The sequence below is a fragment of the Salminus brasiliensis genome, chromosome 16 (genome assembly GCF_030463535.1).
Source record: "Salminus brasiliensis chromosome 16, fSalBra1.hap2, whole genome shotgun sequence".
NCBI classification, from domain to species: domain Eukaryota; kingdom Metazoa; phylum Chordata; class Actinopteri; order Characiformes; family Bryconidae; genus Salminus; species Salminus brasiliensis.
Window position 1 is genome coordinate 35,152,482 of NC_132893.1, and position 68,252 is coordinate 35,220,733.

General features: G+C 42.5%; 5 protein-coding genes across 5 annotated transcripts in view; 2 read left to right on the forward strand and 3 right to left on the reverse strand.

Moving 5' to 3' along the window:
- pstpip2 (proline-serine-threonine phosphatase interacting protein 2) overlaps positions 1 to 15,841 on the reverse strand; it is a 23,539-nt gene extending 7,698 nt beyond the window's left edge. Inside the window, exons 1-9 of the mRNA XM_072659277.1 lie at positions 15,770 to 15,841; positions 13,887 to 13,987; positions 10,333 to 10,407; positions 6,817 to 6,851; positions 5,972 to 6,078; positions 5,284 to 5,346; positions 2,631 to 2,729; positions 1,365 to 1,410; positions 1,012 to 1,091 (exon numbers count right to left, since the gene is read on the reverse strand). Of these exons, the coding sequence (XP_072515378.1) occupies positions 1,012 to 1,091; positions 1,365 to 1,410; positions 2,631 to 2,729; positions 5,284 to 5,346; positions 5,972 to 6,078; positions 6,817 to 6,851; positions 10,333 to 10,407; positions 13,887 to 13,987; positions 15,770 to 15,802 (639 nt within the window). The 5' untranslated portion in view covers positions 15,803 to 15,841. The remainder of the gene's footprint in view (positions 1 to 1,011; positions 1,092 to 1,364; positions 1,411 to 2,630; positions 2,730 to 5,283; positions 5,347 to 5,971; positions 6,079 to 6,816; positions 6,852 to 10,332; positions 10,408 to 13,886; positions 13,988 to 15,769) is intronic.
- A 3,847-nt stretch (positions 15,842 to 19,688) lies between these two features.
- Positions 19,689 to 23,748, reverse strand: sub1a (SUB1 regulator of transcription a). Its single transcript, XM_072658451.1, has 5 exons — positions 23,595 to 23,748; positions 21,751 to 21,822; positions 21,543 to 21,662; positions 20,613 to 20,721; positions 19,689 to 20,075 (listed from the first exon to the last, which is right to left on the reverse strand). The coding sequence occupies exons 2-5, from the start codon at positions 21,817 to 21,819 to the stop codon at positions 19,996 to 19,998; spliced, it is 378 nt and encodes a 125-aa protein (XP_072514552.1). The 5' UTR covers positions 21,820 to 21,822; positions 23,595 to 23,748; the 3' UTR covers positions 19,689 to 19,995.
- Positions 23,749 to 34,133: 10,385 nt separating this feature from the next.
- pmaip1 (phorbol-12-myristate-13-acetate-induced protein 1) lies at positions 34,134 to 35,485 on the forward strand. Its single transcript, XM_072659127.1, has 2 exons — positions 34,134 to 34,198; positions 35,062 to 35,485. The coding sequence occupies exons 1-2, from the start codon at positions 34,186 to 34,188 to the stop codon at positions 35,181 to 35,183; spliced, it is 135 nt and encodes a 44-aa protein (XP_072515228.1). The 5' UTR covers positions 34,134 to 34,185; the 3' UTR covers positions 35,184 to 35,485.
- A 5,129-nt stretch (positions 35,486 to 40,614) lies between these two features.
- On the reverse strand, positions 40,615 to 53,293 carry golph3b (golgi phosphoprotein 3b). Its single transcript, XM_072658560.1, has 4 exons — positions 52,879 to 53,293; positions 48,817 to 48,948; positions 46,156 to 46,270; positions 40,615 to 44,688 (listed from the first exon to the last, which is right to left on the reverse strand). The coding sequence occupies exons 1-4, from the start codon at positions 53,083 to 53,085 to the stop codon at positions 44,264 to 44,266; spliced, it is 879 nt and encodes a 292-aa protein (XP_072514661.1). The 5' UTR covers positions 53,086 to 53,293; the 3' UTR covers positions 40,615 to 44,263.
- On the forward strand, positions 53,115 to 59,744 carry LOC140536419 (insulin gene enhancer protein ISL-1-like). Its single transcript, XM_072658206.1, has 6 exons — positions 53,115 to 53,322; positions 56,182 to 56,374; positions 57,081 to 57,289; positions 57,502 to 57,782; positions 58,907 to 59,059; positions 59,497 to 59,744. Exons 1-6 carry the CDS (start codon positions 53,115 to 53,117, stop codon positions 59,608 to 59,610), a joined length of 1,158 nt encoding a protein of 385 aa, XP_072514307.1. The 3' UTR covers positions 59,611 to 59,744.
- The last annotated feature ends 8,508 nt before the right edge of the window (positions 59,745 to 68,252 follow it).

Below are 68,252 nucleotides of genomic sequence, written 5' to 3' on the forward strand. Positions count from 1 at the left end.
TCGTATTACAGAGGGGGGCCAGTGCAGTGTTATAAACATATATATATATATACATATATATATATATATACATATATATATATATATATATATATATATATATATGTTTATATGTACAATATGAAGTATATACACACAGGTTTTACCCACAGAGAGATATACTGGTTATGGTTTGTATTCCGTGGCACCATTTCCACCTCATATAACCCTCATGTGACCCTGACTCACATGATGAGCAGTGCTTTCTGAGCTCTGTGACGTTTTCTCTGCTCTAACACTGAACCTGACTCACGTCAGCACCTCACTGTCCCGCCCTCAGAGAGGTGTGTTAGTGCTCTGGCCTTCCAGAACCGACATGCTTCAACAGGATCCAGCGTTAGTTACTAATCTAGTGGAAGGCATTCTGTCCTTCATGGCTGTATTAAAGGTATGAGCTGGTTCTGGAAGCAGCCATTTCATATATTAATAAGTAGGTTTTTCTCCGTCTGTCTGCCTGTATGTTTACCTGTCTGTCCGGCTATCCATCCATCCACCCAACCATCCATTTGAATCTAAATTTAATCTGACCAATAAACCAGTGGCACCATGCCTAATGCCAGGTGTGAGGGGTAGAGGGGTATAAAGAGGGATATTACAACCCCCCCCCCACCCCCCACCCCCCAGCATTGAGGAGCTGAGGAGCAGTGGAAGAGCTGTGTTCTCTGGAATGATGGTGGTGGTGGAGCTCCATCCAGTACTTTTGAATGGGATGAGTTGAGGAGTAGGGGAGCTGACCTCACTAATGCTCTTGTCGCTGAGTGCAATCAATCAAATCCTCACAGCATGCTCCTCCAAAATCTAGCAGAAAGCCTTCCTCCCTGGACAGTAGAGACAGTTACTCCCACAAAAGCAGGATCAGCTATTTTAATACACTTGATTTTGAGGAGGAGACAGTGAATGAGCAGGCGTCCCAATACTTTTGTCAGTATAGTGTATCTATCTATCTGTGTTTTAGGAGTGTGTGTTTCTCACCTCACAGGCTTTAACATGCTCGTTCAGCCACTCCTCTCGAGTCTTCCCCAGCACACACACGTTCTGGTTGTACAGCCGGTCTGTTGGCCCAGTAACATCACAGATCACCTTTTAGCTTAAATTACCAAGTATTTTACAGCCAATCAGATCCTGCTGCATGTACCACCATTACTGTTAATCATCAGTTGGATTATTGATTAAATATTGGTGTATTTTACTACATGGCGTTTGAGAAGCCGCTGAAGGTCGAGTGTATCAGTGATGTCTCCTCGCCGTGGGGAAATCAATGAGCCCACAGTCGGAGGGGAGGACCGACTGACTTCCCCTTGTGCTTTTGTGAAAGCCTTCCTCACCTGCTTCCTCCGCCGCCTGCTTCGCCTGCTGCGCCTTCCCAAAGAGCTGGAGGAGAGAGGCAGGAAAGTGTGCGGTGAGGTCAAGCCCAGAACACTGAGGAACATCCACCCAAATCCTAAAATTCCAACCAGCCTGGAAAACGAGTCATTTTGCTTGGCGACGGCAGAACAGCGTCTCTCACTGCCAACATGCCACCACCTGAGGAGCGGTGAGCAACACCTGCACTCCACCCACCCCATCATACCCCTCTTCTACCTCACCCACTCCTATAAAACTACACCCTTAACGCCCACCTGTCAAAGCTTTCTGGGTATGTAAGAAACTGTATATATGGCTGCTGTGAGGCGAAAACCTGGTATCTCCAATAGAAACGCTCCAAAATGATCAAATCTTTTTTTTTTTTGTAAAACAGCAACTATATATGATCTATTATTCATTATTTATGTATTTATTAATTATTAATTATTTATTAATTATTATTACTATTATTATTAATATGAATATTATCATATTTCATTTTTTATTTGATTATTAGTTAGTTCAGTACTACCTCACTATGACTGAGATTTTCCAGTAAAGCCACTAATTTGCATTTGAGAGAGAGAGAGAGGGAGAGAGAGAGAGAGAGAGAGAGAGAGAAAGAGAGAGAGAGCGAGAGAGACAGAGAGAGAGAGCGAGAGAGAGAGAGAGAGAGAGGCAACAAAGAGAGAGAGATAGAGAGAGAGAGAGAGAGAGAGAGAGAGAGAGAGAGAGCGAGGCAACAGAGTAAAGACAGAGAGAGCGAGAGAGAGAGGCAACAGAGCAAAAGAGAGAGAGAGAGAGAGAGAGAGAGCGAGCGAGGCAACAGAGCAAAAGACAGAGAGAGAGAGAGCGAGAGAGAGAGCGAGAGAGAGAGAGAGCGAGGCAACAGAGCAAAAGACAGAGAGAGAGAGAGAGAGCAAGAGAGAGAGAGTGAGAGAGAGAGAGAGCGAGAGAGAGAGAGAGAGAGAGCAAGAGAGAGAGAGCGAGAGAGAGAGCAAGAGAGAGAGAGAGAGAGAGAGAGAGAGAGAGAGAGAGGTCTGGGTGGTGTCACTGCATGTAAGTGTAGATGGAGTCTCCCCTGGTGTGAAGCTGTTAGTCTAAGATTGGGACGTTAGGTGTTTGTGTCATTTCCTGTGAGCTGGTAACGCTAAGGCCGAGGCTTCAGCAGAAAGTCCTTCACGCTCAGTTCAGATGGAGCTACAACCAGCTGTACCCAGTCCTCCTCCCACCCCCACCAGCCTCACCTTCTCCTGCTGTTTGGTGTTGCTGGTGGTGGCGCTCCTGTTCATGGCCTGCTCTGCTTCTTCTTTATCACGACACTTCTGCTCATACGTCTTCTTAGTCTGAGAACACAAAGGGAAGCAGTGCAGGTTAATCCAGTATGAATCTGCCCATAATAACTACAGAGTGATCCAGTATGAATCTGTACAGTAATGACTACAGAGTGATCCAGTATGAATCTGTACAATAATACAATAATAACTACAGAGTGATCCAGTATGAATCTGTACAATAATAACTACAGAGTGATCCAGTATGAATCTGTACAGTAATGACTACAGAGTGATCCAGTATGAATCTGCCCATAATAACTACAGAGTGATCCAGTATGAATCTGTACAATAATAACTACAGAGTGATCCAGTATGAATCTGTACAATAATAACTACAGAGTGATCCAGTATGAATCTGCCCATAATAACTACAGAGTGATCCAGTATGAATCTGTACAGTAATGACTACAGAGTGATCCAGTATGAATCTGTACAATAATACAATAATAACTACAGAGTGATCCAGTATGAATCTGTACAATAATAACTACAGAGTGATCCAGTATGAATCTGTACAGTAATGACTACAGAGTGATCCAGTATGAATCTGCCCATAATAACTACAGAGTGATCCAGTATGAATCTGTACAATAATACAATAATAACTACAGAGTGATCCAGTATGAATCTGTACAATAATAACTACAGAGTGATCCAGTATGAATCTGCCCATAATAACTACAGAGTGATCCAGTATGAATCTGTACAGTAATGACTACAGAGTGATCCAGTATGAATCTGTACAATAATACAATAATAACTACAGAGTGATCCAGTATGAATCTGTACAATAATAACTACAGAGTGATCCAGTATGAATCTGTACAATAATAACTACAGAGTGATCCAGTATGAATCTACACAGTAATGATGAACTGATTTTAATCCAGTATGAATCTACAGTTGTTTTGTGTTTTGTTGCCGTTTGTGTTTTGGGGATAAAATGCTAATAAGGCTAATCAGAACGTTTAGCTACTAGCTGCCTTAGCGTAGCTGATAGCTACGGGGAGCAGAGTCTCTCAGAGACACTCGGAGATAAGCAGAAGAGGAAATCTTTACATGCAAATATTAACTGATCAGCCGCAGACTCTCCAAACTACGCCCTGGGTAAAGTAGCACTGTGGCTTACACACCCCCACAAAACACACACCACTACACACTGCTGTAATAATGTGTGTACTGGGACAAAGACACTGAGCGCTGCCCCATAGTTTACTATTAAGGTGAATGGGTGTCCCTTAAAGCTCCTCCCACCTTCCCACCAGCTGTTTAGGAACACATACTGGACATGTGTGTGTGTGTGTGTGTGTGTGTGTGTGTGTGTGTGTGTGATCTGGAACTGTGTGTATCTTCTATCCATCTTGAACCCTTTGAAAATCACATTACAGCAGCTCTCTGTGCCAGCCCTGTCTGATCAGACGGTTTGTCCACTGTGAACGAGCAGATCGGACACTTCCCTTCTCGCTGCTGTGTAAATCAGTTACAGATAATCACTTCCTCTAACTGCTGTTCCACTGCGTTTACAGAGCAGAGGGTAGAGTAACCGTCACACACGGCTCAGCTTACAGTACTTACTGTGTATCTAACACCTTCCTTTAAATGCAACTATATATGAGCCTTTTTTATATACAGTCACCGCACCGTAAGTAAACGGACAGTTGGCTGTTCCGCTGTTTCTCTATACGAATACTTCACTTTCATGTCCTAAAAGTAAGTATCCATGTCAAGCAACAGGTCAGTGTCACCAGGGTGGCTGCTGATGTGTACTGGTGGTTTGGGCTGGTCAGAGTCTAGATATACAGCTAATAGAAAAACATTAGTCCCATAGTAAACACAAACTATCTTATGGCATTTTTAGGGCAATAATAACTGTGGACTGATTTTAATCCAGTATGAATCTACACAGCAATAATGAACTGACTTTACTCTAGATGGTTGCTATAGCGTTACTAAGTGGTTGGTGGGTGGATGCTGTACTGTTGCAAGGTGATTACTATGATGTTGCTGCATAGATAGACAGACAGACAGATAGTCAGATAGACAGATACTTAGATAGATAGACAGATAAGCAGACAGACAGATAGATAGATAGATAGATAGATAGACAGACAGACAGACAGACAGATATATATATATATATATATATATATATATATATATATATATATAGATAGATAGATAGATAGATAGATAAACAGACAGACAGACATATATATATAGACATAGAGATAGACAGACAGATAGATAGATAGATAGATAGACAGAAAAAAAAACAGACAGACAGACAGACAGACAGATAGATAGATAGATAGACAGACAGACAAGCTGTCTCACTGTCTAAATACTTACAGACTGGGTTGAATCTCTCTTATAGGAAATGATGTGTGGTGTGAAAAGCTGAAAGTGGAAGTGCTGAATATAGACTCTGACTGAGTGATGTCCCAACACTACAACCCAAAAATTCCTCCATTCTTCTTCTTTTCTGCCCTTATTGGACTCTCTTAATCTTTTATCTGCTGGTTCACAACGAACGACCGTTTAAAAGCTTTAAATGAATATTTACCTCCATGGTTTTCTTATACTGCGCTCCCTTCTGTTTGTGCAGTGCGTCCATCTGCTGCTCTACCTGCAAAACACACACCTGCATAAGATCCAAATAAGTACCTCTACTAGGTCCTCTAATGTGTTCAATCTCGTTGAACATTCTGTATAATTTCAAATGGCCAAAAGTATTTAGCCACCTCTCATCAGTTTTGAGTTCCGCAGACAAACACTTGCTCTTACACTTACAGACAAGACAAGTCGTATAAAAAGAAAAAAGCTCAGTAACTTTAAGAGATGCCACCATTGCAGTCAGTTAAAAGTCAAGTGAAAACTCTGTCCGGCTAGAGCTGCCCCAGACAACCACGCTGCCCCGCCTCCCCCATCAATGACTCCCCCTATTGCACAGAGCTGGACCACTCGCAGCTTAACGAGTCTCTAGCTACATCAAGAGTTCCAGATTGCCTTTGGAGCAACACCAGCACCCGAACTGAGCATCAGGAGCTTTGTGAAATGGGTTCACTGGGCAGGATGCCGAGTGTTGACCGGAGGGGTGTAAATGTATTCTCCATCTGGCAGTCTGATGGAGGAATCTGATGGGTTTGGTGGATGCCAGGAGAACCCTGCCTGTGAGCCCACAGTACAGTTTAGTGGAGGAGGAATGGGCTTAGACCCTGAAGGGTCTCTGGGCCTCTCTGGCAGTGCTTTACCCTCTTTCTGACTTCTTTCTGCTTCTCTCTGAACTCCTCCAACTTCTTTGCCTCGTCCCTCATGGTCTGGGCCAGGTGCAGGTGAGACAGACTCACCTGTTCAGTTTCTGTAAAACACACACACACACACACACACACACACACATACATTTGTTACTAAGCCACTACTACGGATTATACACACAAATGTTTGTGGTCACCCCTTCTAATGAATGCATTCAGCTACTTCAATAGAATAGGACTCTCTGGAGCAGATCAATAAACATGACCCTATTGGCACCATGCTGCCTAATGCCAGGCGTGGGCTAGAGGGGTATAAAGCCCCCCAGCATTGAGGAGCTGGGGAGCAGTAGAAGAACTGTGTTCTCTTGAATGATGGTGGAGGAGCTCCATCCAGTACTTTTGGATGTGATGAGTTGGTGGAGGGGGGGTTGGGGATGATGAGGTGGGATAGTGATCATCCTCCAACATCCTGACCTCACTAATGCTCTATTAGTAGAAAGCATTCTTCCTCCCTGGACAGTAGAGACAGTTACTCCAACAAAAGCAGGAGAAACTCCTTTTAATCCCCTTGATTTCCGACGAAACAGTGAATGAGCAGGTGTCCCAATACTTTTGTCCATATAGTGAATCTAATTAATGCTACTGTGAAATGGAGGGACTGTGTATTAAAGGAGGCTCTGGGAAATCTAAAATATCCAAACCAAAGCTGATATTCCACACTTTTGCCTCATACGCACACACACACACACACACACACACACACTCTTTCACCATAAGGGAAGGCGAGAAAACATCCTGGTACTTTATGGAGTTTCACAATTTCCACCACAGCTTCTACTTACGGAGTTTGAAAACATCCAGTGACCTCTTCAGCGTGCTGAAACACACAAACACACAAACACACATCAGCCGACAAGCAAGCCAAATCACATGATTTCTTCTGACCGGCCCAGAATCTCCCACACCCATTCATTCCTATGGGGGAAAAAATCTGCACAGAAAAAAACCTGTTGCTACGTGGAAACCATCCGTCAGATCAAAGAGCCGTACGACCTGCAGTGCTGATGTCTCGTGACCTGCAGGACGAGTTATGTTGGAACAATCCAGCAGAAAAATATGAATAAAGAGAAAAAGGAAGAGGAAGAGGACGAAACATGGAGGAGCACTCTACAGCAGCTAGTTTCGGCCAAGCTGATTGGTTGAGGAGCGTTCTGTCTGTGCTGTTACTTTGATGGCTGGAGAGTTTCTCTGAGGTCAAACTCGTTCACCTGACCTGGTTGCGCTCATGTGGTTTGAGTGGAAAGTAAAAAAAAACATAATTTTATGGATTTTTAAAATATATATATTTTTGATATATACTTTTTAAATGCAAATTAATGGATTGTAGATATTAAAATGATGTTGATATTAGAATTAATAAACAAATTGTACATATTATTTGATATTTTACTGCTGATGAACTGTTCGGCCATGTAGGAAACGTGGTGTTTACGTCACAGCTCGGTCGGTTCGTGCTGCACTGACCGACTTCAGCTGCCAACTTCTGAAGGGCGTCCTTGTGGTGCCTCTTTTATTTTTCCAATTAAACCAGCACCACTTCATTTCAGCAATATTTCACCATAACAGCATCATTTTTTTACAAACCCTGTATCACTGTATCACTCCGCTGATAATCAACCGTACTAACATTTATTCATATGCGGAAATCTGAAACCTGGGGCTGTCCGAGTGCAGGTGCTGTAGTTTTATCAGTTAAGTAGTTCACTATAGGAAGTAAGGCTCAATTTTCAATGACCAAAAACGTCGTTTTTCTCATGGACAGGAGGCCGAAACACAGACACGACCTCCATTTTTAACATATCCGAATGCGTGTGGGCGGGGCCTGGGTCTCGTCCTTTGCAAATGATGCATAAACAAGGGTCCAGTGGGTGGAGCTTGTTTCAACTCTGTCAGTCTGAACCCCTGACCCACCGCTGATTCACCAGGGTGTTTCAATACACTGCGAGCCTCAATCACAATGGGGACATCCAGCAGGGCATCCAGCAGGGCATCCTCAATACTACCATAGTGTCATAGTAGTCTCAGTGCTCTTCACCAGGCCGAGCTACAGCAGGATGAAACACACCTAACCGCAAAGTGATGTGGGACATGTGACCACACTGAAGGCCTGTCAATAACCAGCTCAAACACACACAGACCACATTAGTGCTTTCATAGCGCTTTCGCACACACCCCACCCACACACACACAGTGAACTGACTGATAATGACAGACACAATACACTGTTTAAAAGAAATACAACATATGCCATGACCCATAACTTAACATAACAATTCATATATATTAAAAATATTATAAATTCAAGCTGCTAATCTGCTCAGTAAAACCCCAATACCCCAGTTTGTTCAATACTACAAATGCATACAGGTTATATACACTAGTGTACACTGTAGGATACTATTACATACACACAGTAGTTTTATGAATGAGACTACATCAGCTATATAGAATACACTGTAGCTGATATAGAAATATTAGTAATAGCAATTCATGGTAATTTATATATATTATATTATTATATTATATATATATTCACTCTCCATAATGTGAATCTGTCATATATATATATATAGAGTATCAGAATTTCATAACGAATGGACCAAATTCAAATGAACACACACACACGTGAACTAGGGCCAGTGAGCCCTCCAGTGCCCGGGGGGGCAGAAAGGATAAAGGGCCTTGCTCAAGGGCCCAACAGAGGCAGCTGTTGTCATCAACAGCCCGGAGCTCAAACCGCTGAGCACCACTGCCCTGTTAGACATACACATATATACGAACATACACACTTCATAACTCCGACCTGCTTAATCTTCTCCAGTTAAAGACATAGAGGATGGTGTTGGAGATATGGCTCGGGGTGGTAAAGGATGGTGTTGGAGATACGGTTCAGGGTCTATCATCACACTACATCTTGTTAAAGATGTTTTTCAGAGGTGTGAAAGCCGCAGGAGTATTTTTGCACTCTCGCCGGAAACGCAGTGAATGGAGGAGTTGTACAACTGACAGGAGCAGCGTGGACCGGCTGGGGGCGTGATTATACCGTCTGCCCGAGACTTACATAACAGACAAACCCGTAATCCCAGACGACTGGGGATAAACGCACTGGACAAGGAGACACCAGCTCCTTGTGTTTTCCGTCAAAACAGAACAACTGAGCTGATCTGATCAGTATTATAGCTTCTCTAGCTGCTCTGAGGCCTCTGATGATAATTATATAATTGACGTATAGCACAATTTATGGACATGGCCTCGATCATTTATGCTGACCCTGATATCACCCATTGTGTTTATTCAGTAGGGAGGAGAGCCAGTGAACTGGTATGATGTCTATATTTAAAAACAGTGTTTTTTATTTATGTAATAATTTTTATATTCAGGTTTATTTAGGTTATTTATTTATTTCAGTGTCTGAATAGTATTATTAGTAGTATTTCTCAAACTTTTTAAAAGGGTGAAACTTTATTATGTTGCTATTTTATTATCATTATATCAGTGGCATACATTTTTTAAAATTACAATATTAATATATATTTTAATATAATATTATTATATTATATTTTATCACAATTATTATATATATATGATATATATATATATATATAATTATATTTCATGATGAATGGACCAATAGAAATGCTCCAAAATGACCCCATTATTAATAACTTTACAGCAAAATACATCCTCTGCATTTGAGGTAGTGAACACACACACACACACACTAGTGAACTAGGGGTAGTGAGCACACAACTCCAGCGCCCGGGGAGCAGAAAGGGTAAAGGGTCTTGCTCAAGGGCCCAACAGTGGCAGCTTGCCAAGCCCGGGTATCGAACCCACCCTGTCATCAACATTTTGTTATTAACATATTTTATTATCATTATATCAGTGGCATATTTATTTTTAAATTGCAATATTATTGTTTATCACAATTAATATCGCCCTGAGAAGTAGCTATCGTGACAGGCCTACCTACACTACTAATATAGCTTTGAACATTGTCCCTAAAAGTCCCTAAAAGTAATTACACTTCCAACTGTTCATCAAATTACACTCATAAAAAGATCCGACACTGATGTGGGACAGACTTTAGAGTTAGCCATCTCCACCAGTTTCTGTAAGAGCACGAGTCAGAGAGCATAAAAAGGGGCGAATCCAGGGTCAGCGCGGACTCAGGAGTGTTATCCCGATTACTGTATAACTAACGGGTCATAAACTGGCATTCCCACATGCAGAACTGCCGAGAACTGCCGAGGCAGCGGGAAAGCTCAGTGTTTATTAGGACGGAACCGTCGGCTTACTTCATCTCGTTGTGGCCGCACACTTTCTTGGAGAGCCCCAGCAGCTCCTTGGCGTACTTCTCCTCTATCACAGCTCTGAAAGACAAGAAAGCCGGAAGACGGTTAACAGAGAACCTGCACAGATTTCCCGTCCACACTGTGTTTACTTCCACACCTGAGACAGGTATGAGACAGGTAAACGAAGGAGTACCAAAGCCTGACTCAGGTGTGTGACGTGGAGCTGAGCGTATGGACTGTGTTTCATACTGGAGCTACGAGGCTAATGGAGCTAACAGAAACTAGCTACAATGCTACTGTAGCAATTAACACAATGACATAACTACATTTCATACTGGTGCTACAAAGCTAATGTAGCTAATAGAAACCCCAATGATTAGCATCATGTAATTACATAACATTTTTATACTAAAGCTACAAAGCTACGTAAGAGGCTAATGTAGGTGAGGAAGAATAGAGGGGTGAGGAAGGGTTGAGGATGAGGAAGGATAGGAGGGTGAGGAAGGATAGGGGTGAGGAAGGGTTGAGGATGAGGAAGGATAGGAGGGTGAGGAAGGATAGGGGTGAGGAAGGGTTGGGGTGAGGAAGGATGGGGGGATGAAGAATATGGAGGATAAGGACAGATAGGGGGGGATAGGGGGTGAGGAAAGATGGGGGGAGGAGGATAGGGGGTGAGGAAGGATGGGGAGGATAGGGGGTGAGGAAGGATAGGGGGGAGGATAGGGGGTGAGGAAGGATGGGGGAGGATAGGGGGTGAGGAAGGATGGGGGAGGATAGGGGGTGAGGAAGGATAGGGGGAGGATAGGGGGTGAGGAAGGACAGGATGAGGAGGATAGAGGGTGAGGAAGGATGGGGGAGGATAGGGGGTGAGGAAGGCCAGGAGGAGAAGGATAGGGGTGAGGAAGGATTGGGGAGGATAGGGGATGAGGAAGGATAGGGGGGTAGGGGGTGAGGAAGGCTGGGGGAGGATAGGGGGTGAGGAAGGATAGGGGGGGAGATAGGGGGTGAGGAAGGACAGGATGAGGAGGATAGGGGGTGAGGAAGGATGGGGGAGGATAGGGGGTGAGGAAGGCCAGGAGGAGAAGGATAGGGGTGAGGAAGGATTGGGGAGGATAAGGGATGAGGAAGGATAGGGGGGTAGGGGGTGAGGAAGGATGGGGGAGGATAGGGGGTGAGGAAGGATAGGGGGGAGGATAGGGGGTGAGGAAGGCCAAGAGGAGAAGGATAGGGGTGAGGAAGGATTGAAGAGGATAGGGGGTGAGGAATGACAGGGGGGGTAGGGGGTGAGGAATGACAGGGGGGGTAGGGGGTGAGGAAGGATAGGGGGGGAGGAAGGATATCCAATTATGTAAAGTTTCATGGCTAAGAAAGTGCAGAGCAGCTGTCGGGGTAAAGCAGTCTTCTGGGTGATCAGCCTGCCATTAGCGCTGAGTGTAAGGAGCTGAGTCATCTAAAAGACATGAAAGCAGCTTTACTGGAAAACTGAGATCCACTAGATAATAGATCTGCAGCAGAGAACCGCCGAGTCGTCCCACTGACTGCTGTGTTGCTTCATTCACGGACTTCCACTGGAGAAATCTCCCTGCTGACCCCGACCGCATAACACAGCCTAAAGCTACAGCTCAGCTGCTTTCACTTTCTCCACCGGCAGCAGCAGCTTTATTCTGCGGGATTATGCAAGTATTACAGCGGTAAAGAGGAGGGGCTGGGTTTCCTTCACTTTGAATTTTTAATAATAATAATAATAATAATAAGCAACACCGGGGAACTTTCTGAAAAACCACAGCAATCACATAGAAACAGCATAGCAACCACCTGGGATACCATAGCCACCACATAGCAATTTCATAGCATCATAGGAGCAACGCAAACTAGCAACACCATAGAAACCACCAAAGAAACCATCTAGAACATCCTAGCAACCACCTAGCGACATCCTTTCAGTCAGCTCGGACACCATTGCACCCACATAGCAACACCATAGCAACCACTACAGCAACCATCTAAAATGTCCTATAAACCACCTGATATTTAGCAATAACAACGCAACCGGCAAAACAACCACCAGGAACACCCTTACAACAACCTAGCTACCACCTAGCTACCACCTGGAATACTACAACACCACCTAGCAAAATCATAGTAACTACCGAAGCAACCATCTGGAACAGCCTAGCAACAGCAACATCATGGCAACCACCTAGTAACACTATAGCAACCGTCAAAGCACCCATCTAGAACATCGTAGCAACCACCCGAAATATCATAGCAAACATCTAGCAGCACTATAGTAACTGTCAAAGCAACCATCTAGAACATCGTTGTAATCACCCGAAATATCATAGCAACCACCTAGCAACATCACAACAGCCACCTAGTAACACTATAGCAACTGTCAAAGCAACCATCTAGAACATCGTAGCAACCCCCCGGAATATCATAGCAAACACCTAGCAACATCACGGCAGCTACCTAGCAACACTATAGCAACCGTCAAAGCAACCATCTAGAACATCGTAGCAACCCCCCGAAATATCATAGCAAACACCTAGCAACATCACGGCAGCTACCTAGCAACACTATAGCAACCGTCAAAGCAACCATCTAGAACATCATAGCAACCACCTGAAATATCATTGCATCCACTTCTAAAACAGCAGTTTTGCCCAATAGAAACAGCCTGACGGCTTCTCTGGAAGTGGGAAGCACTTGAGCTTTGCGGCCGCTCTGCGTTTCCTTCAGGAAGCGCTCTGATCGAGTTGTGCTGCTGTTTTTACACTGAGCTAAAGGACAGCTCGGGTTTGCTTTTGCTGTCTGTTGTAACACCAGAGGACGTCCACGTCAGCAGTGCTACTGAAATACGGAAACAATACCCAAAGAATCTAATTGGTGAGAAAGAGAACATCCTGTGTCAGCACTGGCCTTCTGAAATCGCTTTCTTCTGTTTAAAGACCAGCCAGAGATGACTATATTTCCCTAAAAGCCTTCCACTGTGACTGGTGAAGGAGCGTTTCCTGAAAGTGCTGAGGTGCACAAATGAGCAGAGGTCATGGCAGTCAGTACCGTTCAAACGAGCCATAAAGGCAAAGCCCATCATTTCAGCATGTTTCTCTGAGAAGAAGAGAAACCCCACGGACTCCAGACTCACTTAGAATGGAAGTCAATGGGTTTGAGTTCCTGAATAAACGTCTGAAACACATTATTCTTATATTATTATTATTATTATTCATTTTTCAAAACCTTTCCTTTCCTCTTCCCTTCTATTTCCATAACCGTGCCTTTATGACATACATATGCAAATGACCTCAGTTCTGATTGACTGCCCTGCACTGTGCCTTATTTAAAAGGGCCGAAACACGCCCCAAACTGCTGTACACTGAATAGGTGGAGACACTTTTAAAGGGTCCACACCCAGAATTTTACTAATATTTATTTTCCTAAATCTAAAAATGGTTGGTTTGACAGCTCAGCTTCCGAACACGGCCCTCAACCTTGTCTGACTGACCTTCAGTCCCACCCATTGATCAGACCTGACCTTTAATCGCCTTGGTGCTCACCTGGCTTTCATGAAGTCTTCGATCTCTTTGCACGTCCTTTTACCATCGTTCAGGTGCTGGATGATGGCTTCATACCCCGCTACACTGGTAATGTCACTGTTCTGTTATGCCAAATAAAGATGTTATTAGTGCACTTTGGACTCAAACTCCTTCTACAAACACAGCAGCTAATTACAAATCCACACATCAGCACAAACTGCCATGCTGACACATCATTAAAGGAGCAATACCCAACATTATCCTTGTATTTTATTTGTCAACCACTTGTAACACTTGTGTGGATTTGTGAACTAAAAACAGTCATCATTCATTTTTACATTATTTTTATTCGTCACTGTGACTTTGCAAAACATATATATGTAAATAAGCCCGGTTCTGATTGGCTGACCTGTACAGCACCTCATTCAAAAAGCAGTCCAGGTTTAAAGCCTAATTCAGTAACTTCAGTGTGTGCGGTTCGGGTTTGGGCTGGATATGTGTGAATGCATTGTTTTTTTTGTGACATCACATAAACAGCGAAATTCAGATCAGGATGTTTTGCAGCTCTGAGCTGAATGGATGCTTTTAAAGGGCCCATATGCAAGATTTCTCTCTAAATTATTTCAGATGTTTTTTCTTACGCATTTGTGCACCAAAAACAGTCTAACCTCTTTATATCCTTTAGAATCAAACTCCTGCCTTTACGACTTATATATATATATATATATATATATATATATATATATATATATATGTAAATGAGCTATGTTTTGATTGGCTGGCCTTGTTTAAAAACAATCCTCAATTGACGACGTTTACATAATACATCAAGCTCATTTAAATAAAATGAGGAATATTCAGTTTTGCATGGTAAAGGCCCTTTAAGTGGTAAGATTAGATAGATAGGTCGATTATTTGACATTATTGATCCCGATTGAGCAAATTTAGACAGTTTAAACAATACAGCACAGTAATGCAATACAACAATAAGGGCGGTACAGTATAAAAAACAAGCAGTCCAGGCACAGCAATAGAATATTAACTATAGATACATATATCACCCTTATTACAATGAAATTTTAAACTATAACTTATACAATATAAATGATCAAACATCCACTATAAATAAATAATACCATAACCTATAGATAATTATTCCACTTATTACAATAGGTGTTACATTACTACAGCAACACGGAAACAGCCCAGCTCTCTTACTCCAGCCTGTAGGTCTGACTATCATTATCCACAGGAGCATCTTCCAGTCCTGTAATTCATGCCTAAGAGCCAGACACATAATCACAGGCCTCCAGCCACAGGCAGCATTAGGCATGTGTCAAAATAAAAGTACAGACAGACTAATAGCACTTTCCAAGACATTAGAGAGCGAATGAAGCCTTCGCTGTCTAAGCCAGGCGTAATTCCTTCGCCTCGCACTTCAGATAAATGTCCATAATAACATTATCAGGGTTAATAATCCAGATCTGAGCCGAGAGGAGCTGAGTTAGAGAGTGTGGGCTGAGCACTTTCACCCAGCTTATGAGTAAGCACACTGAAAACACTGCAAACCCTTTATAGGGATTCTCAGTAAAACTCATAAAGCCATTAAAGGCTCTGTTCTAGAGCCCAGAGGACAGTTCCCTGTAGTTTCGAAATAACAGTTGACTTTGAAAGAGACCACAACATGGTTTTGGTGTGCAGTGAGGAAGTTCTCATGAGAAACAGCAGTATATTTCAGAAAAGCAGAAGAAAGTGAAGATAAACAGCTCAGAAAATGACAATAAGACTTTGATTGAATAAATAAAGGGTTCCTGAAGTTCCTCTAACTCGCAGCCAGAAGGATACCCCTACTCACTCCAGCATGTGCTGAGTCCAACAGAGCAACTGAATGGTCCAGTCCTTACCCAGAAGTTATCCTTGAAGTGAAGGTCCCTCATGGTGATGGACAGCGGGTCCGAGCTCTGTGTGAGGCTGGAACGACTGACTGACGGGCTGACAGTCGCTGGACACGTTATAAAGAAGGGCGTTTGACCAGAGGCGGCGCTCTAGCACACTGGGACAGGGCTGAACCTACAGCACATTTCCGCCACCTGCTGGCTAAAGCCTGATAACGCAGCGGTGCGCGTCAAAACGATGCCTAGTGCCCTTCAGCCTAGTGCCTTTTAGCCAAGTGCCCTTCAGCCTAGTGCCTAGTGTCTAGTGGACTTCATACTGCTACAACTGAAGAGATACGTTGTCTTAATGAGAACTGAGGCTTTTCAGTCATTACTTATTTAAACTGTCAATTATAATAGCATTAATATAAAGTTTGAAAATATATATTTTTATTTTTGAAAACACTCATTTAGAAATTATAGAAATATAACTTTAACAATAAAAAAAAAAATGGCCTGGCCAGTATGATTTAATCTGAGACCACAGTGTGACCAACCTGACCAAGCTAGCCAACCCATATGACCAGTTAAGCTGGTCATGCTGGTTGAGCAGCTAGTCCATTAAGCTCTGGTCGAGATCTAAGCTGGTTAACCCTCCAAACCAGCTCAGGCCATCTAACTAACTAGCAGCAAAAGTTGGCCTGGTGCTGAAGTTTAAAGCCGTGTAAAGCGTCTGTTTCTAGCTAATATTACTTAGAAATCATCGTTTTTGGTCCTGAACTTAATAATTACATGAACTAAAGTTTACTCAACATACATTTATAGACATCATTTGAAAGTAATTAAATTGTAAAGTTTTTTTTCCCTCATATGATGCGATTACAGGTTAAAAATGCTTTTACATCAAAACTTATTTGGTTTTATTGGTTTAATTTCTATAAAAGGTGTGTTTAGGCTGTGGTAATAAGGTTAATAGAAGTTAGCGAGCTCAGACGATCCCGTTTGTTTGTCACCAATCTCATCTCTATAACACCCAAACGCACTTGTCCCTCAAAACTCCTTCAGATTTTTAAATTATTTTAATAAATGGACGTGATTCAGAACATGGTGTGACTTGGCTAGGTAGCTAGCTAGCGGCCTTAGTCAACACACACAGAAATAGCGCTAGATAACTTTCTCCACAGAGCTGAAAGCTGGAGTTTCATCTAAAATGTTTAAATACTGCTTAATTAAATCTTAATAATAAAGGTTTTGAAGGATATAATTGGGTGTGTTCACAGAACACATTACAGAACATTTAGGGAGGCTGCGACAGAAGGCGACTCTGTTAACTTGGAGGAGTATACAGCATCAGTCACTGGCTACATCAGTAAGTGTATTGATGATGTCACTGTCTCCAAGACCATCACCACACGCCCAAATCAGAAGCCGTGGATGACTCCTGAGGTGCGTGCGCTACTGAGGACCCGCGACTCGGCCTTCAGAGTGGGTGACAAGGCGGCCCTGAGGAAAGCAAGAGCCAAATTGTCACGGGCCATCCGAGAGGCAAAGCGCGCACACGCCCAGAGAATCCACAACCACTTTAAGGACACCGGTGACACACGGCACATGTGGCAGGGCATCCAGGAAATCACAAACTACAGGACAATGCCACCGTCCTGTGACAGTGATGCCTTCCTCCCCGATGCCCTGAACGACTTTTATGCACGGTTTGAGGCACAGAACAACACGTTGGTGAGAAAGACCACACCCAAGCCGGACGAGCAGGTGTTGTGCCTGACTGCAGTGGACGTGAGGAAAACTCTGCGCAGAGTCAACCCACGGAAAGCTGCAGGACCAGACAACATCCCCGGCAGAGTGCTCAGAGAGTGTGCAGACCAGTTGACAGATGTTCTCATGGACATCTTCAACGTCTCCCTGCGCAGCTCCACTGTCCCAACGTGCCTCAAGACCACCACCATCGTCCCCGTGCCGAAGAAGTCCACGGTGTCCTGCCTCAATGACTACCGTCCCGTAGCTCTCACGCCCATCATCATGAAGTGCTTCGAGAGGTTAGTCATGAGGAACATCAAGAACCAACTGCCCTCTTCACTGGACCCCCTGCAATTTGCATATCGTCCCAACCGCTCCACGGACGATGCCATCACCACCACCCTTCATCTCTCCCTTACCCACCTGGAGAAGAAGGACACCTACGTCAGAATGCTGTTCATAGACTTCAGTTCAGCATTCAACACCATCATCCCACAGAACCTCACGAGGAAGTTAAGCCTGCTGGGCCTCAACACCCCCCTCTGCAACTGGATTCTGGACTTCCTGACAGGAAGGCCCCAGTTAGTCCGGTTCGGGGACAGCAGCTCCAGCACCATCACCATGAACACTGGGGCACCTCAGGGCAGTGTACTGAGTCCTCTGCTGTTCACCCTGCTGACTCATGACTGTGTTGCGAAACACAGTTCATACAGCATCATAAAGTTCGCCGATGATACAACTGTGCTGGGTCTCATCAGCAAAGGCGACGAGTCAGCATACAGAGAGGAGGTGCAGCAGCTGACAGACTGGTGTACAGTCAACAACCTTCACTGGAATGTAGAGAAGACCAAGGAAATGGTTGTTGACTTCAGGAAATCAAGACCGGACCACTCTCCGCTCAACATCAACGGCTCCTCTGTGGAGATCGTTAAGAGCACCAAGTTCCTTGGTGTCCACCTAGCGGAGAACCTCACCTGGTCCCTGAACACCAGCTCTACAGCCAAGAAGGCCCAACAGCGTCTCTACTTCCTCCGGAAGCTGAGAAAGGCCCGTCTCCCTCCACTCATCCTCACCCTCTTCTATAGGGGAACCATAGAGAGCATCCTAAGCAGCTGCATCACTGCCTGGTTTGGGACCTGCACAGCCTCTGACCGCAAGTCCCTCCAACGCATTGTGAGGACAGCTGAGAAGATCATCGGAGCCTCTCTCCCCTCCGTCATGGACATTTACACCACCTGCTGCATCCGCAAAGCAACCAGCATTGTGGATGACTCCACCCACCCTTCACACAGACTATTCTCCCTCCTGCCATCAGGAAGAAGGTACCGCAGCATCCGGTCCAACACGACCAGACTCTGCAATAGCTTCTTCCCCCAAGCCATCAGACTCCTCAACACAACTCAACTTCTGACCTGATATCTTTCTGGTACATGTTCACTCTCCCTCTCTCTCTCTTTCCAACCATTTACCCCAGATAACATGGGAAGCATTTTTTGCACAAGCATTTGCACTAATAACTTTACTACCTCACTGTACTCTATTTATCGCACATTGCACAACTTGCACACTACCGTCATTATTTATTATCCTCTGTCTGTACTGTGTTGTCTGTCCGCACTTGTTTGTTTGTGTTGCACTTGTGTTTTGTATGCACTGTCTATGTTGCACCATGGTCCTGGAGGAACGTTGTTTCGTTTCACTGTGTACTCTGTATGTAGTTGAAATGACAATAAACCCACTTGACTTGACTTGACTTGAAATGACATTAGTTAGCTAGCAATGTTAGCCTAGCACCTCCTGTTGTACTAAAGGCCACATCAGATACCAAACATGTCTTGGCTGATCGCCTGAATCTGGGGCCAGAAATCAATGATGTTCCTCTGCTTTTCACTGAACTGTTCCTTTACGTGAAGCTTCTGTTAAAAACAGCAGATTTTCAGTCGTTTTTAGGAAATATCAGGAAATATCAGATCTCAGGTGTAGCACTGTGCCGTCTCTGTAAATGTAAATATCTTAAGCTTCATATCTGTAGCTGGGTGAATGTCTAAAATGACCAATAAATAAGTAAATAAATGAATAGCATTGTAGTTTGTTTGGTTATCATAGCTCATCGTGCCCTATCTGTGTGTACAGGCGGCAAAGGTCGGTACGAGGCACACCCAGAGTCCACTGGACATAAACACTGAGTCACAGGTGATTACTTCCATCTTCCATCTTCTTTATTGTAAAAAGTGAACACAAGCTAAACCCCCAGCTCCCCACTCATCCACGCGTCCACAGAAGCGATACGGACGCTCTTGACCGCGGTCAGTAGAAAAAAAAGAAGGGAAAAGTAAAATAAAACACAGCGACTGACCTAATCTAAAACACACACACACACACAGATCTGTCCTGAACATTTCCACGGATTATTAATCTGCCTTTTAAAAAATGTAAGGAAAATGTGGAATGAGGATTAAAAACTGAAAAAGAAATGAAGACAGGGCTGCAGCTCCTCAGACTGCTTATGTTCTCCGCACGGCTTCATCGATGTCATCAATCTGCTCCTTCAGCTGGTTCCACTGTTCTGGATTCAGTGAAATACCTGAAAACAGACAGACAGATAGATCCATAATGTTAAATGGAATCTCCCACAATCCACTCTCGTTACAATATACAGACAAAAGTATTGGGACAATCAAGGGTATTAAAATAAGCTTGTTGGAGAAACTGTCTCAACTTTCCAGGGAAGAAGACACCACCCCACCTCATCCTCAACTCATCCCATCTAAAGTACTGGATGGAGCTCCTCCACCATCATTCCAGAGAACACAGCTCTTCCACTGCTCCACAGCTCCTCAATGCTGGGGGGCTTTATACCCCTCTAGCCCACGCCTGGCATTATTAGGCAGCATGGAGTCAATACCTTAATGTTTATTGATCTGCTCCAGAGAGTCCTATTCTATAGGCAGTACTTCTTTATCTACAGGGACTAGACAAGTTGTCTGTGTGCATTTGCACATCTATGTCAGCAATGAGTGCAACTTTAAATAGCTGAATGCCTACAAACGTACTGTATTATTGGACATACTGTATATAGTGTACGGATGTGTGTGGATGAGGAGAGTGACAGGTCTCGTACCTTTCCTTCCCGGCTTCATTTCGCCCTCCTGGTCCATCCAGTACTCACGGATATCAATCAGGACCTTCCCTTTGAAGTCTCGCACGCTCACATACCTCATCTTCCCTATCTTGGAGATAACAGCACACAAAACAACAGTGAGCACCAGTTTTTAACCCCTGAAAACATCAACACTGTTGATGCTGGTGATAAGCATCAACATAAGCATGCTAATTATTCTTGACTTGCAGTTCACTGAAATAATCAAATAATCAGAGTTCACTGAAATAATCAAATAATCAGAGTTCACTGAAATAATCAAATAGTCAGAGTTCACTGAAATAATCAGAGAAACTGTGGAAATGCAGAATGTGCACTTTTAACCCACACCAGATCCATGTTTCTAAGTATGAACAGAAATATTTTTGCCATGTTTTATGCCATTATCTCATCAAAATAAGCATAAAATATAGGCTCAAATCCATCTACACAGGAAGTAATTGCATAAATACATTACTTAACTATGTAATTAAATATGGAATTACTAGAGCAGTCAATTTTAATGTTGTCAAATATATGAAATTATCACTTATAATTTTTAGATCATCACTGCATGCAAAAACTTGAATCTTTAAAACCGTAAAAACAGCAACTTTATAGAAACGTGCAAAAGTTTTTCTATTTTTATTAGTTTATAAGTTTGTCTGTTTGTATGAGCTCCCTCGTCTCGGTTCTGAAGAAAGCAGCACGGTTCTCCTGCAGCATTACCGCAACAGGTTACGCTCTCAACCAGCCAGAGAGGGCGCCAGAGAGCGCTCTGCTAGAACACAGCAGTAAAAACAAAGGATCGGATCTGGATCGGCCTTAAAACAGCTGATCCCCAATCCATTTAAATACAGCTCTGCTAATTACGATCACAACAGCTACGCAACGTCGATAACGACTCCTGACCTGGAACATGTTGTCATTTTTACTGCTGCCGCTGCTGCTTTTGGAGGAGGCTTTGGAGGACTCTCCACTCTTCTGTTTCTTGGTGGGTTTTTCCGGAGTCGCCTGCCTCTTCCTCTTGGCCTGGAAAACGACAAACAATTGATTCCGAAACGTCGGGTGGTCTGCAGAACACCACCAAACCTCTGCTTATTGATCAGACGTGACGTACCTTTGTATCGGCTTCACTGTCAGAGTCACTGTTGGAGGTAGAGGACAGCACTTCCTTGGATTTCGGCATTTTCTGGAAAGACAGCACACACAGGATTAAAGATATGGTCATTCTGCTAAAAACCTTCTGGACGTTTGATCTTCATGTAACCGATACTGAGCAGAGGCCGAGACGGCATCCGTTCATAGCTGTAGACCTGGTCACTTGCAGAGTGCACATTATAGCTGGGTCGGATCGAGGTCCGATCACGTTCTCATCATAAACGTGGGACCAGAGTTTGTTTGGGACCAGACCGGGACCTTAGCGGGGTTGTTGTGGTTTATACCTGAGTGTGATTACTGTGTTCACACCTGCCCAAATGAATCACACCAAGATGATGCTCCACTGACTGGAACAGGGAGAACGGCGTCTCCGTCATTCCCACTCCGGGCCGGAACGCTGCTGCTGCTACTGCACTATGGAGCTTGGGTGGTGGAGCTGCAGGATGAGAACCTCTCTCCAGAACTGCTGCTGTGTCATATTAGTGTAAAATCCTGTAGTGTTACTCTACCGCCTCAGCCCACATGCTGCTCCACCTTCAGATCAAGCTGCATCTGGAGCTCTCAGCTTGTCCAGAAAAATTGTTTTCCTTAACATTAACACAGACACAGGCGTACTGGTCAGCGCTCCGTCCGTATTCAGCTCTGATTTTGTCCGTATTTGTGCACATTCTGTTAAAGCTTACAGACATGGCCGGAGCAGTGCAGTACCACTGGAAATCGTGGGGGGGCAGTGTAGTCTCTTTATTGACACGCCACTTTTACACCAACATTTACTCCGCCACCATTTTTGTCTTTCTAGTAAAGGGTACGTCCTCACGACCTCCTCCACCGTCACCATGTTTGTTGTTGTTGTTGGAAACGTTCGACTCTGATCTGCCCTCTAGTGGAGGATGTACTGCTTAACATCCATGATAACATAAAGGACGCATGGACGTATGTGAGCAGAGACGGTTACATTTGACACGGACGTGTTTATTTCGAAATGAGTGATTAGTGGTGGCTCAAAGTGTGAATTACACTTCCTGACTGTAGGGGGAGCCAAAGAGCAAGAAATGGCAATTTTCCATAGTGATGCTTTAATCGGATTAAAACGCTCAGGTGCTAATACTGCCTTACCGAACTCTGTAGTACCTTTAAGGTGTTTTCATTATACATGACTGTAATAATAGGGTACTAATATGGTAATAATATGGTAATAATATGGTAATTATGCCAGCCTCAGGATGAACGTCACTAACATATAGATAAACATCATAAATTTATACATTTAGATGAAAAAAATATTTATTTGAATTTATTTGGAAAACAATCCTACTCTTCTTTAGAGAACGCAATGGTTCCATATAGAACCGGAACAACCCAAAGAACCTTATCCATGCTTAACTGGTTCCTTATAAATAAATAAATAAATAAGCATCCTGTTATTGAATCCCCATAGCAACAAAAAGGGTTCCACGGTTGATGCTCAAGTCCAAGGAACCCCTTTTTCAGTACTATCTAGAACCCATTTTACATTGCAAAACGGTGACCCAGTTTTAAGGTGGGTAGAGTGTGGGCGTGTCAACTGTGAAATCTGAGCCTCAATTTTAATAAATCTTGTTAATCTAGGCGGCTCAGCAGCGCGCGCGCGACTGTGGCGGGCGCTGTGGGTCAGCAGGTGAATAATAAAGGCCCTCTGTTTCTCAGGTGAGATGAAGAAGAGGTCAGATGCAGCAGCAGCGCAATCATGGGCCTTAAACCGCGCGCGCCTGCAGCGGACACCTGACCGCACCGCGAGCGGACAAATCGCTATGCGTCACTCACCTGCGCGGGGGAGGTAAAGCGGCTCGGTTCGGTTCGGTGGGTCAGCTGGTCAGTGTGTGTGTGTGAGGATGTGGGTCAGTGTGTGATCCCTCCGAGCTCCTACTGCGCGCCAGAAAACAACCACTGCGAGGAAATCGGCGCCGCAAAGGCTTATGGGGCGCCGCCTTCCTCCCGCACTGAACTGTGGGAAATGTAGTCCTAACGTGAAGCTGTTTGTCTGGCAGTAGTTTTTTTTTATTACGTAGCTCTAATATTACAATACATAATACACACAAACGGGCACTACATTCCACCACTGACCTTATGTTTATTTGGGTTTATTCTAATGTTATATAGAGTTAATTACAGGTGGACGCTCTCACTGACCACTGACTTTATGTTTATTTGGGTTTATTCTAATGTTATATAGAGTTAATTACAGGTGGACACTCTCACTGACCATTGACTTTATGTTTATTTGGGTTTATTCTAATGTTATATAGAGTTAATTACAGGTAGACGCTCTCACTGACCACTGCCTTTATGTTTATTTGGGTTTATTCTAATGTTATATAGAGTTAATTACAGGTGGACACTCTCACTGACCACTGACTTTATGTTTATTTGGGTTTATTCTAATGTTATATAGAGTTAATTACAGGTAGACACTCTCACTGACCACTGACTTTATGTTTATTTGGGTTTATTCTAATGTTATATAGAGTTAATTACAGGTAGACGCTCTCACTGACCACTGCCTTTATGTTTATTTGGGTTTATTCTAATGTTATATAGAGTTAATTACAGGTGGACACTCTCACTGACCACTGCCTTTATGTTTATTTGGGTTTATTCTAATGTTATATAGAGTTAATTACAGGTAGACGCTCTCACTGACCACTGCCTTTATGTTTATTTGGGTTTATTCTAATGTTATATAGAGTTAATTACAGGTAGACGCTCTCACTGACCACTGCCTTTATGTTTATTTGGGTTTATTCTAATGTTATATAGAGTTAATTACAGGTAGACGCTCTCACTGACCACTGCCTTTATGTTTATTTGGGTTTATTCTAATGTTATATAGAGTTAATTACAGGTGGACACTCTCACTGACCATTGACTTTATGTTTATTTGGGTTTATTCTAATGTTATATAGAGTTAATTACAGGTGGACACTCTCACTGACCACTGACTTTATGTTTATTTGGGTTTATTCTAATGTTATATAGAGTTAATTACAGGTAGACACTCTCACTGACCACTGACTTTATGTTTATTTGGGTTTATTCTAATGTTATATAGAGTTAATTACAGGTAGACGCTCTCACTGACCGCTGACTTTATGTTTATTTGGGTTTATTCTAATGTTATATAGAGTTAATTACAGGTAGACGCTCTCACTGACCGCTGACTTTATGTTTATTTGGGTTTATTCTAATGTTATATAGAGTTAATTACAGGTAGACACTCTCACTGACCACTGACTTCATGATTATTTGGGTTTATTCTAATGTTATATAGAGTTAATTACAGGTAGACACTCTCACTGACCACTGACTTTATGTTTATTTGGGTTTATTCTAATGTTATATAGAGTTAATTACAGGTAGACACTCTCACTGACCACTGACTTTATGATTATTTGGGTTTATTCTAATGTTATATAGAGTTAATTACAGGTAGACACTCTCACTGACCACTGACTTTATGTTTATTTGGGTTTATTCTAATGTTATACAGAGGTAATTACAGGTAGACACTCTCACTGACCACTGACTTTGTTTATTTGGGTTTATTCTAATGTTATATAGAGTTAATTACAGGTAGACACTCTCACTGACCACTGACTTTATGTTTATTTGGGTTTATTCTAATGTTATATAGAGTTAATTACAGGTAGACACTCTCACTGACCACTGACTTTATGGATTTATTCTAATGTTATATAGAGTTAATTACAGGTAGACACTCTCACTGACCACTGACTTTATGTTTATTTGGGTTTATTCTAATGTTATATAGAGTTAATTACAGGTGGACGCTCTCACTGACCACTGACTTTATGTTTATTTGGGTTTATTCTAATGTTATATAGAGTTAATTACAGGTAGACGCTCTCACTGTCCATTGACTTTATGTTTATTTGGGTTTATTCTAATGTTATATAGAGTTAATTACAGGTGGACACTCTCACTGACCACTGACTTTATGTTTATTTGGGTTTATTCTAATGTTATATAGAGTTAATTACAGGTAGACACTCTCACTGACCACTGACTTTATGTTTATTTGGGTTTATTCTAATGTTATATAGAGTTAATTACAGGTGGACGCTCTCACTGACCACTGACTTTATGTTTATTTGGGTTTATTCTAATGTTATATAGAGTTAATTACAGGTGGACGCTCTCACTGACCGCTGACTTTATGTTTATTTGGGTTTATTCTAATGTTATATAGAGTTAATTACAGGTGGACGCTCTCACTGACCGCTGACTTTATGTTTATTTGGGTTTATTCTAATGTTATATAGAGTTAATTACAGGTAGACGCTCTCACTGACCGCTGACTTTATGTTTATTTGGGTTTATTCTAATGTTATATAGAGTTAATTACAGGTGGACGCTCTCACTGACCGCTGACTTTATGTTTATTTGGGTTTATTCTAATGTTATATAGAGTTAATTACAGGTAGACGCTCTCACTGACCGCTGACTTTATGTTTATTTGGGTTTATTCTAATGTTATATAGAGTTAATTACAGGTAGACACTCTCACTGACCACTGACTTCATGATTATTTGGGTTTATTCTAATGTTATATAGAGTTAATTACAGGTAGACACTCTCACTGACCACTGACTTTATGTTTATTTGGGTTTATTCTAATGTTATATAGAGTTAATTACAGGTAGACACTCTCACTGACCACTGACTTTATGTTTATTTGGGTTTATTCTAATGTTATACAGAGGTAATTACAGGTAGACACTCTCACTGACCACTGACTTTGTTTATTTGGGTTTATTCTAATGTTATATAGAGTTAATTACAGGTAGACACTCTCACTGACCACTGACTTTATGTTTATTTGGGTTTATTCTAATGTTATATAGAGTTAATTACAGGTAGACACTCTCACTGACCACTGACTTTATGGATTTATTCTAATGTTATATAGAGTTAATTACAGGTAGACACTCTCACTGACCACTGACTTTATGTTTATTTGGGTTTATTCTAATGTTATATAGAGTTAATTACAGGTGGACGCTCTCACTGACCACTGACTTTATGTTTATTTGGGTTTATTCTAATGTTATATAGAGTTAATTACAGGTAGACGCTCTCACTGTCCATTGACTTTATGTTTATTTGGGTTTATTCTAATGTTATATAGAGTTAATTACAGGTGGACACTCTCACTGACCACTGACTTTATGTTTATTTGGGTTTATTCTAATGTTATATAGAGTTAATTACAGGTAGACACTCTCACTGACCACTGACTTTATGTTTATTTGGGTTTATTCTAATGTTATATAGAGTTAATTACAGGTGGACGCTCTCACTGACCACTGACTTTATGTTTATTTGGGTTTATTCTAATGTTATATAGAGTTAATTACAGGTGGACGCTCTCACTGACCGCTGACTTTATGTTTATTTGGGTTTATTCTAATGTTATATAGAGTTAATTACAGGTGGACGCTCTCACTGACCGCTGACTTTATGTTTATTTGGGTTTATTCTAATGTTATATAGAGTTAATTACAGGTAGACGCTCTCACTGACCGCTGACTTTATGTTTATTTGGGTTTATTCTAATGTTATATAGAGTTAATTACAGGTAGACACTCTCACTGACCACTGACTTCATGATTATTTGGGTTTATTCTAATGTTATATAGAGTTAATTACAGGTAGACACTCTCACTGACCACTGACTTTATGTTTATTTGGGTTTATTCTAATGTTATATAGAGTTAATTACAGGTAGACACTCTCACTGACCACTGACTTTATGATTATTTGGGTTTATTCTAATGTTATATAGAGTTAATTACAGGTAGACACTCTCACTGACCACTGACTTTATGTTTATTTGGGTTTATTCTAATGTTATACAGAGGTAATTACAGGTAGACACTCTCACTGACCACTGACTTTGTTTATTTGGGTTTATTCTAATGTTATATAGAGTTAATTACAGGTAGACACTCTCACTGACCACTGACTTTATGTTTATTTGGGTTTATTCTAATGTTATATAGAGTTAATTACAGGTAGACACTCTCACTGACCACTGACTTTATGGATTTATTCTAATGTTATATAGAGTTAATTACAGGTAGACACTCTCACTGACCACTGACTTTATGTTTATTTGGGTTTATTCTAATGTTATATAGAGTTAATTACAGGTAGACACTCTCACTGACCACTGACTTTATGTTTATTTGGGTTTATTCTAATGTTATATAGAGTTAATTACAGGTAGACTCTTACTGACCACTGACTTTATGTTCATTTGGGTTTATTCTAATGTTATATAGAGTTAATTACAGGTAGACACTCTCACTGACCACTGACTTTAGGTTTATTCTAATGTTATATAGAGTTAATTACAGGTAGATTGGTATAGGTATGATTGTTATCTACAGGTGTGTGTAAACAGACCTGGGTTGTTTTGACTTTGTACACACACCTATGATAACATGCCTACAATCATGAGGGAATTATCTCGTTGAGGACAGACTGTGTGAGTTGTTACAGCAGGCATAACTGCAAATAGCACCCATACCGAGCACTGTCCACCAGGGGGCGCAGCATGAGGAACTGGTTGGACAGGCCTTAACATGCCTTTTAATAACAGGTATTGCTTGTTTACCTTTATGTGCCACATGTGCTGCCATTGGTTTTCCACACCATTTGGCTCCAATAGTATCTGGACACCCCTTCTGATTAGCGTGTTTAGCTACTTTAAGCTGTAAATAAACCCACTGCACGACCCTAAGGTCACGGTGCCCAAGACCAAGCGTGGGCTAGAGGGGTCTAAAGCCCCCCCAGCATTGGGCTGCCTGGGTTCTCTGAAGCTCCATCCAGTACTTTTGGGATGAGTTGGAGTGGCAGGACCTGACCTCACTGATGCTTTCATGAGGGGCTGAATGCAATCAAATCCTCTTCACAGAAATGTTCTGAGATCTAACATCAAAGCCTTCCCAGAAGAGCAGAGTCTGCTGATTCCAGGAGAAAGGCTGGAGGACCAGGTGAAGCACAGGCTGACCTCTGCACTGTTTGTCCAGGTCTGTGACAGCGGCGTTCTCATCACATGATGTTCTCCAGTCTTCATCTTCGTCCTGCTCTTATCTTTCTCAGAATGTACGACGAGCAAACCGGTCGATTGTTTTTACAGCTGGTTTATATATGTCAAAGATAAAGGCAGTGAGAGACCTGTCTAATAATAACGCTCTCACATGTCAACAAATCTGCTTCTGAAGAGGTCTCTCCTCCTGCCAGACTGACTTTATTTACAAATACCATTTAAATAAAGATAGCTAATTATTATATATATTATTATTTTTTTTTTACATTTTTATTAAAAATATGTTAAATATAATTATTATCAATACATTATTATTTTATTATTATTATTAAAGAATAATAAAAAATAGTGTATTATTATTCCATTCAAATGTATTTCTAAAGCACTTTTTTACAATAAATGTTGTCACAGAGCAGTTATTTTAACATTATATAGAGTTAACTACAGGTAGACACTCTCACTGACCACTGACTTTATGTTTATTTGGGTTTATTCTAATGTTATATAGAGTTAATTACAGGTAGACGCTCTCACTGACCACTGACTTTATGTTTATTTGGGTTTATTCTAATGTTATATAGAGTTAATTACAGGTAGACACTCTCACTGACCACTGACTTTATGTTTATTTGGGTTTATTCTAATGTTATATAGAGTTAATTACAGGTAGACGCTCTCACTGACCACTGACTATGTTTATTTGGGTTTATTCTAATGTTATATAGAGTTAATTACAGGTAGACGCTCTCACTGACCACTGACTATGTTTATTTGGGTTTATTCTAATGTTATATAGAGTTAATTACAGGTAGACACTCTCACTGACCACTGACTATGTTTATTTGGGTTTATTCTAATGTTATATAGAGTTAATTACAGGTAGACGCTCTCACTGACCACTGACTTTATGTTTATTTGGGTTTATTCTAATGTTATATAGAGTTAATTACAGGTAGACGCTCTCACTGACCACTGACTTTATGTTTATTTGGGTTTATTCTAATGTTATATAGAGTTAATTACAGGTAGACGCTCTCACTGACCACTGACTTTATGTTTATTTGGGTTTATTCTAATGTTATATAGAGTTAATTACAGGTAGACGCTCTCACTGACCACTGACTTTATGTTTATTTGGGTTTATTCTAATGTTATATAGAGTTAATTACAGGTAGACGCTCTCACTGACCATTGACTTTATGTTTATTTGGGTTTATTCTAATGTTATATAGAGTTAATTACAGGTAGACACTCTCACTGACCACTGACTTTATGTTTATTTGGGTTTATTCTAATGTTATATAGAGTTAATTACAGGTAGACACTCTCACTGACCACTGACTTTATGTTTATTTGGGTTTATTCTAATGTTATATAGAGTTAATTACAGGTAGACACTCTCACTGACCACTGACTTTATGTTTATTTGGGTTTATTCTAATGTTATATAGAGTTAATTACAGGTAGACACTCTCACTGACCACTGACTTTATGTTTATTTGGGTTTATTCTAATGTTATATAGAGTTAATTACAGGTAGACACTCTCACTGACCACTGACTTTATGTTTATTTGGGTTTATTCTAATGTTATATAGAGTTAATTACAGGTAGATTGGTATAGGTATGATTGTTATTTACAGGTGTGTGTAAATGAATGTTGTCACAGAGCAGCTGTACAGAGATCCGGGTCTGAGCCTCTACTGAGCAGCTAGTTGACGTTAACAACAACCGGATCATAACAATAATAAACAAACAGGAATCAAACAACAAAAAAACTAAACTGAATTAAGAAAAATATGATAAATTTGGCATCAAGCCAAACAAGCCGAAACTTGGGTGAGTCCTGCAGTGAGGTGAGGTGAGGATGAGTCAATGCCCTGAGGCCCCAGAGCAGGACAGCGGGCTGGAGGGTAGTGGAGAGCCGGGTCAGGTGGGACCAGGATGGAACAGTTTGAACTGGGCCTCTCAGAACATGAGAAAGAGACAGAGAGAGAGAGAGAAACAGAAAGGAGGGAAAAACACCAGGGGCCGGAGCGCAGCAATATTTGGCGTATGGCGGGGTGGTGATGCACTGGGACAGGTTCCAATGGGTAGGCAAGAGCAGTCGTCCACAAATGGACTCGCATCAGCAGCACGCAGACAGCGGGGGGCAGCTGAGCACCTGGGGCAGAGAAGAGGAAGGAGGAGGAGGAGGAAGTGTTACGTGTTATTTTATGTGTTTTGGTCATTTTTAATACAAAACACATTAATTCTATTATTATTATTTAGGAATCTGTAAGAGGACGAGAGATCAACAACATCAAGACCTAAGACCCCCAGTGAGCAAACCAAAGACCACAGTGCAGGAAGAAACCCTGAGAGGGACCCATTCTCCTCTGATCAGAACTATTTATAGATTTATAGATCATAAGACTAATATAATCTCAGCAGAAATGGTAAGAATAATGAGGGTAATTACTGGTGCAGCGGATTCATTTTATACATGTTAATTGTGTGAATATTTTTATTAGGTGTATAATGTGTACTTAAACGTAAATAATATTAAATTATTAGTAAATCATTTTTATAATTTAATATTAGTAAATTATTAACATATATTATCAAACAATTACACTGTATCACACATTACAGTGTATACATTGATATACGATTATCACACACACACACACACACACACATTACACTCCTAATACAGAGCCTTATTAGCACATTATACTAGCTAACATTGTGTGTTAGGTTTAATAGGGCAGTGGTGGCTCAACGGTTAGAGCGCCGGGCTATTGATAACGGTTCGATACCCGGGCTCGGCAAGCTGCCACTGTTGGGTCCTTGAGCAAGGCCCTTTACCCTTTCTGCTCCCCGGGCGCTGGAGTTGGCTGCCCACCGCTCTGGGTGTGTGTGTGTGTGTACTCACTGCCCCTAACACGTGTGTGTGTGAGTGTGTGTTCACTACCAGATGGGTTAAATGCGGAGGACACATTTCGCTGTACCTTTACCTTAATAACAAGTATATTATACACATATTACACAGCTAATACACAGTATGACCAAAGGTTATTACACACACTGAATACAGAGCTTTAGCTTGTTCTACAGATAATACTGTGTGCTAAAAAGGTGTGCAGAGAGAGGGTGAAGGGCCTTGTTCAAAGGCCCAACAGTGGCAGCTTGCTGAACCCGGGTATCGAACCCACAACCCACTGTCATCAACAGCCTGGAGCTCTAACCGATGAGCACCACTGCTAGATGAGTATTGTGCTAATATTATATGTGCTGTACTCACATATTATACACATAATTCTGCAATTATCTACACACACATTTTGCACCCAACATATATATTAATATAATACTGCTCTGTAGACATTGTGTAAAATGTGTGTGTGGACGCATTATTGTGTAGATAGATAGATGGATAGATGTTCAGTATTGTGCAGAAGTCTCAGGCTATCATGGAATTGTTTAAACCTAAAACTAACCACATAAACACAAGGTCAGTGGTCAGTGAGAGTGTCTACCTGTAATTAACTCTATATAACATTAGAATAAACCCAAATAAACATAGTCAGTGGTCAGTAAGAGTGTCTACCTGTAATTAACTCTATATGACATTAGAATAAACCCAAATAAACATAAAGTCAGTGGTCAGCGAGCGTGTCTACCTGTAATTAACTCTATATAACATATAATAATCACCACAGCTTATTACACCCCCCTGAATACAGATTATTATCTTGTTGGATGGATAATGCTGTTCTGTGCTGGATTAATCATGTATATTAGGGTATATGAGGGTATATGAGGTATATGAGGGTATATGAGGTATATGAGGGTATATGAGGTATATGAGGTATATTAGGGTATATGAGGTATATGAGGGTATATGAGGGTATATGAGGTATATGAGGTATATGAGGGTATATGAGGTATATGAGGTATATGAGGGTATATGAGGTTATATGAGGTATATGAGGGTATATGAGGTATATGAGGGTATATGAGGGTATATGAGGGTATATGAGGTATATTAGGGTATATGAGGGTATATGAGGTATATGAGGGTATATGAGGTTATATGAGGTATATGAGGGTATATGAGGTATATGAGGGTATATGAGGTATATTAGGGTATATGAGGTATATGAGGTATATGAGGCATATGAGGTATATGAGGGTATATGAGGTTATATGAGGGTATATGAGGGTATATGAGGGTATATGAGGTATATTAGGGTATATGAGGTATATGAGAGTATATGAGGTATATGAGGTATATGAGGCATATGAGGTATATGAGGGTATATGAGGGTATATGAGGTATATGAGGTTATATGAGGTATATGAGGGTATATGAGGTATATTAGGGTATATGAGGTATATGAGAGTATATGAGGTATATGAGGTATATGAGGGTATATGAGGTTATATGAGGGTATATGAGGTATATGAGGGTATATTAGGGTATATGAGGTTATATGAGGTATATGAGGTTATATGAGGTGTATGAGGTTATATGAGGGTATATGAGGTTATATGAGGGTATATGAGGGTATATTAGGGTATATGAGGTTATATGAGGGTATATGAGGGTATATGAGGTATATTAGGGTATATGAGGGTATATGAGGTATATTAGGGTATATGAGGGTATATGAGGTATATGAGGGTATATGAGGGTATATGAGGTATATGAGGGTATATGAGGTATATGAGGTTATATGAGGGTATATGAGGTATATGAGGTGTGGGATCTGTGTGTATAGAGCTGAACTTGCAAATGATACAAATAATTAGTGCTGCGTAATTATTTACGCACAAAAGTTGCACCTAATGTACAATATTAACAAATCAATATCCTGCAATATGTTATATTGATCATTCTGCTCTATATTCGCTACACAAAGTGTTAAAAACTTACATAATCTACAAAATAATCGTCGAGTTTCGGTAACTGGTTCACGATTTCCTGTAAACGACGTGTGCTTCCCCGCTGGCTACCTGTTGGGGAACTCACTAGCGTAGCGCATCATGGGATTTGTAGTTCTCTGTGTCGAATCCTCACGATTGGCAGCCTTGAAATATGTGAGTTTAAAAACTACAAATAAATAAACAGCGTTCACCAGTAACATTACAGGGGGGGCGGAGTTGACGGAGAGGTGCTGCTGTAAAGGGCTACTTAAGCAGCTCGTGCTGCTCCTCTCTCCTGCACTTCCTCTCCGAGTCTGAACGAAGGACGGCTTTACCTGAGCACCGGCTTTACCTGAGCACTGGGCGAGGGAAGATGGCCAGTGAAGGTGAGTAACTCTCTGCATTTTAAAGCCATACGTGTTTATTACACGCTCGAATGGTTACCGGGTTTTATCGAGTGATAGTTCAGACAAGAACCTCCAATGACTTCATCAAAACGGCGATCACCGGGGTCCAAGCACGGAGCGCAAAATAACTTATGAGGGGGAAATTATTATTATTATTATTATTAGTAGTAGTAGTAGTATTATTACATACAGATTATTGTTAGTATTGTTGCTGTTGTTAGTATTATTGTTACTATTATTATATACAGATTATTATTATTATTAATAATAATATATATTTTGTGTAAACGTGTTCTTACTGTTTCTGTTCTCTTACTATAAAAATATATACACTTTATATTAAATATTTAATTTTATATGTGTTCAGACGCACAAGTTAAGACTAGGTTAATGCACAAGTATTGGTGTAGCATCTGACGCTTGACCGGCCAGGGCCCACATCTGCCTCAAGGAAGGTGGTGTTTTTACCCTTTACTAGCTCTTAAGTCCTCCTGCCTGACCGATTCGACTTTTGCAATACTACTAAATACATATAGTGAATATTAAATGCGTGTGTGTGTATGAAAATATGTATATATCTTCTTCACCACATTAACTTAATGAATATCATATTTGTCAGCTCATATATTAAATAAAAGTGTGAAATTTATAATTAATAAAATGTATTATAAAATGTATAATAATTTTAGAATTACGTGACCCTGAAAAGACATAGAAGGCGGAAGCTACTGTTGAAACAATCTAAATAATAATAATAATAATATTATTATTATTATTATTATTATTATTATTATTGTACGAACCCAAATGAACCACAACATCATCTCTGTTTTCCCTTCCAGAGAAGACCATCATCACAGAGTGTGCGCAGCAGCTGCGTGCTATGGGGGATCTGATCCACTGGAAATACTTGCTGCTGAACCTGCTGGCGAGAAACTACAAACAAATGCAGAAGATTAAATGACGAGGAGAGAGGTGGCTGCGATGTGAGTCTACTGAGAACATGGCGTGACCCCATTTACGGGTGCCGGAGACCTGAACTTCGGCTTTGGCTTTATTTGATGGCTATGCCTCGATGTCCAGCGATGCAATATTGTCTGGACGTGAGGGTCCGCCGTTGTGGAATCAGCCTTGCTTCCGGAGGCGTGATGGGCATTTCTTTCCAAGCAAATCAGCAGAAAAAAAGCCAAGGTTGTTACACAGCAAGAGCCACCAGCTGACTCTACTGGCTCTGTGCAGGCCTGAACAGAGGGTCCATGGACTGAATCTGACCATCCCATAAAGGTTAAGGATCACCATTGTAATTTCAGCCTCGCTGTTAGAGTTCATTGGACAGCTAACACCACTTTCTTAATTAAAATGACATGTTTGAGCTGGACCTTCCAATGACGGACAAGCGGCTGGACACGTCATTCAGTTCCAGTTCCCTTTCCCTTCATCCAGAGGTTAAAGGATCCATGTGTTTTTTTTCTTTCTTGATTTGACTGTTCACTCGTGATCTGGGTGTGGTTTTATGTACCAGTCATAATCCATTTAACATGTAACTGAGCTGCGTACTGATTGGCCTGTAATGTGAAACACTCCTTATCATAACTTCAGAGTGAGTGGGCGGGGCTAAACCGCTAGGCTAGGTGGACATGCTGTTTAATGTGTTGGTTTTAGTGACGTCGCAAAAACAGTGAACTCCCAACAGGCTAGTTTCTAAACACAGACGGTGTAGACGGGGAAGTGAGCGCTACGGGATCAGGGGTTCAGTACTACAGCACACTGGACAGGGAGGACAGGGAGGACAGTGCGTTTTCTTCAGTGGTATGAACCCTTTTAGAAGCGGACCCCCGTCGCAGGGAGGCTTTGGGGGGCGTGGGTGAAAGTAAGGAGAGGGATTTGAGGCTTTTGTGGACACAAACTTTTCATTCATTTACACCACAGGACTCAAACAGTACGAGCTGCTCAGGTGGATCAGATTTGAGGGTCTTTCTTTTATTTAAGTTTTAAGATCTGTGTTTTCAAACTTTTTCAAATTGTACCTTTTTCTTTGATTTCAGGGACCTCTTTTATTAATCACAAATATTATATGTATTATGTATGTAATGGGTTTAAATGTGGCACTGTTTACTTGGTATTGTAATAAACTTGACTTGATCTTTGACTGTTTAAAACCATTGAAAGCCAAGTGGAGCACATACATACAAACATATATTCTCACGTTAAATAATTAGTCATCTAAAATAGGGGCCAGTAATAAGTTAAAAAAGTGTGTGTATATATATAAGATAAGATAGTCCTTCATTAGTCCCGCAGTGGGGAAATTCTCAGTGTCACAGCAGAAAGGGATATATATATATATATATATATATATATATATATATATATATATATATATATATATATATATATATATATATATACACTAAATTATTTATTTTTATTTGTATATTTATTTTGTACACACACACATTTTTTATATATATATATATATATATATATATATATATATATAAAATAACTTTTACATAAATAGGAAAATAAATTCAGCACATGTCCCTGGTGGATTATCCCTGCACTGCATGCACCAGAAAAATAAGCATAGAACAAATGAATCTATATATAATATATATTATATAATATAGCAATAAATTCTCAATATATCAAACATGACACATAATAAAAGTCCTAAATGCTAAATGTTTATTTCTTTTTTTAAGGATTGGTCAGAAGGTGAAATAAACACTGCAGTTTTACATAATTAGAATTTTCTGTCAATTGTTTGATGTTTCAGGCTTTAAAGGGTTTTACTCATTTACACATCCTGACTGTCGACAGCTGCTCGTCTGAATATGTTTGGCTGGTGGACGCACTCTAAACCTAGGACCCTCAGCAACACTGTGCAACAGACAGGCAACAATGAATCTGTACGGTAGGTGTTTCTGATAAAGTGGCCAGAGAGTGTAGTAAGTGCAAAGTAGGGTTTTAGAACTCTGGAAACCCTGTATGAAAAGCCCAGGACTGGAGGTTTGGGAAATTCCATTCCCATTAATAAGAGCGAGTGAGTATCTCTACCACGAGTGCACAGGTCTCTACTTGTTAAAGAAGCAGAGCTGCACTGCTGCTTCCTGCCCGGGTGATCGGGTTCACTGGAAATCAGGGCAGAGAGAGGTGACTCTACTCAGAGCCGCAGTTCTACAGTGGAGATTCTAGATAACCCCCCCAGTCAGAGCCGCAGTTCTACAGTGGAGATTCTAGATAACCCCCCCAGTCAGAGCCGCAGTTCTACAGTGGAGATTCTAGATAACCCCCCCAGTCAGAGCCGCAGTTCTACAGTGGAGATTCTAGATAACCCCCCCAGTCAGAGCTGGAGTTCTACAGTGGAGGTTCTAGATAACCCCCCCAGTCAGAGCTGTGGTTCTACAGTGGAGATTCTAGATAAGCTCCCCCAGTCAGAGCCGCAGTTCTACAGTGGAGATTCTAGATAAGCTCCCCCAGTCAGAGCTGGAGTTCTACAGTGGAGGTTCTAGATAACCTCCCCCAGTCAGAGCTGTGGTTCTACAGTGGAGATTCTAGATAACCTCCCCCAGTCAGAGCTGTGGTTCTACAGTGGAGATTCTAGATAAGCTCCCCCAGTCAGAGCTGTGGTTCTACAGTGGAGGTGAAGGGAAGCAGACGTCTGAAGCTCTAATAAAAGCTCCTCACAGAAAGTTCTTCACCTAATGGTGATGAAGACGCTGCCTGATGCCTGAGACACGGTTCTACCAGAGTTCTGAGAAGAGCTCGGCTCTAGAACCTGCTTTTAGAACCAGATCATTAAAATGGTGGAGGGATACATGCTGCAGGGTGTAGTGCAGCTACAGAAAGTAGTCCCTAAAGAGAACTGCATTAGTTCAGATTCTCTATTCACTGTTTTACCTTCATCATCATCATCATTCCATATAAAACTCAGGAGACTCGTGTAGCTGCACTGGAGGGTTTGGATAGGAGATAAATTATGGGCTGTATCTGTTGTCATGGCGACCGACGCCCGCGTCTTGTTTCTGTTTCCCTCGCTCAGTCCTGTGGGTAAGTTATCTGTATCTGTCATCAGTGAGAACACCCCAGCGCTAAAGTGACTCATAGGTGTACTTCCCCATCAGAGTGTCCTGAACATTAAATGCCAGCTGCATCGCATGAGTCACCAAACTCATATGCAACATACACTACATGTCCAAATGTTTGTGGACACCCCGTCTAACAGATGCATTCAGCTACTCTAAGTTGCAGAAGAAGAAAGAAGTACAATAGAAGCCAATAGAATAGGACTCCCTGTCTAATGCCAGGCGTGGGCTAATAGAGGGGGTTATAAAGCCCCCCAGCATTGAGGAGCTGTGGAGCAGTGCGAGAACTGTGTTCCCTGGAACTTCTCTCAGTACTTTTGAATGGGATGAGTTGGGGATGAAGTAATCAAATCCTCACAGCAATGTTGTCCTTCTTCCCTGGGCAGTAATATCAACAGCAGGATCAGCTCATTTTAAAAGCCTTGATTTCAAAACAAACAGTGAATGAGCAGGCGTCCCAATACTTTTGTCAATGCAGTGCAGACTTGCGCATTCATGTGGTTTCTAGGAGCTAAATGGGAGTAAATGTCATTTTCTTCCGCTGTCACAATCAATCACCCCCCCCACAGCGCCCCCTACAGGCCGACAATAGGAGAACGACGACAGAGACACTTTCAGCTTCTACAGAAGGGCCTCAGGCACAAGGAGCCTTCAGTGATGTACGCTGAGGTACTCTGGAGGGGGGGGGGTTGCTTGTGAGACCACTGGCCTTCAGATCCTAAAGGAGGACATCAGTCATCTGTATCTGCTGAGGTGCAAAATGGTACCCTATATGGACAAAAGTATTGGGACACCTACATGTCCATTAATATGCATTATTAATATGGAGCCGATGCCCCTTTGCTCTAAGCTCTACCAGCAGCAGCAGGTCTGGAGCTCTGCTGCAGTTACTGAGTCAGTTGGAGGCTTTTCTGCACTCTGCTCTGAGCTCAGCACTCGGCCCTGACCCCGCTCTGTACCTTTACGTGGTCTGACAGACACTCAGTGGCTGAGCTGCTCTCTGTGAGCTGTTCCTCCTAAACTCTTCCACTGTTCAATAATAACACCACTCACAGCTGATGGAGGAAGATCTAGGAGGGAGGAGATTTCACCAGCTGACTTGTTGTTGGTGCAGCGGTGTCTCCTATTACATACAGAACCACGCTGGAGTTCAGTGAGCTCTTCAGAACCTCCCGTTCTTTCACTGATGTGTGGAGGAAAGACAGACTGCAGGACTAGAGGCTGGAGTTTATACATCTGTGGCTGAATGGGACTGAATCACACACCTGTTTTCAGTGATTAAGAGGGGTGTCCCAATACTTTTGTCCATATAGTTCATGTATGTGGTTCTTGGATCCTGTGGATCCTGGTGTGTTTTAAAGAGCAGAATTGTTCACAGCTCTGCTCTGATAATGATGGACCACATTTAGGAAACACTGGGGAACGTCAGAACCCTTGTAAAAACGGTACAAGTGGGTTTAAGAACATTTCTTTACTTTATGGAACCAAAAGTGGTTCTTCTGTAGCATCACTTACAGAACCACTGGAAGCACCATTACTCTAAATGTCCAATAGGAGCCAGTGGGCAGATGCTTTAGTTTCGGGGGTCTGGGTGACCACTGTCCGTAGTGATCCATCAACCTGTAGATGGCAGATACAGAATTAGAGATTAAAAAAAGAAAAAGAAAAGAAAAGTGTGGAGCGGTCTAACAGACTTTGTCCACTAGGGGGAGACACAGTGCTGCTGTGAGAGTAAGTGATTCGTATAGGTCCACAGTAAGAACACCACAGCTTCAAAGTGACTCAGAGGTGTACTTCCCCTTCAGAGTGTCCTGAACATGCACCTCAATCTGCATCGCATGAGTCACCAAACTGAATTCTCCAACCAAGTAGTGCAACATACACTACATGTCCAAATGTTTGTGGACACCCCGTCTATCAGATGCATTCAGCTACTCTAAGTTGCAGAAGAAGAAAGAAGTACAATAGAAGCCAATAGAATAGGACTCCCTGTCTAATGCCAGGCGTGGGCTAATAGAGGGGGTTATAAAGCCCCCCAGCATTGAGGAGCTGTGGAGCAGTGCGAGAACTGTGTTCCCTGGAACTTCTCTCAGTACTTTTGAATGGGATGAGCTGAGGATGAAGTAATCAAATCCTCACAGCAATGTTGTCCTTCTTCCCTTTTCAAAAGCCTTGATTTCAATACAAACAGTATTTTTTTTTTCCGCTGTCACAATCAATCACACCCCCCCACAGCGTCCCCTACAGGCCGTGAGATTCAGCACACCCACATCATGAAGAAGAAAGCAGGAGCGGAGCGTGATGGCATCCAGTTCAGGCACTTAAAGGACCGTCCTTTATTACGTGGTAAAAAGCATGTGTACAAATCTGGGCTCTCCTCTCACACAGTCACAGTCTCTGCATTTACACATCGTTAAACAGGTGTGGTTAACCAGGAGTACATCAGCACAGTCCGGCCCGGGGAGGAAACCCTCCGTCCGCAGCCACCCTCGTTCATAATGGAGCCAACGATGAGGGGGCCGCATATGGAACAACAAAATAAGGGCAAAAGCCAGACGGACGCACTGAAATAAAACCAGCTCTGAAACAGGAGGAGATTCTAAAAACTGAAATGACAAATCGGGTGGAGGCGTGAAAGCGACCACAGACAAGCAGAGAACGACGACAGAGACACTTTCAGCTTCTACAGAAGGGCCTCAGGAAGAAGGAGCCTTCAGTGATGGACACTGAGGTACTCTGGAGGGGGGCATCAGTCATCTGTATCTGCTGAGGTGCAAAATGGTTCCTTGAGTGATGCCATTTTCGGTACCCTATATGGACAAAAGTATTTGGACACCTACACATCCCATTCTAAACCCATAGGCTGTATTAATAAGGAGCTGGTCCTCCTTTGCTCTAAGCTCTACCAGCAGCAGCAGGTCTGGAGCTCTGCTGCAGTTACTGAGTCAGTTGGAGGCTTTTCTGCACTCTGCTCTGAGCTCAGCACTCGGCCCTGACCCCGCTCTGTAACTTTACGTGGTCTGACAGACACTCGGTGGCTGAGCTGCTCTCTGTGAGCTGTTCCTCCTAAACTCTTCCACTGTTCAATAATAACACCACTCACAGCTGATGGAGGAAGATCTAGAAGGGAGGAAATTTCACCAGCTGACTTGTTGTAGTTGGTGCAGCGGCGTCTCCTATTACATACAGAACCACGCTGGAGCTCAGTGAGCTCTTCAGAACCTCCCGTTCTTTCACTGATGTGTGGAGGAAAGACAGACTGCAGGACTAGAGGCTGGATTTTATACATCTGTGGCTGAATGAGACTGAATCAGACACCTGTTTTCAGTGATTAAGAGGAGTGTCCCAATACTTTTGTCCATATAGTTCATGTATGTGGTTCTTGGATCCTGTGGATCCTGGTGTGTTTTAAAGAGCAGAATTGTTCACAGCTCTGCTCTGATAATGATGGACCACATTTAGGAAACACTGGGGAACGTCAGAACCCTTGTAAAAACGGTACAAGTGGGTTTAAGAACATTTCTTTACTTTATGGAACCAAAAGTGGTTCTTCTGTAGCATCACTTACAGAACCACTGGAAGCACCATTACTCTAAATGTCCAAAAGGAGCCAGTGGGCAGATGCTTTAGTTTGGGGGGGGGGTCTGGGTGACCACTGTCCGTAGTGATCCATCAACCTGTAGATGGCAGATACAGAATTAGAGATTAAAAAAAGAAAAAGAAAAAAAAGTGTGGAGCGGTCTAACAGACTTTGTCCACTAGGGGGAGACACAGTGCTGCTGTGAGAGAGGGAAGGGAAGGGGGGAGGGAAAACAAAAAAAAGTGCAGGAAGTGTGTTTAGATCATCGCTGATGCACAAAAACCTCTTATCTCCAAGACAGCAGCTTTACCGGAGGGTGTAACTTTTAATAGAAGTCAATATACAAAGAGTCCAGGTCATTTTGGAGCATTTCTATTGGTCCGTTCGTCATCAAATTCTGATACAATGTAAAGAACAACTGCCAGATTCACATTATGGAGATACAAGGCTTTTGTGTGCCAGTGCTGATATATAAAACACTAGTTCGACTACTGGCCAGTGAAAGACCACACACACAGACCTTCAGCAGAACTTGTGTTTTGTGCAGAAAGTCCAACAGCTGTACAGTATGAGGTGCTGATTAGACTCGGTCCGTATCCATCACAGAAGGGCTTCAGACGGCATTTTACTGCATTCTTGAGGGAACGTCCCAATCCTCCGACCCTGAACCAGATACTAGGCAACTAGGTAAGTTCAGGTGGGCAAAAATGCTGATCAGTCTTGAAGGGGGCCAGGCAAGAAGTGATCCAACGGACTGGTGGATGAGAAATGAGAGACCTGGAGGATTTGTTTCACTTTGATTTAGAATAAAAATATACATATATTATTTATTTTTATATTTCCACTAAATGTGGGACTTTGGGAACTCCCTGACCATCTCAAATCAACACCACCATCATTACCACCACCACCCTGCTGTACGTTTCTTGATGAAAAGGCCAAAGACTCATCAATTTCCACCTCCTATGAGGAGGAGGCATGACGACGACTGCCAGGGTGCTTTTGGAAACTCTAGGAAAACTCTAGGAAAAAAGGACCCACATCAAAGAAAAACCTAAAAAACCTTAAAAAAAAAAAGAAGAAAAAAAAAGTAATGTAAACACTGTCCCAGTTAATACAGTTAATCCAGTCCATGCCTTTAAACTAATCTGCAAAATCTGCCTTGATTTTATTAATTAATATTTTTTTTTTTTTAATTCCACCTTTGTGACGTCACAAAAACAAATCATTTGCATATGCCTGCCTATTCAGCCTACAGCACGTCCGACCGCCCATTTACGTTGGTTCTGAGAAAGGTTGAATGCTGTGATTTTTTAAAAAGAGGCCCAAAGTACGGCAGCCAATCACAACACAGCTTATTTAAAAGGCACAGCCTGATTGGAGAACTGAACCCTGGCTCTTTTTGGTGAATAAACCCCAAGAGTTATAGGTGGAGCTCTGAGAACAAAATAAAATGCTTGAGAAATAAGTAAAAGATATGGGCCCAATAATTATAGCCGGTATATGTAATATTTCTCAGATGAGACCGTTTTAAGAAGGATCCTATTTTTAGACATTTCTACTTGGTTTTAGTGCTTTTTTTTTTTTCTTCTAGCGAAATGATTATATCCCACTGGCCGATACTAGAAAGAGTCATTCAAAGCAAGTAAAATATCCACAAATAATCTCAGAATATTCTTACAACAATCTCACGACGAGAAATATGGATATATAGACCTGAACATCTAGGATAAGTTCACTTTTCGCAGTGTAAAAAGTAGAAAACGAGCTCCTCATATAAACACACACGACTGCATGAGTAAGACTGAGATTAATGTAGGATTATACCAGGTTCTAGATGAGATTAGAGTCATGGTCGAGCATTAAAACAACAAAAAACGAACTAAACAAAAAAGAAAAAAAGAAAAAAGCAAGAAGGGACCATATGAACCTCTCCTGGGGTTACATTTCCACCTTCTCCTGAACCCTGTTAGTCGTGCAAGTGCATCAATTCTACACAAATCCTCAGAGCGGACTCTAATCACGTGTCCACTACCAGCCAGGAGGTGAAGACGAGACGAGAACGACGACGACAAAGACCACGCGTCTGTGGAAGTTAGAGGCAGATTGTTCCTTCAAGATCAAAGTCATCATCATCAAGAGAATCAACATTGTAATCATCATCATTATCATCATCGCCGCCATAATCTCCTTCATTATTGGTATTTCCACCTTTAGCAATCAGCATAACTACCACCACCACCACCGTTAGGTCCAATAAGCCAATAAGCTCCAAGGCCATTGTTCTGGGTCTGGCTCAACGAGTGCGCACAAAGTCCACTCTTCCTCCAGGTCTCTCGCCCTCATTCGCTCTCTCTCCTCCTTTCTCCGCCAGGTTCATTTGGTGAATGTGGCCACCACGGCCCACAGCAGCTCGTTGGCGCCCGATCTGGACGCCTCGACCTCCGGGTCCAGGTCCAGCAGCAGGCGGACCCGCTTCATGGCCAGGTCGTACTGGTCGTCCAGGAGGGGGGCGAAAGCGTTCTCCAGGACGTCGGAGGAATGGGCCAGGAACAGCAGAGCCAGCAGCCGCTTGTCCATCCGCTGTGGCTCGTTCACCCACCTCTCCAGCACGCCCTCCTGGACCTTCTTGACCAGCCGCTGCTTGACGGTGCTGTTGGTGAGCGGGTGCGTGGTCATGTCAAAGAGCAGGAAGTTCTGCTTCTCCGTGGTCAGGACGCCCTTCTCCACCAGGTTCTTGGCCAAGCGCTCGCGGACGTTCCTCAGCTGGTAGTGCAGCTTCAGAGGGTTCCACGTCTCACCTGACAGAGAAGAAGAAGATGTAAAGTTGTGGACAGTTGTGTTTAGTGGTCAGAAGTCAGAATGGTCAGCTTTAGAAACCAGTCCAGTGGTTTTCGAGCTGTGGTTGAGGGGAAGCTGCATCAGAGCATCTAGTCATTGTTTCCTGGTGAGGACGGAGCTAAATGAAGTGGAGCTGCAGCCGTGACCTCACAGTTCTGCCCCACAGACAGGAGGCAAGTGTCCACTGCACACCAGTTAGTCATCTGAAATTGGGATTGTGGGACAGCGGACAACGCAGAAAATGACTGCGTATGTAGTATAGCTAGCTAGACAGACCGACAGCTAGCTAGCTAGACAGCTAAACCCACAGCTAGCTAGACAGATAGCTAGTTAGACAGACAGACCGACAGACAGCGAGCTAGACAGACAGACAGCTACCTATACAGCTAGATCAACAGATAGCTAGCTAGACCGACAGACAGATAGCTAGACAGACCGACAGATAGTTAGACAGACAGACAGACAGCTACCTATACAGCTAGATGAACAAATAGCTAGCCAGACCGACAGACAGCTAGACAGACAGCTAGACAGACCGACAGACAGCTAGACAGACCGACAGACAGCTAGACAGACCGACAGATAGCTAGACAGACCGACAGACAGCTAGACAGACCGACAGACAGCTAGACAGACCGACAGATTGCTAGACAGACCGACAGACAGCTACCTATACAGCTAGATCAACAGATATCTAGCTAGACCGACAGATAGCTAGACAGACCGACATACAGCTACCTATACAGCTAGATCAACAGATAGCTAGCTAGACAGCTAGACAGACCGACAGACAGCTACCTATACAGCTAGATCAACAGATAGCTAGCTAGACAGCTAGACAGACCGACAGATAGCTAGCTAGACCGACCAATAGCTAGGTCTAGCTAGCTAGCTAGACAGCCAGATAGCTAGCTAGACAGCCAGACAGCCAGATAGCTAGCTAGACAGCCAGATCGACAGATAGCTAGCTAGACAGGCAGCTAGACAGGCAGCTAGCTAGACAGGCAGCTAGACAGGCAGCTAGACAGGCAGCTAGACAGGCAGATGTGGTCTTGTTAAATTCAATAACTAACCAGTACTGATGATTTAGAAAGTGTTGGAATGTGCAGAGGCTTTTCTCTGTAGAAGACGGGATCTTATTCTGGACATTTTAGACACAGTGTCCATTTATTTACTGAATTCAACATTTCGGACAGAATCAGAACACACTGTGTTTAATGTGCAGAGCGTTTTTGCTCTTTTGCAAGATGATATTCAAGTAAATAAACCGCAGAGTGCTTCAGAACGTGCAGCTGCGTCTCTGTAGAGGATGAAGTCATTTTTCCAGAGGTGAACCACATTTCACACTTCAGGACCTGAACACCCCCCCGGTTCAACACGCTGGACACGGGACCAGAGAGACAACAGCGATATACACGTCTGCTCACCGCTCAGCAGCTCGATCCAGCTCTGCACCGTCTCCGGAGGCTGAGTCTCTTTAACATGTTTCAAAGCCTCGTCTAGCAACATGTCTCCCGTGGGAGCGTCCGATTTACACACCACCTGGAGACACACAGAACAGCAAGTATAGAGGCATGAATTACTGCATGGGACCGGCCAATTCACACAGGATCAAAGGTGCCCAGCAGGGCTGCAACTAACGATTATTTGCTCCGTTATTCAATGTTCTATTTTTAAGACAATTATTTAATTTTTTTTTTTTTTTTTTTTTTTTACAAAATTAACATTTATTTTTAATCCGATTCATCGATTAATCATAAGAATAATCGACAGATTAATCGATTAAAAATAAATTATAATTTTTATTTAAAAATAGAACATTGAATAACAGAGCAAATAAGTACATGCAATAATTAAATCATAATAGATTCAATTATTAAATGTAATTAAATCACATTTATTCATAAATTAAAAATAAAATATTTATCAATGCATTATTTAAAAAATAAAAGAAAAAGAAAATTGTTAAATTAAAGAAAAATAAGCACTCCTACTTAAAACTTGAAGTTTAATCATTAATTACCATCATTGTTTACATGTTACATGTTTTTTAAAGCGAATTAAATTGATAAAAGTAACACACACACAATTGATTTTTTTTTTATGAATTCAAAATAATTTAATTAAAATCACATTTCCCCCTAAATATTTCACAGAATTCTATTAATTCCTCAAAACTAGAAGAGCCAGGCAGGCCTGGTTTTGCTGAACCGCCATTGGCTGCACAGAACGGTCGATGGCATTTCAACAGTGGGGGGAAAAGGCTGTAAAAAGGTTCTGTGGTATAAAATGACCTCTATTCTGTTTCCTGTATCATTTCCTGTGGTCCTGCCTGGTATAGGACTCAAGCCCCGCCCTCCGGGCTGTAAGATGTAGACGTAGTGTTGGTGTCCCAGGACCTCATCAACAGCGGTAGTGATGCTGGGCTTGGCCAGAGGCTGGCGTGCTGCTAACGGCAGGTGCGTTTGATACGGACTTCGACACACATTAACGCCACAGTGCGTCCTCACACCACTTCCCTTTACTACTGTACTTCACACTAGGAGATCCAACCTCAGCTCACAGGAGCACGTCTCCTCTCAGCAGCACAGAGACTGGAGCAGAATGGAGTCCTCAGACCGTCAGAACCAGAGAATGCAAACAAGAGGCAGATCCTGCACAAGTGCTTTTCAACCAGGTCCATCAGTCAGACAGCCAGCCAGCCACTCAGACAGACAGACAGACAGCCACTCAGACAGACAGCCAGCCACTCAGCCAGCCAGCCACTCAGACAGACAGCCAGCCACTCAGACAGACAGCCAGCCAGCCACTCAGACAGACAGCAGGCCAGCCACTCAGACAGACAGCAGGCCAGCCACTCAGACAGCCAGACAGCCACTCAGACAGACAGCCAGACAGCCACTCAGACAGACAGCCAGCCAGCCACTCAGACAGACAGCCAGCCAGCCACTCAGACAGCCAGCCAGCCACTCAGACAGCCAGCCAGCCACTCAGACAGACAGCCAGCCACTCAGCCACTCAGACAGACAGACAGCCACTCAGACAGACAGACAGCCACTCAGACAGACAGACAGCCACTCAGACAGACAGACAGCCACTCAGACAGACAGACAGACAGACAGCCACTCAGCCACTCAGACAGACAGACAGCCACTCAGACAGACAGACAGCCACTCAGACAGACAGCCAGCCACTCAGCCACTCAGCCACTCAGCCACTCAGCCACTCAGCCACTCAGCCACTCAGCCAAACAGCCAGCCAGCCACTCAGCCAAACAGCCAGCCAGCCACTCAGACAGACAGACAGCCAGCCGGTCACTCAGACAGCCAGACAGACAGCCGGTCACTCAGACAGCCAGACAGACAGCCGGTCACTCAGACAGCCAGACAGACAGCCGGTCACTCAGACAGCCAGACAGACAGCCGGTCACTCAGACAGACAGACAGCCAGTCGGTCAGACAGACAGCCAGTCGGTCAGACAGACACGGTCAGACACACACAGTCGGCCGACCAGTCAGACACACACAGTCGGCCGACCAGTCAGACACACACAGTCGGCCGACCAGTCAGACACACACAGTCGGCCGACCAGTCAGACACACACAGTCGGCCGACCAGTCAGACACACAGTCGGCCGACCAGTCAGACACACACTCGGCCGACCAGTCAGACACACAGTCGGCCAGCCAGTCAGACACACAGTCGGCCAGCCAGTCAGCGAAACTGCCTCCAAGACGGCCGCTAGGTGGTCCAGCAACAACATCAAGTGTGTTGAAATGGCCTCTTTTTAAATTCAGTAAACAGTACCTGTATTTGAACGTGCAGAAGAGCGTCCCGTTAGCGGGGTGGGCTTTAACACACTTAAGAAATGTTCGTTTTTCCACAAAGTCCATCAGCTGTAATTCTCCTTCTCCTTCATTTCACGCAGCAGCTTTTCATAGACGATAAAGACCTTTAACTGAGCAGCGTGAGACTTAACACCCTGAACCCAGCTGGGAAAAAGAGCTGCTTACTGAATTTCTATCAGGTTTATTAACTTAATTGTTCCAAATTAATCAACACGTTTCTACAGTCCTTTAATCACACACCTTTCTGGTCAGCAGGCTTTTCCTCCTCATGCCGCAGGGTTCGAGCTGGAGCCGTCCTCGGAGGGCGAGCTCAATCAGCATGCAGCCTCTCAGACCAGACGATATACAGTCATTCCAGAACGATGTGTAGCCCTGTGGAGTGCAACACACACACACACACACACACACACTTGTACTATTGTGGCAAAAATACAATACTGTAATATAAACAATCTTCAAGAAAGGAGGGCTGGATTCAGCGTGATGAGGGTTCTCAACAATTCTATTTAAATTCTATTTGAAATTCTTGCAAGTATTTGAATATATCTGCATATTAATTCCATTACTTTGCAAAGAGAGGACCGGCCTGCAGTAAACAGACAGTGCTCTGTGTAACAGTGGGAGAAACACAGCGGTGAAAACAAAGGATCAGAACTCAGGCTTCAAATAGCTGAGGCTCAATCTATTAAACCAGGCCTGGATCAGACCGGATCAGACCGGAAATTCCCTACTCATAATGGCCTGCGGTCATGGGTCAGTGTTCTGGTCAGGGATTTAGATCAATAGCACTGTGAATAGCTCTTCAAGTCCAGAACTAGGTTTAGGTTTAATCCCCGATACTAATCCTTATATCGTCACTGTGCAATGAAAAACATGGATCTCCAAAATGGTGAATTTCCAGGGGAAGGCTAAAATTGTCTTAACTCTGAATGGAAGTCAATGTAAAATAATTCGATTTATTCACATAATTATAGTAATTTCGAGCATTTCTATTGGTCCATTCATCCAGAATTATATATATATATATATATATATATATATATATATATATATATATATATATATATATATATATATATATATATAGTACAGAAGCAGCTGCAGGTTTCAAACCTGTTCAAGTTCTTATTGATCAAATCTCAATTAATCAGATTGGACATCCCTTCAGATCAAAAGCATTTTTCTCCAAATCCACAGTAATATAATGCTGAGCACATTTACAGTAATTAATTAATGGAGATTTATAGCCAGGACAGCTCATAGGTCAGGAGTGGTTTGATTGGATACTGTCAGGGATGGGGTCAGATCCATGCTATTAGTCCTGTAATTGACAGGAGCGTGTTGGTGCTATACGTCGGCGCCTGTCGGGGTGGTAAACTGAGCATTCTGCTAATAAACGCTTGTGAATTCACAATAAACTACAAAAGCCTTTAAAGAGTAAAAGGAAAAGGACCATCTTAATTGAGCTACTTAAAGGGTAGGAGGGCAGGAGCTTGGTCTGTCAGGAAAGCGTCGTCATCATTCACACCTGTCAGTCTAGCTACTTCTAAAGAAGTGAGAGCTCTTTGTCTTTAGCACCTCCAGCTCAACACAAAGGAGATCAAGCAAAGGGAATAGAGCCCCAGGTCCGTTTACACCAACCGCGGCTCCGGATGAATATACATGGAGCTTTCCAATGTTTCCTCCAAACATGTTGAGATACAGTTACAGGTACGTAATAAGGATTCGCCGATCCGATATTAGGATCGGGTTTTAAGAAGTTTGACTGCTTTTTTACTTTGAAGTTATTTTGAATGCTGTGTCAAGAACCTGCACATTTCTTTATTATTTTAATGACAAATAAAAAGTTCAGTATTTTTCAATTCAGTAAATTTATATCCGTGTGTCAACTGGTTATATTTTGTTTTACAAAGCTAGTAACGTTTAAGTCAAGGCTTTCCCACATGGTGAGGTAAACGGTTTATTAAATTTGTTCAATTAAGACGGTCCTTTTCCTTTTACTCTTTAAAGGCTTTTGTAGTTTATTGTGAATTCACAAGCGTTTATTAGCAGAATGCTCAGTTTACCACCCCGACAGGCGCCGACGTATAGCACCAACAAGCTCCTGTCAATTACAGGACTAATAGCATGGATCTGACCCCATCCCTGACAGTATCCAATCAAAATATCTACATACACAAACTGGACCCTCACTCACTACAATACACAACTATGGCTCACGGAAAACACACTACGGACAATAATGCAAATATTTCTTTTACACTCACATACAGATAAATATGTACATATGTGTATATATATATATATATATATATATATATATATATATATATATATATATATATATATATATATAGACACGCACCAAATATCCATCCATTTTGCTTCTTATATTTCTATATTTTCATATTTTATTTTTTAACTTAAATTTAACTTAAATGTAACTTATTTTATTTATTAATTTTTTTTTTGCACTTTATTTCATTAAGTTAAGGTTTAGTTTAAATTTAGATCTTTATTGAATAGCTTTGATGTGGACAGACTGTCAAAAAAGCATTTCACTGCAAGTTATACTGTGTATTACTATGTGTGTAACAAATAAAATTTGATTTGATCTGATTTGATTTTATTAATTGAACAATGTTAACGGATCGGTATCGGGTATGGACCGATATGCAAAGTTTATGTAGTGGTATCGGTGTCGGAACTGAAAAAGTCAAATCGGTGCATCCCTAGTATGCAATCTTTAGAAATGTAAATAACTCAAGAGTTACAAAGTGGAGTCAGATTCAGATTAGAAATGCGAATCTGAATCACAGAATCTGAAACTGAATTCTGAACTGAAACCAAACTTTAAGGTTTCATAAAATATAAAAGGCAAAATGAATCATAAAAAAATACATTAATTAACATTTACTTTACTTTTAAACCAACATCCTGCAAAAGCAAGCAAGCACACAGTTTTCCGAGCCAGTTTAGGAGTTAGGAGTTCTCTGGAGTTGTTTAGACACGTAGTGAACCGATTCATTCAGTTCTGGTTCGCTCTGCGTTCACACGGATACATTACGACCCAAACCAAAACATATCAGGAGTTTTCGTAAAATGCACTGAACGCCCACATTTTATTCGTGGACACCCCTTTCTAATGAAGGCATTCAGATACTTTAAGCTGCACCCATTGCCGACACAGACGTGCAAATGCACACACACAATACTGCCAATAGAATAGGACTCTCTGCAGGAGAAGATCATCATCATGACCCTATTGGCACCATGCTGCCTAATAATACCAGGCGTGGGCTAGAGGGGTGTAAATAAAGCCCCCCAGCATTGAGGAGCTGTGGAGCAGTGGAGGAGCTGTGTTCTCTGCAATGATGGTGGAGGAGCTCCATCCAGTACTTTTGGATGGGATGAGTGTGGAGTCAGGATGATGAGGTGGGGTGGTGATCATCATCAGCCAACAGGACAGTAGAGACTGTTACTCCAACAAAAACAGAAAAATTGAGGAAAAAATGGGTAAAAAAAAAAAAGAAATGTATTTATAAATAAACAAATAAATAAATAATAATTTAAGTTATTAAGTTATTTTCCCTTTCATTCAAATGTCAAACACATCAGTTTGAAAGGACCTGTATAACGCAAATTCAATTGTAGGCAATTTAACACTGCTGTGAGGATTTGATTGCATTCAGCGGCAAGAGCATTAGTGAGGTCAGGATGTTGGAGGATGATGATGATGATGATGATCAGCACCTACCTCATCATCCCCACCTCATCCCACCCAAAAGTGCTGGATGGAGCTCCTCCACCATCATTCCAGAGAGCACAGCTCCTCCACAGCTCCTCAATGCTGGGGGGCTTTATTTACACCCCTCTACTAGCCCACGCCTGGCATTATTATTAGGCAGCATGGAGCCAACAGGGTAATGATGTTTATTTACTATCTGTATAGGTGAGTCCTAATCTATTGGCAGTACTAGGTTAATACTACTTAATGTAGATTAATGCATTCATTAGAGAAGGGGTGTCCACAAACTTTTGGACACGCAGTGTTTGTTCTTGCTGGTGGTTTAGGTTGGGTAACTAGGTTAACCAGTAAGGCCATGACCTCCACCTGCTGCCAGCTAAACTTCAGAACCACGGAGAACTACAGCCCAGTGTATCCGCTATGCGAGCCACCCAGCGGGCATACAATCAACCTCCCCAGCCTGGAGGCGAGGGTCTCCAGCCAGGTTCCACACAAACTCCAGGACACCCTCCACCCTCCACCCTCCGAATTATCAAACACGGGTCTTCTCAAACCTCTCGGTCCTTCAGCCCCAGCAGCAGCACCTCCTCCATCAGGGTTAGCCGGGTTTCCTTGGAGTCTCCCTCCGGGTCCTCCTCCTCACTGCGGCGGCTCTCTGGCTCCTCTTCGTCGGCTGCGCGCTCTCTGCCGGCCGCGGCGCTGCGGGAGGCCTCGGTGCGGCGCTGCACCAGGCCGGAGCTCCTCTGGCTCAGCGAGCTCATCGTGGTCAACACTAGGGATCTCGGGGAGGATGTGGCACCGGGCGGGCGGCCCGGATGGTCCCGGTAGGTCCGGTTGTCGGTCGGTCGGTCGGTCCGGTTCGGCTCCGTTTCCCGGTTCCCCGCGGTTCGGGTTTGTTGACGTGGATTGTTTCACTCACATCCGGGACCTTCTCCCCGCTGCTCTGCCGAGTTCCTCGTTCAACATGGCGGTGCGCGATGACGACAGAGGCGTCCGACGTGACGACGGAGACGTGGGCGTGACGTCAGATGTTTTCGTTATTTTTATAAAGTCACTTCTACATTATATTTAATGAAAATAAAAAAAAAACGTAGAAATATTTAGACATTTTTATATTTTTATTGATATTTAATAAAGAGTAAGTTTAATAAGGTTTACGTTAACTTAAATCACCCAATCAATTTAATCCTTCGTTTAACTAAAGCACTCCCACTAAACCCAATATATCTGATTTATTAAAAATATTCCATTCACCCTTTTGCCGTTAATGCTTTGTCAAAATATCTCTGTTTCTGCACAATAAATATAAATAAATAAATAATCAATTGCGCATTCTCAACAAATGAAGACATATATATATATATATATATATATCAATGATTGTGTAAATTGTTTATTTTGTATATATTTGTATGAATATTTATAAATACATAAACATACACTCCATTAGCAAGGGTTAGCAAGAGTTAGCAAGAATAGCAGCGGCAGCTCGCCACGACTCACAAGCACAAAAACAACTAATAAAGCCATGCTATGGGCAGCAGGGGCTCAGCGGTTAGAGCACCGGGTTGTGGGTTCGAGACCCGGGCTCTGCAAGCTGCCACTGTTGGGCCCTTGAGCAAGGCCCTTCACCCTCTCTGCTCCCCGGGCGCTGCAGCAGTGGCTAACTGCCACTGTGTGTGTTTGATCACTACAGTGTGTGTAATAATGTCTTTTTAAAAAGACATAGTTCACCTGAAATGCTAACAATGGCTAACAGTGGCTTTTTGTAATGGTTTAGAATAGCTGATGTGCATCATGCTAAAAGCTAGTGTTAATTACCGGAGCATGTGGAGTACAGTGCTCCTTTACTGGCCTCTCTACAGCAGGTATTTTATCAGTTTTCTTACCCTGAACAAACACCGGGTTATCTTTATCTAAAAAGGCAGATAAGGCAAGCAGGCCAACAATAGGCGGTGTATCTCGCAGTCACTTTGCACCTGCTGTTTCTGCTGAGTAAGCTGAAAGGCCTCTCTTCCCTGTACTGAGGAGGGATGTGGTCAGAGGGCATGTGGTCTAGTTCCCTACATCATAAACAGGCAGTGAGTTTAGACTGTGTATGTGAATGACTGGTAGAACACAATCAACTGAAGTAAGTACATTTACTGGTACTTAAAATTTGCTGCCTAATGCCAGGCGTGGGCTAGTAGAGGGGTATAATAAAGCCCCCCAGCATTGAGGAGCTGTGGGGCACTGGAGGAGCTGGGTGGGGCTCACTTCTTGCTGAATGCAATCAAATTCTCTCAGCAGTTCTCCTCCAAAATGTAGTAGAAAGTCTTCTTCCCTGGACAGTAGAGACAGTTACTCCAAAAAAAGCAGGATCAGCTCTTTTTAATAGCCTTGATTTCAGAAGAAACAAAGAATGAGCAGGTGTCCCAATACTTTTGTCCATTTAGGATATCTGTGTGTCCATCCGTCTATCCAATAATCTAGCTATTTCTGTGTCTGCCTAGTTAACTGTCTGTCCATCCATCTATTCTTCTATACATCTATCTATTTATCCGTCCTTAGGCCTTCAGAGCATTTTCTTCTTGCTATCCACGGCCAACCAGACACGTTCAATGACGTTGAGGCCTGGACTCTGGGGTGACCAGTACATTGTTCTGAGAGCAGCAGCAGCAGCAGCTTCAGAAGTCTGATCTGCATTCATACAGAGTCTGTCCCACATTGCTGCAATAACAGCCTCCACTCTTCTGAGAAAGACTTGCACTAGATGTTGGAACATTGCTGTGTGGATTTGACTGCATTCAGCCACGAGAAATATAGACCTAGCATCAGTGAGGTCAGGTTCTGGTGTTGAACTCATCCCCAAAATATTAGATGGACCTTCATCACCACTCTAGAGAACCCCACAGCTCACTGCAGGGAGGCGTCATTCCCCTATAGTCCATGCTCGGCCCCGGGTGTATGGTGACCTTCGGGTCATTAGCGCCTGAAAGCTGTGCGGTGCAATGGGTGCACCTTAAAGTACCCGAATCAGAAGGGTCCTTACTATTGTCTCACCTGAAGAACTAGAGGCGTGATAAAGTGAAAAAGTGGGAGAGGCTTATGGGGCTGCACCTGGCAGCCAATCAGATTCCTCTGAGGGAGGACAATACTGGACGTTCGTCTCACATCAGTAGAAAAGCCGGCGGCACTGAGAGGGCCTCATGAGAGGCCGAGCGGTGGGGATTAAAGAGCGCTCAGAACTGGAGTACATTCAGAACTGGAGCTGAAACCGCCGCCATGGAAGATCCACAGAAACGTAAGTGTTTTACCCCGTGCAGTTTTTTTTCTTTAATAATTAATAATAATAATAATAATAATACATTGTAATTGGTTAAAGGGCAACTCCACCATTTTTAAAAATTGTCTAATAATTCTAATAATTCCACTAATTCAAGAGGTAAACAGTCTTTCAGAGTGGGGTTTGGTGTGAAATGCTCTATTTCTACCATCTCAGATGTCTTTACAGCAGTGGTGAATGGAACCAGGCATCGGTTGCCGTGACTACAGCACCAATATAGTCATTTTACCTACCATCCAAACCCACCAGTGAACCTATTTTAGAGTTTTATATGGGGTGTTGATGATGCTAAATGAGTGCAAGGGTTTTCTCAGGGGTCTATTTTGCTGCACATTTCGACCTGCATGTATCCCTCCACCATTTTAATGATCTGGTTCTAAAAGCAGGTTCTAGAGCCGAACTCTTCTCAGAACTCTGGTAGAACAGTGTCTCAGGCATCAGGCAGCGTCTTCATCACCATTAGGTGAAGAACTTTCAGTGAGGAGCTTTTAGAGAGGAGTTAACCTTTGAACTTTGTGCTTCCGCTGCCCAGGTCATGGTGGTCTGGTGTCGCTCTGTGTCGGCTGTGGCCATCAAATTCTTGACCGTTTCATCCTGCGCGTGTTCCCGGACCTGGAGTGGCACGCTGCGTGCCTGAAGTGCTCGGAGTGCGAGCAACACCTGGACGAGTCGCGCACCTGCTTCATCAAAGACGGAAAAGCGCTGTGTAAGGAGGACTACAGCAGGTACGTTCCATCCCCAGTGATGCCACAGCCATACGTCAGTGATTGGAAGACCCAGAGAGCATAACTCTCCCCTCCCTCTCTCTCTGTTTTTCTCTGGTTGGGTAGAATGAGGGTCCTCCCTGCCTCTTCCCTTGTCACTCAGTGTGTGTGATGCTAGCCAGCAGAATTAGCAGTTAGCATTCTCCTCCCAAGCCGCCGCCCACAGGCCCAAAAAAGGACTTCTGCCTCGTTTTCATTCATATGTTTGGTTCACTTGTATCGGTTCATGATTCAGTTTGCTTGGTTCATGAGTTACACCTGGGACTGGGGATATTTAAGGAGCCTCGACACTCGCCATTCGGTGCCGAGAATTGTATCGTTTGGAACCTTGAGGTCGCCCGAGAGGTTCCCCTTACAACTAGAGGTGTGTTACGGTCAGCTTCGGCTACGTTGCTGCCACACACTGCCTAGTGATGCACAGTGTGTTGTATTAGCAGCAGTATGAACAGCTCTGGAGGAGCTTATACACATGTCTTGGAATAAGGCTGTGCTAGCCTTCCTTTACCCTCCCAGCACTGGAGGCATTATGTCAACATCAGCCATAACATTAGTACCACCGCCAGTAGAAGTGAATAGCATTGAATAGCTACTGAATTTTAGGCGGGTATTAATGGTATTAATGTTTTGGCTGATCAGTGCATATCAGTGTTAACCGTTTATTTCTCAGGTTATACGCCACCAAGTGCCCCAGGTGCCTCCGCTCCTTCAGCAGTCGTGATTATGTGATGCGGACGGGGGGTGGGGGTGTGTATCATGTGCAGTGTTTCCGCTGTGTGAGGTGTGACCGCCAGCTGGTGCCCGGAGACAGATTCACCCTGCAGGACGGTAACCTGCACTGCGCCGGCCGCACGCTGCACTGCTGGGGGGTTCAGACAGGTAAATACACACACACACACACACACACACACACACACCTGTTAAAAGCCATTGATCGCATATTTTATTGAATTAATTATTACTATTAAATAAAATATATTAATAAAAAAATTGAAGTGATGATGGGGATCAGGTAACAAAAAATGTGTGTGTGTGTGTGTATGTATGGTGTTCCCACACCTGGTCAAACCTGTCCTCCTCCCCCTGTGCAGACAGTGCCCCCTCAAACGGAGTGTGTGACTCTCGTTGGTCAGGGGGTCAGAGGTCAGAGCGAGTGACCCGTGTGCGGACGGTGCTGAGCGAGGCTCAGCTGCACACACTGCAGAGCTGCTACAGCGCCAACCCGCGGCCGGACGCTCTGCTGAAGGAGCAGCTGGTGGAGCTGACCGGCCTGAGCCCGCGGGTCATCAGGGTCTGGTTCCAGAACAAACGCTGCAAAGACAAAAAGAAAAGTGCAGCGGCCAGAAACACACAGCACCGGACACATGAGCAGGTGAGCAACAGGCTTATTATTAGTGCACAAAACAATTATAATATTAATATGAATAACAATGATGACAATAACAATAAAATAATAATAATAAGAAGAAGAAAAAGAAGAATTGTTTATGCATAATGACCAGGGGTGTAAGAGTGGAGTCATGCCATTACAAAGCTGAATTTGAAAGCAAATTTGTACTTTTGAATGTTATTATTTTTAACTTGTATCATTACCAGCTGTTCAGTTGAGTTGAGTCTTAAAAGAGTTTTGAACTAGATTTTTTAGCTGAACTTGGACTAAAGTTAGGACGATACAGTTAAACCAAACTGAAGTTGAATTTTGAACTGAAATGAAGTTTTAAACTGGAATTGAGTTTTGAACCGAAATCAAGTTATGAACCATAATTGAGTAATTGAATTGAATTGAATTTTAAAAAGAAATTGAGTTTTGAACTGAAATCGAGTTTTAAACTGAAATTGTGTTTTGAACTGAAATGAAGTTTTGAATTTAAATTTATGTTTGAACCGAAATCAAGTTTTGAACCATAATCGAACCATAATTGAATTGAATTTTGAAAGGAAATTGAGTTTTGAACTGAAGTTGAGTTTTGAACTGAAATTGAAAGTCTTGGTTTGTATATAAAGCGTTCCATCTAGTGTGCATTAATTAATCTACGCGCAGTTATAGAACAAATATTATTATATATTATTAACATATTTGATCAATATAAAGTAAATAAAAAAAGCTTTTTTAAATATAAATATTTTTACATTGCTTCAATACAAACAACTGATATAAATTTAATAAATAAAAACACACAATTAAAAAAATATATATATTTTCATTCCGGTGATTAATAACAATCAAGCCTAGCTCTCTTAATCACACATTTAGATCACAGTGAAGAGCTGGAAGGTTGAGATCAGCAGGTGCAGTAATGAGCTCACTCAGCACTGTAGGGGCTAATCCCACTACACACTCTTTACCATAAAGCTGCTATGAAGGCTTCTTTGAGTGCTGCCATAGAAGTAATGGCTGTGTGACTGTGAAGAACCGGTCACTTAATGCAGAGGTTAAGAGTGTGATCAGATGTGATCAGATGTGATATTAATAACGAATATCATATTACTGTGCAGGAGCCGTGTTTTGCGGCCAGTCCGGACAGTCTGGACCAGGATATGCTGATGACTCCACTGGACCTCCTGAGTTTTCAGCCGTCTTGGAAACTTCTGACCAGCTTCTCCTTACATTCAGACAGTGACCACGACTGCACTCCACATCAGCAGCCAGTGAGGACACTGTTTATAAATTAACCCTTTAAACTCTAATGGTCAGTTTCCTCAGCTCTTTCCTCTGGAATCTACAGAACCGACCCAATCATGTCACTCTGCTATAGTATTAACAGCAAGGTTCTTTGACCTGTAACGTTAATAGTGGAACCCTTTTTGGTGGTATACAGTAGAGCTTTGACAAAGGCCTTTAAAGTAATACCTACAGGAGGCGCTTCTTCATAAAGAGAAACCACTAAACCTGGCAAATCCAAGGGCGATTTGAGGTGCCAGAGTTCTGTACAGAATCACTGTGTTTAGTGAAGAACCCTTGAAGAGTCACTGTGCTAAGCTTTTAGAGGCCGCAGTACATTGTAGTTACTGGATAATCCACTAATTCAGTGGAATGGGGTTTAAAATCTGAGATTTGCTGATGTTCTGAATTTCATGTTCTTCAGGACTGTTTGTCAGAGAGGATGACGAGCTGTTCTTCTGCTGGAAGTGAAGTCATGCCGCTTGAGCTGAACACGCCCAACAGTTTCAGCGCCAGCCCGACACAGGCCAACCAATAAGGCCTCTGACTGAACTGATGCCGCCACAGTGGTATTATTCAATCAAATGGTTTTTACTTGTGAAATTCAAATGTTACCAGCAACAGGAAGTGTGTTGGACTGAGGTTCTCCTGGATCTTCCTGCAGATCCTCTTCAGGTTCTTCTGCTCAGTTGCATGGTCCTTGTGGAGCCATCGTTTTCAAACAGTGCCACAGATTGTCAGATCCCTGTGTTCCCCACCACAGCATCCACCACATGATGCTACCACCACCACCATGCTTCACTGTTTGTCAGGGGCGTTTCTAGACTGCTTGTTGTACTGGGGCACACTGTACTCCTCTGCTTGCCTAATAATAATATTACTAGTTAATAATATTAGTATTATAATACATTGTTAATAATAACGTCAGCAATAATATTACTAGTTATTATTATGTTTATTATTATTATTATTATTATTATTATATAAGTAATATTACAGCCACACACATGCATGCAAATATTTCCTTTACAGTATAAAACTACATGATAACTGTGATTCTGTCTTTGCATCATCACAGATCACCCAGATATTTAAAATCAGTAGTTTATTGTTATATCGACGATATCATAATGCTAATTTTCCACGCTAGTGTTTTCAGTGCTCCTTTTTACCAGCTAACATAAAGAAAGCCTATATTACTATAATTGAAGCCTTTGCTAGTTTAGCTGATGGCTTTGCTCCAGTGGTAAGTTATGCGGTTATTATATATATATATATATATATATATATATTTATAAAAAATATATATATACATCATTTATATATATATATATATATATATATATATATATATACAACATATAGCTATATATGTATGTATTTATATAGCTATATAGTCCATTACTCCGCTCAGCTCAGAAACACTGAGTAAACTCAAACTAAAAGTGTTAGCTACTCAAGCTAATGGAAAGATGCTGGGGAATTATGGAAAATGTAGTATCTGTAGTGAATTTGCATCGCATGTCCAGTAGTTCTGCTCAGCGATCCAGGAGAAGGACTTTTTGCTGTGGAGATTTTAGTGGGGCACAGCTAAATGTCCCTGATGAAGAGGCAAACCAGAGCTCTTGCTGGTGCACCATCACTCCAGTCTTCAGAGTGATTGTTGGCCTCTCTGAGGCTGAGTTCTTGCTCTGAGGCTGAGTTTTGAGGGACGGTCTTGTCTAGGCAGTGCTGAGTGGTGCAGAGCAGCTTCCTGTTCCTCACAGTTGATCCAGTTCTGCAGCCTTGTCCAGGCTTGAGGACGCTTCAGATTCTCAGTCTAACTGGTGGTGCTCGAATTAAGGGGGTCTTTTTTAATGATTGACAGGTAGAGGCTGAGTTTAGACCTGCTGTATCTGTGTAAACCTGGAACCTGGAACACCGGGTGAAATACTCATGCAAACAGGACTAAATGATAAAATCATTTTCAAATAATTAATTTTGAGGATATTTTTAAATATAATATACTTATACATATAACTTGCAATATAGCTTAATCTGGTTACTTTTAAGGTGGTTGAATGTATTTTATAAGGCACTGTAACACGATTAGATTAGATTTGATAAATTTGTACGTTTTTAATAATCGGTTTGTGTCTTCTGGTAATGATCTGTATAACTGTGTTTATTTAAACAGGTATTTATCGTCTATTATGAACACAGAGTTGGTGTGAAATGGTTCATTGTATGTTATTGTTATTTATTTATTTTATTTATTTTATATGTTTCCAATAAAGTGGCCAGAGAGTGGAGGCACAAGTTGGTAGATGTTTCCAATAAAGTGGCCAGTGAGAATGAGCACAAGGTTTGTGTTTCCAATAAAGTGGACAGAGAGTGGATGAACAGTATAGGTGTTTCTAATAAAATGGCCAGTGAGTGGAAAGACAAATTGGTATATGTTTCCAATAAAGCGACCAGTGACACAAAGTAGGTGTTTCCAATAAAGTGGCCAGAGAGTGGATGTACAGGGAAGGTTTTTCTAAAAAAATGTCACATTTGTTAATCATTCTCCAATAAAGGTACTAAACTGATAACTGTTCAGACATCTTCTGCTACACAGAAAGGTCTCCCTTTATTTGGGTGGTACACGTCAGCCCCGTACAGACGGTCTATAATCTGGCTAAGAGAGCAGAGGGGGCCGCAACACTCAAGAACAGATGGGCTACAGCCTTTAACTGCACACCTATATAGTTGAGCTATAAAGTAGGTGTTTCTAATAAAGCGGCCAAAGAGTGGCAGCACAAGTTGGTAGGTGTTTCCAGTAAATTGGCCAGTGAGAATGAGCACAAGGTATGTGTTTCCAATAAAGTGGCCAGAGAGTGGATGTACAGGGTAGGTGTATTAACTGACCAGTGAGGGAAAGCACAAGGTAGGTGTTTCCAATAAAGTGGCCAGTGAGAATGAACACAATACAGCTGCTTTCAATAAAGTGGCCAGAGAGTGGAAGGACAAGTTGGTAGATGTTTCCAATAAAGTGGCCAGTGAGAAGAAGCACAAATTGGTAGATGTTTCCAATAAAGTGGCCAGAGAGTGGAGGCACAAGTTGGTAGATGTTTCCAATAAAGTGGCCAGTGAGAATGAGCACAAGGTTTGTGTTTCCAATAAAGTGGACAGAGAGTGGATGAACAGTATAGGTGTTTCTAATAAAATGGCCAGTGAGTGGAAAGACAAATTGGTATATGTTTCCAATAAAGCGACCAGTGACACAAAGTGGGTGTTTCCAATAAAGTGGCCAGAGAGTGGATGTACAGGGAAGGTGTTTCTAAAAAAATGACCAGTGAGTGGAAATGCATGTTAGTAGGTGTTTCCAATAAAGTGGCCAGTGAGGGAAAGAACAAGTTGTTAGATGTTTCCAATAAAGCGGCCAGCGAGTAGAAGTACAAGGTAGGACTTTCTGATAAAGTGGCCAGTGAGTGGAAGCAGAAGGTAGAGGTTTTCTGCACATCCTCTTCCACTTGTGTGCTGCAGGGTCAGTGCCCCTCCTCAGTGTTTCTATTAAAATGGCCAGTGAGTGAAAGTGCATGTTAGTAGGTATTTCCAATAAAGTGGCCAGTGACAGGAGGCACAAGGTATGTGTTGCCAATAAAATGACCAAAGAGTGGAAGGACAAGTTGGTAGATGTTTCCAATAAAGTGGCCAGAGAGTGGACGTACAGGGAGGGTGTTTCTATTAAAAAGGCCAGTGAATGGAAGGACAAGTTGGTAGATGTTTCCAATAAAATGGCCAGTGAGGGGAGGTACAAATTGGTAGATGTTTCCAATAAAGCGACCAGTGACACAAAGTGAGTGTTTCCAATAAAGTGGCCAGAGAATGGATGTACAGGGAAGGTGTTTCCAATAAAGTGTCCAGAGAGTGGCAGCACAAGTTGGTAGATGTTTCCAGTAAAGTGGCCAGTAAGTGGCAGCACAAGTTGGTAGGTGTTTCCAATAAAGTGGCCAGAGAGTGGACATACGGGGAAGGTGTTTCTATTAAAATGGCCAGTGAGTGCAAGTGCATGTTAGTAGGTATTTCCGATAAAGTGGCCTGTGATGGGAGGCACAAGGTAGGTGTTTCTAATAAAGTGGCCAGTGAGTGGATGCAGAAGGTAGGGGTTTTCTGCACATCCTCTTCCACTTGTGTGTGGAGTGTGTGCTGCAGGGTCAGTGCCCCTCCTCAGGCCTGGGTATGAATGCATCACAGTAATAAAATCATTTTCAAATAATTAATTTTGAGGATATTTTTTAATATAATATACTTATACATATAACTTGCAATATAGCTTAATCTGGTTACTTTTAAGGTGGTTGAATGTATTTTATAAGGCACTGTAACACGATTAGATTAGATTTGATAAATTTGTACGTTTTTAATAATCGGTTTGTGTCTTCTGGTAATGATCTGTATAACTGTGTTTATTTAAACAGGTATTTATCGTCTATTATGAACACAGAGTTGGTGTGAAATGGTTAATTGTATGTTATTGTTATTTATTTATTTTATTTATTTTATATGTTTCCAATAAAGTGGCCAGAGAGTGGAGGCACAAGTTGGTAGATGTTTCCAATAAAGTGGCCAGTGAGAATGAGCACAAGGTTTGTGTTTCCAATAAAGTGGACAGAGAGTGGATGAACAGTATAGGTGTTTCTAATAAAATGGCCAGTGAGTGGAAAGACAAATTGGTATATGTTTCCAATAAAGCGACCAGTGACACAAAGTAGGTGTTTCCAATAAAGTGGCCAGAGAGTGGATGTACAGGGAAGGTTTTTCTAAAAAATTTCACATTTGTTAATCATTCTCCAATAAAGGTACTAAACTGATAACTGTTCGTACATCTTCTGCTACACAGAAAGGTCTCCCTTTATTTGGGTGGTACACGTCAGCCCCGTACAGACGGTCTATAATCTGGCTAAGAGAGCAGAGGGGGCCGCAACACTCAAGAACAGATGGGCTACAGCCTTTAACTGCACACCTATATAGTTGAGCTATAAAGTAGGTGTTTCTAATAAAGCGGCCAAAGAGTGGCAGCACAAGTTGGTAGGTGTTTCCAGTAAATTGGCCAGTGAGAATGAGCACAAGGTATGTGTTTCCAATAAAGTGGCCAGAGAGTGGATGTACAGGGTAGGTGTATTAACTGACCAGTGAGGGAAAGCACAAGGTAGGTGTTTCCAATAAAGTGGCCAGTGAGAATGAACACAATACAGCTGCTTTCAATAAAGTGGCCAGAGAGTGGAAGGACAAGTTGGTAGATGTTTCCAATAAAGTGGCCAGTGAGAAGAAGCACAAATTGGTAGATGTTTCCAATAAAGTGGCCAGAGAGTGGAGGCACAAGTTGGTAGATGTTTCCAATAAAGTGGCCAGTGAGAATGAGCACAAGGTTTGTGTTTCCAATAAAGTGGACAGAGAGTGAATGAACAGTATAGGTGTTTCTAATAAAATGGCCAGTGAGTGGAAAGACAAATTGGTATATGTTTCCAATAAAGCGACCAGTGACACAAAGTGGGTGTTTCCAATAAAGTGGCCAGAGAGTGGATGTACAGGGAAGGTGTTTCTAAAAAAATGACCAGTGAGTGGAAATGCATGTTAGTAGGTGTTTCCAATAAAGTGGCCAGTGAGGGAAAGAACAAGTTGTTAGATGTTTCCAATAAAGCGGCCAGCGAGTAGAAGTACAAGGTAGGACTTTCTGATAAAGTGGCCAGTGAGTGGAAGCAGAAGGTAGAGGTTTTCTGCACATCCTCTTCCACTTGTGTGCTGCAGGGTCAGTGCCCCTCCTCAGTGTTTCTATTAAAATGGCCAGTGAGTGAAAGTGCATGTTAGTAGGTATTTCCAATAAAGTGGCCAGTGACAGGAGGCACAAGGTATGTGTTGCCAATAAAATGACCAAAGAGTGGAAGGACAAGTTGGTAGATGTTTCCAATAAAGTGGCCAGAGAGTGGACGTACAGGGAGGGTGTTTCTATTAAAAAGGCCAGTGAATGGAAGGACAAGTTGGTAGATGTTTCCAATAAAATGGCCAGTGAGGGGAGGTACAAATTGGTAGATGTTTACAATAAAGCGACCAGTGACACAAAGTGGGTGTTTCCAATAAAGTGGCCAGAGAGTGGCAGCACAAGTTGGTAGATGTTTCCAGTAAAGTGGCCAGAGAGTGGACATACGGGGAAGGTGTTTCTAATAAAGTGGCCAGTGAGTGGATGCAGAAGGTAGGGGTTTTCTGCACATCCTCTTCCACTTGTGTGTGGAGTGTGTGCTGCAGGGTCAGTGCCCCTCCTCAGGCCTGGGTATGAATGCATCACAGTGTGTGTATAAAGATGGTGCTTTATAGTGGAGCTCTGAGCTCTCCGCTCTTTCCACTCAGCTTTGTGCTCTAAATCAAATAATGAAAGAGGCTCTGCACTCCAGCCGCGCAATTCATCCCCACCAAAAGAGATTCATTAATATATCAAATCTCTGCTTTTTGCTCTCGCAGCTTTCATCTTTGAACCCTGCGCAGAGGGTGTGTGAAGTTGCTGAAAAGAGTGAGAAACACCCAGCGCCGGATTAATTACCCCTGCCTTTGACCGACGGAGGGGTTTCGATTAAAATGCTGATTCAAGAGCCAACAGCAGTTCACAGAGACGCTGCATCTGAGCTTTATTAACATGAAGCACACTCCCAGATCCAGCACTGATCACCTGAGCTGCACACAGACCGGCCTCAGTGTGTACAGCAGCAATCACTGGCCACTTTATTAGAAACACCTACCACCTTGTGCTTCCACTCACTGGCCACTTTATTAGAAACACCTACCACCTTGTGCTTCCACTCACTGGCCACTTTATTAGAAACACCTACCACCTTGTGCTTCCACTCACTGGCCACTTTATTAGAAACACCTACCACCTTGTGCTTCCACTCACTGGCCACTTTATTAGAAACACCTACCACCTTGTGTTTCCCCTCACTGGCCACATTATTAGAAACACCTACCACCTTGTATTTCCACTTTTTGGTCACTTTATTAGGAACACCTACCACCGTGTTTCCCCTCACTGGCCACTTTATTAGGAACACCAACCAACTTGATTTTCCACTTATTTGCCACTTTATTAGAAACACCTACCACCTTGTGCTTCCACTCACTGGCCACTTTATTAGAAACACCTACCACCTTGTGCATCCACTTGGTGGGCACTTTATTAGGAACACCTACCACCCTGTGGTTCCCCTCACTGCCGCTGTGTTGTAATTTATGCGTCTATATAAAGCGCAGGTGGACGCGGTTACACTCATCTCCTATTCATATGTTAAACAGACCTTCGTTCTCCAGCACATAGGATGGATCTTCAAGCCACAATTGATCAGAGGTTTCTAAAAGCTTGATGCTTTCAAACTCGCTCATTAGCATGCTAAGTTTGCAGCAGCTAATAACAGCTCTTTCAACATCCATTTAAATGTAAGAAGGTCTGAGGAAGATGAAGTGGGCTGCCCGTCTTCTCTGGAGAGTCCAGGTTTCTGTGGGGAAATTGTCTCTCCATTGTGTCAACAGGTGAGGAGAGGCAGGGTGAGCAGTCGAGCTCCCGAGGCGGGACGGATCGCCTGCACTACCTGATCTCCGTGAATGGGCCACGGTGCTTCAGCTGAGGGGGGATGAATAGGCGAGACTATGTGAATGTGAAAAGCACACTCGAGGCTAAATGAGCGCAGGATGCTTGGAGAGTATGCTAATATCGCAGAGCATGCTAGCATTGCAGACTGTGCTAATATGCTAATACTGGAGAGAGGGGTCTAGCATTGGAGTGTATGCTAATGTCAGATGGTCTCCATTAGGGGCAGAAGGTGCTGAAAACAAGGCCTATAATGAGGGCTTAGCATTTCAGATGACGTCTTTGCATGATGAGATGGAAATGGATGAAATTTCATTTTTCTGCATTAATTAAAAGGCGGTTAGCTGCGTTTACCCCAGCGTGAGCGGCCTTCGCTTACACACACCAGCTTCTTTCTGCATGACTTCTTATTGCACCTTCATCATTACTTCTACACTACTTTAAGCCCCGCCCACTGACCACCACACCTGGTTAATATATAGTATATATATAATATATATATAAAGAAAGAACTGGGCGTTTACTTTATAATATTATATATACATACACTATATATCCATACAATATGTCCAAATGTTTGTGGACACCCTTCTAATTAATGCATTCAGCTACTGTAAGCTGTCAGAGATGTGCAAATGCACATACACAGCTTGTCTAGTCCCTGTAGAGAAGTACTGCCAATAGAATAGGACTCTCTGGAGCAGATTATCAGAACATCATGAACCTATCTGCACCATGCTGCCCAAGGCGTAGGCTAGTAGAGGGGTGTAAAGCCCCCCAGCATTGAGCTGTGGAGCAGTGGAAGAGCTGTGTTGATGGTGGAGCTCCATCCAGTACTTTTTGGATGAGTTGGGGTGGTGATCATCATCCAACATATCAAAATCTAGTAGAACGTCTTCTTCTCTGGAAGCAGTTACTCCAACAGGTGTGAGAAACCAGCTTGATTACCAGTATAGTGAGTGTTGTACCTTGTTGTACCTGCTTAAACCCTCTGAAAGCAGCTACCAGCAGAAGCTGGTGTTGAGCTGGATTCTTCTCAGGAGGGCTTGAATGTTAAATTATATCGAAGCCCTTTTTTTTACAAGGGGTGTCCACAAACATTTGGGCCTATAGTGTTCCTAAGTATAGTGCCTAAGTTTTCACTGAGTTTGAGGGACTAGCTGGTCTACCAGACTGAGCCAGATGTAATACTCCCAGATTCGGAGCCTCAGAGTCTTAAAGAACGAATAAAAGTCTAAAACAGGATTTAATGCTTTATTGGAGATGGTTTTCGTGATGTGAGCGAATGGGAGGCGGCTGTTTTCCCAGTGAGGAATGCCAGATGCCCTTTCAGAGGAAAAGGCCCAGTCGGATTTAGATGACTTCCTAACAACTTCCTCTGCATCTGATAAGAGATCGGATGTGAGCTCCGGAGCTCCGGAGCCGGCCTCTTTCATTTCACAAAATTTCTTTCTAGTTCAGCATCAACAGTAATATAAGATCCACTTAGATACTTGCTGTAAACAACCCACCAACAACACACTTAAACAATATCCTATCATTATTATTTTAGAAATAATAACTTTATTGGTTCAGAGGTCAGA

Bases quoted from the DNA above. Each gene is read 5' to 3' on its own strand.
- sub1a (XM_072658451.1), bottom strand. From the start codon at position 21,819: ATGCCGAAATCCAAGGAAGTGCTGTCCTCTACCTCCAACAGTGACTCT. The intron at 21,663-21,750 runs GTACGTCACGTC...GTCGTTTTCCAG, and splicing joins ACAGTGAAGCCGATACAAAG to GCCAAGAGGAAGAGGCAGGC. The intron at 20,722-21,542 runs GTCAGGAGTCGT...GTTATCTCCAAG, and splicing joins AAAATGACAACATGTTCCAG to ATAGGGAAGATGAGGTATGT.
- golph3b (XM_072658560.1), bottom strand. From the start codon at position 53,085: ATGAGCTCGCTGAGCCAGAGGAGCTCCGGCCTGGTGCAGCGCCGCACC. The intron at 48,949-52,878 runs GTTTGAGAAGAC...TGCACTCCACAG, and splicing joins TGGGGCTGAAGGACCGAGAG to GGCTACACATCGTTCTGGAA. The intron at 46,271-48,816 runs GTGTGTGATTAA...GTGTGTCTCCAG, and splicing joins AAAGCCTGCTGACCAGAAAG to GTGGTGTGTAAATCGGACGC.
- LOC140536419 (XM_072658206.1), top strand. From the start codon at position 53,115: ATGTGGCACCGGGCGGGCGGCCCGGATGGTCCCGGTAGGTCCGGTTGT. The intron at 56,375-57,080 runs GTACGTTCCATC...TTTATTTCTCAG, and splicing joins TGTAAGGAGGACTACAGCAG to GTTATACGCCACCAAGTGCC. The intron at 59,060-59,496 runs GTGAGGACACTG...CATGTTCTTCAG, and splicing joins GCACTCCACATCAGCAGCCA to GACTGTTTGTCAGAGAGGAT.